This window comes from Bos indicus x Bos taurus, chromosome 19 (genome assembly GCF_003369695.1).
Source record: "Bos indicus x Bos taurus breed Angus x Brahman F1 hybrid chromosome 19, Bos_hybrid_MaternalHap_v2.0, whole genome shotgun sequence".
NCBI lineage: Eukaryota > Metazoa > Chordata > Mammalia > Artiodactyla > Bovidae > Bos > Bos indicus x Bos taurus.
In genome coordinates, this window is record NC_040094.1 from 38,561,730 (window position 1) to 38,633,509 (window position 71,780).

Below are 71,780 nucleotides of genomic sequence, written 5' to 3' on the forward strand. Positions count from 1 at the left end.
TTTTCATACTGTTCATGGGGTTCTCGAGGCAAGGATATTGAAGCAGTTCATAGCACTGCAGTTTTTTAATCTTATTTTTCTGTTTGTGAATCCCCACTAAAGCTTGTCCTGCTGCTGCTGCTAAGTCGCTTCAGTCGTGTCCAACTCTGTGCGACACCATAAACGGCAGCCCACCAGGCTCCCCCGTCCCTGGGATTCTCCAGGCAAGAACACTGGAGTGGGTTGCCATTTCCTCCTCCAATGCATGAAAGTGAAAAGTGAAAGTGAAGTCGCTCAGTCGTGTCCGACCCTCAGCGATCCCATGGACTGCAGCCTAACAGGCTCCTCCGTCCATGGGATTTTCCAGGCAAGAGTACTGGAGTGGGGTGCCATTGCCTTCTCCGAAAGCCTATCCTAGGTGACTGCAGAAAGAGCTGTGTCTTCGACCTCTTTGATGTTTGCTTGGGTTCTCTTTCTTCTACTGTATTGTACCCTTTATTGTTTCAAGTATATTTTGCTAAGACTCATGAGCCTTTTAATCATCTGATTGTGTGTTAATTGCTGCATCCTCTTCCTGCTGAGCCACCTATTTGGCTTCCACCGTTTCTGTGAACTTCCCGAGGGTCAGATGCGTCTAAATGGAGAGAGTGAGAGCGAGATGAAGCATTGTAATTGCTTCCACAGCGCTGCTGCAGAGCCCCCATGGGGACTGGAGGAAGAGGCCAGGGATGGCTCTAGCAGCTAGAGACATGGCGAAGCCGGAACACCCTTCCACCTCCACATCCGTGTCCAAACTGAGTTCACAGCCCAGAATCCTCAGCTGCCCAAGTGCTCCTGTTCATCACTGTCCTCAGGTAGCAAACAGCCATGGGCACCAGAAGGTGTCTGCTCAACTGACCACCTCCCCAGGGGAGGAGAACGGTGGGTTCCAGGACCCCCAGCACCGACAAGTGCTCTTCCAAGGCCCTTTGATGGCCTGTTCAAAGCCCCCAGAGAGACCAGATGGAAAACTGAGCCCCTGAGAGTGAGGCACGCAGCTGGTTCTCAGGGATTCAAGAGTGTGAGGCTCTCTGCTCATGGATTAACCAGTCCACTGCTTTCCCACAGCATCTCCATCACAAAACAGTAAGAGTATGAGTGAGACTTCCAAATCATGATTTTGCAAATATGGTGTTCCTTACATGCAAGTGCTTCTGATAAAGAACTTAAAGAAAGAGTAAGCAGATAAAGATATTGCTTAGGATGAAGGTTTAAAATTCTTACTATGCATAGGCCTTCCCTAATAACATGAATACTTAAGAGACTTGGCTGAAATAAATGTACCTAATGACAGCACTGGAAGAGCACAAGCTGGAATCAAGATTGCCAGAAGAAATATCAATAATCTCAGATATGCAGATGACACTACCCTTATGGCAGAAAGTGAAGAGGTACTAAAAAGCCTCTTGATAAAAGTGGAAGAGGAGAGTGAAAAAGTTGGCTTAAAGCTCAACATTCAGAAAACTAAGATCATGGCATCTGGTCCCATCACTTTATGGGACATAGATGGGGAAACAGTGGAAACAGTGTCAGACTTTATTTTGGGGGGCTCCAAAATCACTGCAGATGGTGACTGAAGCCATGAAATTAAAAGACGCTTACTCCTTGGAAGGAAAGTTATGACCAACCTAGATAGCACATTCAAAAGCCAGAGACATTACTTTGCCAACAAAGGTCCGTCTAGTCAAGGCTATGGTTTTTCCAGTGGTCATGTATGGATGTGAGAGTTGGACTGTGAAGAAGGCTGAGTGCCGAAGAATTGATGCTTTTGAACTGTGGTGTTGGAGAAGACTCTTGAGAGTCCCTTGGACTGCAAGGAGATCCAACCAGTCCATTCTGAAGGAGATCAGCCCTGGGATTTCTTTGGAAGGAATGATGCTAAAGCTGAAACTCCAGTACTTTGGCCACCTCATGCGAAGGGTTAACTCATTGGAAAAGACTCTGATGCTGGGAAGGATTGGGGGCAGGAGAAGGGGACGACAGAGGATGAGATGGCTGGATGGCATCACCGACTTGATGGACATGAGTTTGAGTGAACTCCGGGAGTTGGTGATGGACAGGGAAGCCTGGCGTGCTGCGATTTATGGGGTCGTAAAGAGTCGGACACGACTCAGCGACTGAACTGAACTGAACTGATTTTTTTTCTCATTTAGGTTATTACAGACTATGGAGCAGAGTTCCCCGTGTTATACAGTAGGTCCTTGTTGGTTATCTACAAATTTCTCTTCTTATAAGGATACTAGGCAGACTGGATTAGGACCTACTCTAACAGCCTCATTTAAGCTCTTTAAAGCCCCTCTCTCCAAACACAATCTAATCCTGAGGTCCTGGGGCTCAGGGGCTTTGTTTTGTTTTGGCTGCACCGCATGGTGTGCAGGATCTTAGTGCTCTGACCAGGGATTGAACCTGGCCTTGAGCAATGAAAGCACAGAATCCTAACCACTGAACTGCCAGGGAATTCTGGGGGTTAGGGTTTTGATAGATGAATTTTAAGGGGACACAGTTCAGACCATAACAGTTTCCAAGAACTTTGGTTAGGTTACTGGTCCCCATTCATGCTGAGGTTAATATTCCATCCCTGTTCACTCGGAAACTGAACCATCTTACCTAAGGCAGTCAGTATGCTGCCGTAGCCCTTACTGCCAGAATAACGTCTCCAGGTAACGGTACTGGACCCTGCTGGTGAGACATCAGCCTCTTGAGGTCTCGGTCTGCCCATCAGAGACAAGTTATGGGAGAGATTAGGTTGCCTTGCAGCAGCCCAGTGACACATTCTAATCTAAGTCACATGAAGGCAAATCATCTCTGATCATCTGGATGCAGAGAGATGCTGGAGCCAGGGTTAGTGAGGCCTCCAGTGTATGAAGCTGCTCCAGTCTGCAGAATAGGGCACTGGGCCACATTCAGTTTGTAGGGATCCACAGGAAGATATCAGTAACCAATGACTTTTTCACTGGCCACACAGGGTTATTATAAGGTGATAACACTTTTTAAACACCTCTGCCTCCATTAGCTTCTTGGTCTAGTGACATCCTGTCCTTCCCTGCCCCCCAACCCCCACCCCCCGCATTGTGTTGGTTCAGTCATAAGGGTAGGCTGGGAAGCCTGTTGAGAACAAGACTGTGGACTTGCTCCACTACCACTTTTCCAGCTGTGGCACTTCCCCGTTGGGAACCTCCTTTGTGGTCAGCAGCAGTATCAGTGACAGCCACTTGAGTGTGTATTGTCCCAAAGGGCCCACTCATCGAGTTACAGTAGTCCACTGTCCAAGCTGAGAGTCTGTCCCAAATTCAATGGCAGTAGTTTTCCAGCCATGTCCCTGGGTATTTCCTGGCACCAGAGACTTGTACTTCTGTGCCCAAAAGGACTGAAAAGATTTGGTGACCTTGGTTGCCATCAAGTCCCCAGCATACCTTGACCAGCACCATCAGCCCTCCTTAGGGAAGAGAGGAGCTTGGCTTCTGCCCTAGTCTTATTTGTTCTTGAAGGGGTGACGTCTGGTCAGACAGGTGGTGTGAAGGCGCCAGACCAGCCCCAGTGTGCACAGCGCAGGCCTCGGCAGGGTCTCTCAGCCCTCCCGGCCCTCCTGTTTGTCCACAGCAAACAGCACAGCTGGCCTGGCATCTTCACCTGCCACAGCCCAGATCTTTACATTTGTGGCTTTCTACTGGCCTGAGAGTGAGGATTTCCCTCATGGGCAAGTCACCAATCTCCTGTCTGGGAACTCCCTGGTGTAAATGCTATGTCCATATTGTCCTACCATCCGAATCTTCAACCCATTTTTCTCCTCTTTACTTTGCCTGTGTCCATTTACTTTGCCCTGTGTCAGGCCTCTATTCTGGGGAGCTGGTTGCCCAGTTGTTAAAGAATTTTCTGGACTTAATTGTCCCTGATAATTGGTGCCAACTGAACAAACCAGTCAGACCCTGAGTGACTATCTCATCACCTGGGTACTCATGGTTTCCATATAATTACAGTTACCTTAAGGAAATGTACAGGTTCCCCTTCTAGCACCACGGATGCTTATCAGACAAGGTAAGCTCCTGTGAGGTAGGCCACTGTTTCGCTGTGGAGGTAAAGACCCACCAACTGCCCTAAACCATTCCATGTTCATCCAAGGTCTTCCCCGTGTTCATGTCATCAGCCAGGCAGGCTTCCACATCAGTCATTAGACAACCAAATGTTTTCTACTTTTTCTCATCCAACACAACTGGTATAGCTTCTTCCTTCACTACAGCTAAAGTGCCAATCCCTCTAGTTTCATTGGGGGCTATAGATTGAATGTTTGTGTCCCCCAAATCCATATATTGAAACCTAATTTCCAAGTGATGTATTTGGAGGAGGAGTCTTTGGGCAGTGATTAGGTCATGGAGTGAAGTCCTCATGAGCGCGATTAGTATCATTATAAAAGAGATCCCTTCATCTGACGGGCGGACACAGTGGAAGACATCCATCTATGAACCAGAAGGCAGGTCCTCACCAGACACAAAATCTGTAGGCAACTTGATCTTGGACTTCCCAGCCACAGAAGATTTCTGTGGTTTGCAAGGCATGCAATCTATGGTACTTAACTGTTATAGTAGCCCCAGCTAAGACACTGGGCTTTTGTCCAAACCTCATGTTCCTCCTCTTCCACTCTTTGTAAGAGCAGACCGCAGGACGGTTCTGCAGAACTGACTGCACCTGACCACAGGGAGTATTTTATATCAGGTTACCCCCATAGGTGGGAGGAAGCAGTTTTGCTTCCCCATGGAGCAGACGGGTGAACAGCAACCATGCTTAATTATTCTTAGTGTTATAGGATCCTCTAACCATGGGCAACAGTCAAGTGCCACTTTTCTCCTGTCACCAAATGCTTCAGTAACCAGGGTGCCACCATCTGAGAATCCTGATCCATAGCTGCCTTTTTCCAAAAGGGCACTGTGGTCTTATCAACCTGCAGGGGAAGAAGGATTAAAAAATTCCATGTAGCCAGCCTGTCACTGGCTACAGACAAGATGGGCCCACCCACCTGGTATGGCTTCTATAGCGAGTTGCATTGTGTCCCCACAAAACATATGCCCACCCCAAACCTTAGAATGTGATCTTAACTGAAATAAGGATCTTTGAAGAGGATCACGAGATCATCCTAGATGAGGGGGGTCCCTAAATCCAGGGAAGATTATCTTTATAAGACACAAAAACAGAGACACAGAGAAGACCATGTTGGCAGAGATTGGAGGGATCTGTCTTCAAGCCATGGAGGGCCAATGATTGCTATTAACTACCAGAAGCTACAAGAGAGACATGAGACAGATGTTCCTAAGGGCCTCTGGAAGGAGACCTGGCGACAGCCTGAGCTGACTTCTTGTTCTAAGCCATCAGTTCTGGGGTAAATTGTTAGTTACCCAAGGAAACTACTATGGCCTCATTTACAGCAAGATGAACAGGCCAGGACTTCTCTGGTGTACCAGTGGTTAAGAATTCACCTGCAAAAGCACGGGACACAGGTTGGATCCCTGGTCCAGGAAGATCCCACAGGCTGTAGGGAAACTAAGCCTGTGCGCCCCACTGCCGAGACTATCTCCAGAAACCAGGGGCCGCGACTACTGAAGCTCGCATGCCCTCAGTTCACTCAGCTGTGTCTGACTCTTTGCAACCCTGTGGACTGCAACACACCAGGCCTCCCTGTCCATCACCAACTCCCAGAGCTTGCTCAAACTCAGGTCCATTGAGTCAGTGATGCCATCCAGCCATCTCATCCTCTGTCGTCCCCTTCTCCTCCTGCCTTCAATCTTTCCCAGCATCAGGGTCTTTTCCAATGAGTCCGTTCTTCATATCAGGTGGCCAAAGTATTAGAGCTTCAGCTTCAGCATCAGTCCTTCTAATGAATATTCAGGACTGGTTTCCTTTAGGATGGATTGGTTGGATCTCCTTGCAGTCCAAGGGACCCTCAAGAGCCTTCTCCAACACCACAGGTCAAAAGCATCAATTCTTTGATGCTCAGCTTTCTTTATGGTCCACCTCTCACATCCATACGTTGACTACTGGAAAAACTATAGTTTTGACTAAAGGACTTTTGTTGGCAAAATAATGTCTCTGTTTTTTAATATGCTCTTTTGGTTGGTCACAGCTTTTCTTCCAAGGAGCAAGCGTCTTTTAATTTCATGGCTGCAGTCACCATCTGCAGTGATTTTGGAGCCCAAGAAAAGAAAGTCTGTCACTGTTTCCATTGTTGCCCAACCTATTTGCTGTGAAGGGATGGGACCAGATGCCATGATCTTCGTTTTTTGACCGTTGAGTTTTAACCCAGCTTTTTCACTCTCCTCTTTCACTTTCTTCAAGAGGCTCTTTAGTTCCTCTTCGCTTTTGCCATAAGGGTGGTGTCATCTGCATATCTGAGGTTATTGATATTTCTCCCTGCAATCTTGATTCCAGCTCATGATTCATCCAGCCCAGCGTTTCACATGATGTACTCTACATATAAGTTAAATAAGCAATGTGACAGTATACAGCCTTGACGAACTCCTTTCCCAATTTGGAACCAAATTGTTGTTCCATGTTCCACTGTTCCATGTCCAGTTCTAACTGTTGCTTCCTGACCTGCATACAGATTTCTCACGAGGCAGATAAGGTGGTCTGGTATTCCCATCTCTTGAAGAATTTTCCACAGCTCGTTGTGATCCACCCACACAGTCAAAGGCTTTAGCATAGTCAGTGAAACAGAAGTAGATGCTTTTGTGGAATTACCTTACTTTTTCTATGATCCAGCGGATGTTGGCAATTTGATCTCTGGTTCCTCTGTCTTTTCTTAATCCAGCTTGAAAATCTGGAACTTCTCGGTTCACGTACTACTGAAACCTAGTTTGGAGAATTTTGAGCACTACTTTGCCAGCGTGTGAGATGAGTGCAATTGTGCACTAGTTTGAACATTCTTCGGCAATGTCTTTCTTTGGGATTGGAATGAAAACTGACCTTTTCCAGTCCTTTGCCCATTGCTGAGTGTTCCAAATTTGCTGACATATTGAGTGCAGTACCTTAACAGCAAAGGATTTGAAATACCTCAGCTGGAATTCCATCATCTCCACTAGCTTTGTTCATAGTGATGCTTCCTAAGGCCCACTTGACTTCACACTCCAGGAGGTCTGGCTCTAGGTGAGTGATCACACCATTAGAGCTTCACAGTCAGAAGCTTATACACTGCGACTAGAGAAAGCCCTGCATGCAGCAATGAAGACCCAGAGTAACTACCCCCACCCCTGTGAATAGGCCAACTCTGACCAACTTTTAACAAGAGTTACGTTTAGAATTAGGAACATAGAGTTTCTTGTTTCGTTAAAAAAAAAAAAAGTTTTTTCTTGACTGTCAGAGAAAATCATTGTTTCAAGACACGACTTGGTAAGCGTGTCTGCGTCTCAATGAGGCTCAAGGGTTGTGGTTGCCACCACTGGCAGGCATCCAAGGCCACTCAGGAGGAGACATTTAACTTGCCAAACAAGACATCAGTATTGAGTGAAAATTTTGGACACCAGAGGAATTTTCTAATACTTCACGCAGTCACAATTCAAATAGGTGACACATTTCAATACCAGCTACACATTTATACAGTGAATGGGTTGGACCTTTCACCTGCAAAGTTACTTTTGTTCTTTTTTCCCTCTCTTTACTTTTTTGCCCAAACTCTAGTAGGTGCTTTCTCAAGGAAACACAGGAATAGCTGAAAGCTGAGTGAGCAACTTGCACCAATAAGCAGCTCTGCACTTACTTTGGGTTTTAAATGGCCATTAATTCAGCCTCAAACTCACTTTTAACACCTGAAAGCACCAATCCTACCTCTAGCTGCTTGACCTTCAACGTTTATCAAGTGGCAACAGCTATCGGGTCCCTGGAAGTCCTGTCCCATGAAGCATGCAGCCCCTGAATAGAAGGACCTCTACCCTCTTGCCCACCACTGAATTACCAGATCCTGGGGCACATATATTATTCTCTATCCTGTCCACACATACTCTAGTCTTTTTTTTTTTTTAATTGGAAGATAATTGCTTTACAATGTTATGTTGGTTTCTGCCATACAACGTGAGTCAGCCATAAGTATACATATTGCCCCTCCCTCTTGAACCTCCCTCCTACCCCCCTCCAGTCTTCTTTCAAGGGCACTTTATGAGCCCCATGCTGGGCACCAAATTTGTCACACTCATGTACCCATGACGAAGGGCCAAGGCCAAGGTCTGACTGATTTGACCAGCAAAGATAGAAAGAAATGTATAGTTTATTACTTACATGGATGGTGAAAAGAAGAAAAAGGTTTTCCAGTAAAACTCATCTTGTCTCATAGTCAGCAATGAAGACTTCTCTTGCAGAGGTGCCAGTCAGCCTTATGAAAGATAGTTTCTAGAATTAAATGTCTATGTGACTCTAGTAACATAACCTCTAAACTTCAATTGCTTCATTTATAAGATAGGAATAACATTCACTTTAGGATTGTTGTCAGAGTTAAATAAATAATACCTCATATAGACTCTAATGCCTTATCAAGCACAATATTTATCACAACAAGTATTAGCCACCATTAGGAAATATCCACAGGGTTTCGTTCCCATGTTAAACCACCTTAGTTATCCCTTTTTTGTCAGGGGAGGGTGGGGCTGTGCTACATGTGGCTTGTAGAATCTTTGTTCCACCACCAAGGATTGAACCTGGGTCTGGGCAGTGAAAGCACCAAGTCCTAACCACTCGACTGCCAAGGAATTCCCTAAAGCTTTTTTTTTTTTTTTCCCTTTCCTACCTTAATTATTCCTGAAACAAGTCAGGGAACAAATAAATACTACTCTGCTTAGGCTTCCCTCATAGCTCAGTTGGTAAAGAATCCGCCTGCAATGCAGGAGACCCTGGTTCAAATCCTGGTTCAGGAAGATCCCCTGGAGAAAGGATAGGCTACCCACTCCAGTATTCTGGCCTAGAGAATTCCAAGGACTATACAGTCCATGGGGTCACAAAGAGTTGGACACAACTGAGTGACTTTCAGTCACTTTCACTGCTATATAGAGCTTCCCCTAAGGCTTGAGAATCATGCCCCAATATCTACCCAATTATTTGGGAAGGCACTGTAACAGCAACACTGAAACTAGTCCAGTGACCTCATCCCACCCCATCCAGAATCACTATGCAGAGGACGAGAGTAGGTGTGGTGTCAGTATACTTAGTAAATACTCCCCACTGTCCCCTGTGGAAGTCAAGGTTTCACTGATCTGCTCGGTATCTGGGGCTGCTTAAAAAAGTGGGAGGGACAGTTCTTAGTGTGTTCATTCTACCCCAGACTTCTAAGGGTAGCCACATCTGTCCCCTCAGAAGATAACCTGCTTGTGTGCTTAGTCGCTCAGTAATGTCCAACTCTTTGCAGCCCTGTGGACTGTTGCCCACCAAGCTCCTCAGTATATGGTATTCTCCAGGCAAGAATACTGGAATGAATAGCCATTCCCTTCTCCAAGAGATCTTTCCAACCCTGGGATGGAACCCCAGTCTCCTGCATTGCAGGCAGATTCTTTACCTTCTGTGCCACCAGGGAAGCCCAAGATAACCTGGAATGACATGACACTTTAAATGGGGAGCTGTTCCTCTTTTAAGGAAAAGGCTGGACCAAGAATCAGGAGAGCCAAGTCAGGGTCCAGGTTGTCTTGCACAAGGGTGTCCCTCCACCCATCTAGTCTTCAGAAAGGAAAAAAAGAGAGGGCAAGGTCACAGTAGATGGTGACTGAGCTCCCTTCCACGAACCCTCCCCTCTCAAGGCCATCGGCATCATTTTTCTTACGGTAGGTATCAGGAAGAACAGCTGCAACTCCTCTGCAGACGTTACCCAACATTTTTAATAGTGAAGGCCTTATACCAACATGCCAAGGGAATAAAGAGCAAGGCACCATTTAAAAGCCACTCTTGTTTTACTATCCTGTAAATTTAAGAAAAATGCCTACTTCAAATCTGAGTGACTCTGGTCCCTGGAAAGCAAGACTCCACCCCCAGAGGTCTGACCATCTCAGCAACCAGATCCCCCAAACCCTCCCTGAGACATAGACTCTCTCACAGCTTTCAATATAAGTTTCCTTTTATTTTGAAATTGAAACAGCGGAATCAAGTGATTTGTAGCAGAAACAACTTTCATGGGAAAGAAAACTGGAGTGCTCATCCAGCAAAAGAACAAACTCCAAAAAGTCTGAGCCAGCCGCCCCATCTTCCCAGACCAAGCACAGGGCAGATTAAAGAGTGGGAGAAAGGGTACAATCAAAATTTGGTGGTGACGGCTGGCCGATCCCCAGCAAAGTACAATTTTCAAAGTGGCCGCAGTTACAGAACAGGGTCACACAATCACAGGCACAAGTCCCCCCTCCAGTCCCCACCAAGTTTTGCCTTCATAAAAATCACTTTCCACTTTCCTAAGTGATGTCTCAGGACTGAACATGATTCACTTTGCCTCAGGAGAAGGGACTCTCTTATTCTGGTTCCTGGGATCAGGATCAACATGTTGGAGTAAGGGGAGGATTCAAGTGGTGGTAGAGAATGTTTATTCCTCCTGCTAACTCATTATCTGCTGAAATTCATTCTGAACACCTTTACACTGCAGTAGGTTACAGAAACTTGACACAAAAGGGTTGCAAGTGCCCCCCGCCCTCGCCCCCACCCTCCACAGGTTGAAACGGTGAGTCCAGACTTCAGCACCGCCACACACACAAAGCCTTTGTTCCGTGGGGCTGAGTGAAGTCACCTGGCTGAGAAGCAACAGGGAGAGCACAGACAGGAACTCACTGACAGGAACAAGGTGCGGGGTGGGGCAAGCCAGGGGGGCAGACTGCAGAAGCTGTACCTGTTAGAATAGCACATTATCTTAGACCAGGTGCAGAAAATTGCCAGAGTGAAACTTATTTGTGGGGGAAAAAAAGAGAAATGTTTAGGGAATTAAAACAATCCAGCGGTCACTGGAAAATGTCTCCCTCTTAAGAACTTTTTTTTTTGGCTTTTTTTTTTTTTTTTTAATTTTTTGGAAAGTATTTTTAAGGTAATATTTTTTTTCCTTTGGAAAAAGAAATCTTTTTCCCCCCCTAATCTAAGCAAGTGGAGTTGCCACTACCTAATTTCTCTCTATTGTCTTGCTAAGAGGTAGATAAAACAAAAGTGAAATGGGGCTTCTATGAGGAGGTCCATTAGAGGGTGGGGAGGGGCTGGGATCGCCCAGTGGAACTCCCCGACTACAAAGGCTCCTGACGACCAGAGGACAGGCCCTCGGCCTCTCAGGATAAGGGATCCTGCTCCACCTCCAGAGCCCACCGTCCCTGTGAACACTGGGAAGGGGTAGAGAGGTGGAGAATCTCAGAGAAACCCTGTTGAAGACGTCTTAACTTCGGCTTCCCCAGGCTTCCTGGCTGTGGGGCTGAGTGGCGGGTTCCAGGCCAGGCCCCACATCACACCTCCTGGCAGCCTCCTCCGGTAGAAGACAGGAGGCTGCCCCGCTCTGGTAGGAGACAGGAGGCCCGTCCTCTCCGCCCCCTCTGGTGCAGCAAGATATGGCAGGTGAGAGCAGGGCAGGCTGCAGGGAAGAGGTGAAGCAAGGGTCCCCAGGCCGAAGAAGGCAGAAAGGGGGGCCTAATGACCAGTCCTCTCAACCCAACCAATGAGTATCTAGCAGGTATGCCTATTCCTCAAGGACAAACCTTCTGTGGCACAAGCCTCAGCTCACTCCTCCTGGCTGGGATCCACCCCCTCACTCACCAGTCCCAGCCCTCATTCTAATCTCACTGTGAGGATTGAGGTAGTTAATCCATTTATACTCGTAGCATCCATCATCTGTGGTTACTCAAAACACATGCCCCGAGGAGCTTCCTGCTATTTCACTTAAGAAAAAAATTCTTTTGTCTCGTCCATCCAGATTCAACCAGACTAAGGCACCAGTAATGGTGCCATCAGACTGTGCCCCCAAGGAGGTGCACAGGGCTGAGGGTCAGGGCTGGGGCTCCGGCCCTCACCCTCTGAATCCACCTTCAGTCATGAGGCCTCCTCCCTGTCCTGTACCCCAATAGAGAAGCCTTATGTATCCAAAAGAAAGAAATTGCAGTTTTCAGCTGGTGTTGCCCTAAGTCTGAATACAAGAGAAAAGCCCTGCCTCTAAATCGCCAAGAGTTTGGAAGGGAAATGGCTTTCTGTCCCCTGGCACCGAGGATCCTTCTTCCATCTTCCTGCAGTTACAGGGGCAGGCTGTGCTGTCTTCCTCCTACCGGTTTTCAACAAATAGGCTAGGCGAAAGTTGGCATGTTTTGAACATCAAAGCCTCTAGGATCTCCGCATCAACACTTCAGGGGAAGGAGGACCCCCACCCTTGAGTGAGAGAAAGGAGGGAAGGTGGAGTAGAGGCAGAAGCTCGGCGGTCCCTGGGGGCTCTGTGAGGTAGTTACGCGGCACCGCTGTTCCCAGTGTGGCAGAGAGCATGTCTGGGGTGGGAGGAGGGGAAGGCACCCTGGAGAGTTAACTGAGGCCCCTCCTCGTTGCCAGTCTGCCAGGCCTGAAGAGAACTCTCGGTGCTGTCTCTGCAGTGGGGGCGAGGGATGGAGCGCAGCCTCACAGGGAGGAGCCCCAAACCCCTCTCCTTCCCCAAAGTGCAACCGGAGCCAGTGGACCCCTTCTCAGCTCCCTGTGCCTTGGCACGTACCGCCCCCACATCCCCCAGGAGCCTCAGAAGGGAAGGGCCGGGTCTTTTAGCCCATACAGTTCCCAGGACCTCTCCCCCTCTCAGACAGCCCAGGTACGGGTTCAAAGGATGGTTATTGCTTTGATTCAGAGATGGCGTCTCTCACAGCCTGTCTTTGGCACAGGGGAAAATGGACACACAGAACCAACTGGAGGGCTCCCCTCCAGTGTTCTCTGGGTTTTACATGGGGTCTCTTCTGCCAATCGTGAGGCATAACTTAACAGAATAGCCCCCACTGGTCCCAGAAGCGGAGAGCTCAGGGTAAAGGAAAAGAAGACTGAGAAAGGACCGAGAGGAGCGCAGGTAAGAGTAGAAGGTGATGAAACTCCCTGTCCCTAAAAACGGCTCTCTCCTCCCCAGGCCCCTCTGAGGAGCCAAGTCCACAACCCAAACCGCAAAAGGCAACCAGACCCTCACGGGCCATTGGGTGTCACTGTCAGATGCAGCTTCAAAGTCAGGGAATCAAACCATTTTGGTTTTTTCATGTGTTCCACAGAATTAAAAAATACATCCTAAAAGTGATGGTCTTTTCTTAAAAATATATATGTAGCTCACACACATATCAGAGCACAGAAGTTGTTTTTTAAAAGTCACTCTTTTCAGATCATCCAAATCTCTCAAGTGCATTTCACATTAACTTGTTATCTCACCAAGGATGGGGACATGGAGGTGATGTGCAGGGGGCGGAGTTGCCCCAAGACCTTGCCCAGAGGTCAAAGGTGGAACCACCAAGACAAGCCCTTTATCCTGCTAAACCTTAACCACCAAACCATATTCCTTTGTTTTCCGGTAGCGTAACTTGCACAATTTTCCTGCTGGGCAAATATCAGCCATGCCGAATCCAGGTTTGACAGTCCCTTGCCACACTCCTGGTCTCTTCTGGGAGCTGAACCAGCCAGAGGGAAAGGATGTGGGCTGCAGGTGTGATGGGAGCAGGATCCCAAGGAAACTGAACACTGCAACAATCACATTTCAGGTACTGTGGGGGGTTTTATTCTGATGGCAGTTTTGAACCAGATATCAAAGCATGCTTGCTGCTGGAAATTCACCTTAAATCACTAAATGGCCGATGTCTGAAGTTATCTGCTTCATTTTGGAATAAAGCATATAGAGCCAGAAATATAAGTTGGGAGACCCTTTTCTGTGGTTTGGACAGGTGGGAAGCTTAATTAAACTGGCCTGGTATCATCTCTAAAGGCTTTCCTGCTTCCTCCTCTTTGGGGCAGACAGTTCTGGGGGTCTACAAAGGAACGTCATGGGAAGAAAGTAACAAGACACCAACGAGGCAGGAACCCGTCCCCAGCTACATTCCCAAATCCCTTGCCCCTCCTTGCCACCCACCATCCTAAATCAAGGATTTGTATGTGTGGGTCCACTGTTAGAATCAATCATATCAATTGAAAGAAGATGAGGAGACAGAAGGGCCAGTTATCTGTTCGTCCCTTGGTCTACTGATAAAGACCAAAAATGGCAAGATGGGACTGAAATGAATTAAGTCACGATAAATGAAAAGCACTGCACGGCAAGCCGGGTGGACCTCTCTCAGGGCGAGAGGGTGGCTTTGTCTCTTCCACCAATGGAATCTTGGCTCCCATATTTTTAGAGAAGTATACATTTTTTTAAGGGTATGTTTTTTAGTTATTATTTCTCTCCTCGATAAAACGGAGGCAATACTTTAAAATATCTCAACAGCACCACTGGTGGGAAAAAACAACCGGGGTGCCCTTTAACCAAAGGGGGAGGGGAGACCACAGGCCAGCTGTTGGAGGCTGTTGCTTCGCCCTTGGGGCCACAGCTCTGCTGGGCCTGTCAATCTCATCAGGCAAGGTCTTCCTGGGAGAGGTGGGTGGCTTAGAGATCAGAGCCTGGCCCTGGGCTCTCTCACGCCTGGGCCTTCCCTCTGGGCCCAGCCTCCCTCCAAGGGGCAGCGCCGGCTGCCTTTCCCACAGGGCCTGTTCTCCATAGAGACTTCCTAAAGAGTTACACTGGCTCATGTTGTAAGAAATTATGAAACATAACTTTCTCATTTTTTTCTTTTCATTAAAAAAATAAAATATTCAAGACTATCAGCTTCTCTTTTGCTTTGCTTTTCTTTTTTATATAAAATATCAGCAAGCCGCAAAGAAAAAAAAGATTAAAAAAAAAAAGAGGTGGGGGGAACAAAAAGGAAAGTAATTGCTGAGGTAACTTCATACCTTGAGGTAGTTTACTTCGCGCACAGCATTACCTGACTGACTCCGCCCACATGTCATGGTTGTCTGGTTGTTACTGTTGTTGCAATGTTGCAAGGAGGGGAGTCCCGAGCATGGGCTCTTCCACACGCAGAGGCCTTCCTCCCTTCCCAGCACACTGGATAGCATTGTCCAAGGCAGCTAAAGTGCACCACCTGGCTAATATGCACTGACGATCAGCACACGAGGAGGGGAGGCCAAACCTCACTTAACTGACGGCTGCTGTCTTCCACGAGGGCTGAACTTAAAATGGGACCTTACTGAGCCTGGAAAATTAATAAATTAAGCTTGTTTACCCTTTTGTGCATAATGCTGCTGGTATTTTGAATTTTGTTTCTTTTAGGCACACATAACATCACACCGACGACTCGTGGAGGCAGAAACCATCAGTTAAATACGCCTCTAGGATAAACACAGAAGCAAATAGTCTCCGATTTACTGAATATTCATAATAGATGCCAAATGATGGACTTCAGCTTTTGCAGGAGCTCAGGGTCGGGTTGCACATCCCACCACCACCAAGGGAACAGTGCCGTGGTGGGGGAGTGCCCCGCAACCCCCGCTTCTGGGAGCCAGCCCTTAGGAAAGCACATGGCCAGCGTGAGGGCACAGTGGCAGCCTTTGGGGCCACTCAAGTCCTCCATGGAACTGAGACTTTATCAAGGGGAGTTAGGCTCCCCTTCCCAGTGCTCGTATCCAATCATTAAAATAGACTTTAAAAAAATATAAAATCTGCCTGAGAATGGCAGGAATCAGGGACAGTACAGTGGTCAGCCCCTGTCCCGCGGAGCAGTCAGTACCACCCATGCGCTCCTGGACACGACGTGGGACTTTCATGGTTAGAGGGACATGAACAGGGCAGGAATCTTGGTGGGGAAGCCCCGACCGTGCGGGCAATTTGAACTGCACCAGTTTCTTAAGGTGGTGATCTGGAATCCATCAGCCACAAGGGCACTCCTTTTAAACGTGGATTACTATATATTTTAATCATCTGTCTCTCCCATTCTTTATTACTCGCTGTTCCTATAGGTTGGTTAGGAAGGGACTGGAATTAATCTACAGATGCCGATGTGTCTTTTCCCTTCGAGTCAATAATATACACAAAGCAATGCATTGGTTCCCACTTTTGCCAGTAGCAGAAAGATGAGCTAACCAGTGTGAATACAGGAAGAGGTTATGTCAGGGCACGAGAATAGAGGTATTTTAATCAATAAACCAAGGAGGAGAAGGCTGGAAGGGCTTTAGGGTCAAGAAGTAAATCATCCTTTGAGATTGATTAAAACACCCCTCTGCATGTTTTAAAAACCTGAAGGAAATTTTATTTCTCTTCCCACTGGGGTCTGACCAACCCTCTCGATGAGACCTGGAGAACTTAAAACAATCCACGTTTAAAAGCACCCTGAGCTAGAATTTCCAAGGTGACACCCTCAGGGATGGGCAGTGTTGGGCCAATTGGTTGGGTGTTTGGGGCTGAGAGATCAGGGTTCCTCACTGGAACAACTTTCTCAAGCACGTGGGCAAACCTGATCTACATCCCGGCCCAAGTGTCCCTGATTCCCGCTCATTCTCAGGCCTGCGGGGGAGATCATGCTCTCGATTTCGGCCTGTTGTCCTTCAGCCGACATGATGGGGGTAGACGTGAAGGGGCTGGTCACTTCCTCCGGGCCTGGGCCTGGTTACTCTGTCCCTTTTGGTGCAGCTGTTTGACTTGGGCCAAGATGTCTCGTATCTTCCGCTGAGCCATCTGCACAGAGAACACGTGAGAGTGAGGACCTTCAAAGGTGGGGAGAGACAGCCCTACTGGGGAGACAGGCCACCGGGGTTTGGATCCTGGCAACAAAGAGATCACATGGGACTTAAAAGAAAGGTAAGAGAAGGCTGAGGGTTACAGTGACAGAAAGTTTCTTTGCCTCTGAGCAGACCCTGAGCACCCACTGGATTCATACAGGGGAATGGAGGAGAAAAGCAGTATAAAGTCATTCATCAGAATTTAAAACATGACCAAGCTGACACACGTTTCTGAACTCAAGGGGGCACTCCCTAAGTTTCCAGGAGTATGTGTTGTCAGGAGGTCAAAAATCAGAAGGCCTTGTCACCAATCACAACTCCACTATGCATTTAAATATCCTGGGAAAGGGGATGAAATGGAATAACCAAAAGGAAGTGAAGTAAGCTCCACCGTGACAGTGGAGAAAACAAAGGACCAGTATCTTTAACTCTTTGCTTCTTAAAAATTTCTTCCCTATGAACAAAAGTTTGGTGAGCGAAACCAACTGTCAACTGTGATTCACTTGACAGAAAAATACTAGAATGTCTGCTTTCCATAAGATGAGTGACTGATTTTCTTGGTTAAAGAGAAAAGTTGGTCTACGTTGGAGAACGAATGTGGAGTCGATATTTTTAAATGTTAATGCCTCCTGTCAGCCCTGTGCGTAATGTTTTACAAAGTTTTTCATTTAGTTCTCATTCTAACCAACAAAAAATACCCCCCTTCAGTATTTAATACATCCTGGCTCTTCTGCATCCCTGAATACATCATTTACTCTCTTAACCTCATGTTCCTCATTTGTACCATGAGGTTGTTATGAGGATGACATGAGTTAATAGAGACCACACAGAATGGTGCCTGGTGTGGCAGGAGCACCCACAAACCTTAAGATAGTTTTTGTGGCTATTCAGTTCAGTCGCTCAGTCGTGTCCGACTCTCTGCGACCCCATGAATCCCAGCACGCCAGGCCTCCCTGTCCATCACCAGCTCCTGGAGTTCACTCCAACTCATGTCCACTGAGTCCATTGAGTTGGTGATGCCATTCATCCTCTGTCGTCCCCTTCTCCTCCTGCCCCCAATCCCTCCCAGCATCAGGGTCTTTTCCAATGAGTCAACTCTTTGCATGAGGTGGCCAAAGTATTGGGAGTTTCAGCCTTAGCATCAGTCCTTCCAACGAACACCCAGGACTGATCTCCTTCAGGATGGACTGGTTGGATGTCCTTGCAGTCCAAGGGACTCTCAAGAGTCTTCTCCAACACCATAGTTCAAAAGCATCAATTCTTCGGCGCTCAGCTTCCTTCACAGTCCAACTCTCACATCCATACTGCTAAGTCACTTCAGTCATGTCCGACCCTGTGCGATCCCACAGACCGCAGCCCACCAGGCTCCCCCGTCCCTGGGATTCTCCAGGCAAGAACACTGGAGTGGGTTGCCATTTCCTTCTCCAATGAATGAAAGTGAAAACTGATAGTGAAGTCGCTCAGTCGTGTCCGATCCTCAGCGACCCCATGGACTGCAGCCCTCCAGGCTCCTCCGTCCATGGGATTTTCCAGGCAAGAGTACTGGAGTGGGTTGCCATTGCCTTCTCCATCACATCCATACATGACCACTGGAAAAACTATAGCCTTGACTAGATGGACCTTTGTTAGCAAAGTAATATCTCTGCTTTTCAATACACTATTTGGTCAGAACTTTTCTTCCAAGGAGTAAGTGTCTTTTAATTTCATAGCTGCAATCACCATCTGCAGTGATTTTGGAGCCCAAGAAAATAAAGTCAGCCACTGTTTCCACTGTTTCCCCATCTATTTCCCATGAAATGATGGGACCAGATGCCATGATCTTCGTTTTCTGAATGTTGAGCTTTAAGCCAACTTTTTCACTCTCCTCTTTCACTTTCAACAAGAGGCTTTTATTTCCTCTTCACTTTCTGCAATAAGGGTGGTGTCATCTGCATATCTGAGGTTATTGATATTTCTCCCGGAAATCTTGATTCCAGCTTGTGCTTCCTCCAGCCCAGCATTTCCCATGATGTACTCTGCATAGAAGTTAAATAAGCAGGGTGACAATACACAGACTTGACGTACTCCTTTTCCTACTTGGAACCAGTCTGTTGTTCCATGTCCAGTTCTAACTGTTGCTTCCTGACCTGCATATAGGTTTCTATTAATGGCTCCCAAAGGACTGTCAGAGAAAGTTGCTACGCCACGCTGGGGTCTGGGTTCCTGTTTGGCCCTTGATTTCACAAGCAGCCTCAGGTGGGCCACAAACCTGCTGTGACAGGCTTATCCTCTGGAAATGGAAGCAGTGGCTTCCAATAGCCTTCACAGCCTTCCAGCTCCAACAATAGGGGGTTTTAGGAAAACCCCACTAGTTTCAATCATCCTGTAACCTGAATCTGATATTTGCCCTCCTTTCTAGACTCTGGGGTCAGTCCCAATGCTGGGCACTGCTGACAGGCTCACTGGAAGCAGCACAGAAATGGATGATGAGTGCCAGGATGAGACCAGGAGACTGGAAGAACTGGAAGCAAGGATGGAGCAGTGGTTCTGGGAAAGGTGAAGGAAATGCACTGGAAAAGGGCAACCCATGGTGTTACCCCACAAACAAGACTGGGCAGTGGCTAAGACCCATTTCTCTTCTCCAGTGCAAAAGAGAAGGACCACGTGGTTAGACGACAGCGAAGACTATCAACATATAACATACGACATGTAACATTAACAGTTACTGTACATAACATATACCCACGAAAATAGTCAAATCATTGTCCCTACAGTCTTTTTTTTTTAATTTTATTTTATTTTTAAACTTTACAATATTGTATTAGTTTTGCCAAATATCGAAATGAATCCACCACAGGTATAAGTCCCTACAGTCTTAAGAGGGAATAAGACATCTACACATCACACCCTATACCTGGAAGAGAAGAGTGACCCAGGCCAGAGGCAGGCAGAGTCCTGCTCCTCTGATCCCCAGGTTCCTGCCACCCTCCTGTGATGGGGGAGTGCCATATGTACCTGGCTGGCATAGAAATGCCCAATGATCTTGACGATGACCTGGTCGTTCTCATCAGGGGTCTGGTCTCTTGGCACCACCACCTCAGCTGCTGTCAAATTTTGCAGCTCATTCACCTGGGGGCAGAGGCGGGAGCAGGACAGATCAGAGAGGTGCTTGAGTGCTGACGGTGTCAAACATGGATGGCAGTGGAGGGAGGGGAAAGAAGTTTAGTCACTAGCTGGTAGAAACTGCAGGATTCAGGAGCTGAGCTTGGAGAGTAGAATCAAGTAAAGGGGCAAAGGGCAAGAACTAAGATTGAGCAGACCTGGAAGATCCCCTGGAGAAGGGAATGGCCACCCACTCCAGTATTCTTTGTCTGGAGAATCTCACGGACAGAGGACCCTGGCACGCTACAGTCCATGTTGCAAAGAGTCAGCACAACCAAGTGATTCACACTCAGAGATCACTCAGGGTGGGGAAGTAGGGGGCCAGGGCAGAGCTTTCAGGTTCAGGGACTAACATCCAGAGCTTTCAACCTGACCCTCATGGCTCACCGTCTTGCCACCTTTGCCAATGACCCGGCCGGCTGCTGACGCTGGCACCCGGATATGGGTCTCCAGCTTTACTTCTTCCTTGGGACCAAAGAAGTTCTCCTCCTTGAGTTTTCCATAAATTCTTCCCTGAGCCTGGGCAAAGGAGGTCTTTGTTATGTTGGCAGTACACATATGTATGACAAAAGGGAAGCTCCCCACGCCCCACTCCCTCGTGAGGGGTAGATCACCACCTAGGACAGGTGACGTGAAAGGTCCACAGCCCTGACCTGTCAACACTCCTTCTGCTCACTTGTAACACTAGGAGGCCTGGGCAAAGTAACTGAATATGAATACGTAACTCCCCAGGCGAATACAGTACCTAAATCACAAACCAGACCTAAGGGGTCTGGGAGGCTTGCATGGACTCAGACAAGCAGTGAATGGCAAGTCAAGCCCTGAGTGGCAGCTGGAGGAGTCACTCAGTGGCCGGCTGCTGGTCACTGTACACAGCCTAAGGCTGTCCCCATTCTCCATCCCTCCCTAGACCAGAACAAGTTACTTTATTAGCTCTTTGGCTGTCTGTCAGAAGTCCGAGACCCTAGGAACGTAGCAGGGACATAAAGGAGAGAAGAGCCTTCCTTAGTCATGACAGCAGAGGGCAAGGAGACGGCCTTCCTTTCCGTGTGCCTATTCACTCTCAGGAATCAGAGAGGGAAGGCAATAGAATGCAAGTTGGATGTCAGTCTGAAAGCAGCTGTGCAGCCCCGAATTTACAGGGAAGCTTAAAATCTGATGCAGATTTGCACTCCCACACAAACTTGATTCCCCTGGGTCCTACTCGAAAAAATAATAAAGATCAGAACCTTGAACTGGGCTTCTGGGGGTCCAGTGATGATGACCATACGAACTTTGGAGTCTGGAGTTTCAGGAGGAGCAATCTACAAAGCAAACACTGGTCACAGATAAGCCCTCTATCGCCCTCTCCTCCAGAACCCTACCAACACCCTGCTTCCACTTCCCACTTCTGATGGCCAAGAGAGTGAAGAACAAAGACCCCGCACCCAAGGCTATTGCCCCTGTGCCAAAACTCTTAGGAGGGCACAAGTGCATTTGTTTCTTGACGTTTTCTAAGTAGGGCCTCCCTGCTCACCACCCAGAGGGGTTCAGTTGAGTCCTGCCAAGAGGTACCCCTGGTGGTGGTGGCAGTACAGGGGAACAGACTGATCTCCTAGAGAATCTCTGGGAGCCCTTATTCACCAGAGAACATATACTCCATTTGACCAAAATCCTCAGACCACTAAAACCAGTGGCTTTAGACTTGTGAAATTTAACAAGTATTCGTTCAGGTTCTCCCTGACCAGAGAAGGTGGAAACAGCTAAAATTTACCCAGCAACCACTGTGCACCAAGCACTGAGCTGGGGGCTTTGGCTGCATCATCTCAGATCATTCTCATCACTACTATACTGATGGGGAAATGAAGGCTCAGGTACTACAGCTCAAAAACTGGGATTGAACCCAGGCAGTCTTGCCTGAACTGAAGCTCTCCTGTGCTACGATACCACTTCCTCCCTTAGTCTGAAAGTGAAGTCGAAAGCAAAAGGAACTGGGACCCCACAGGAGAGAGCCCTAACACTAGGCAAATGGGGTGTCTGAGAACAAAGGAGAGGGCGATGGGAGCAGAGCGCCCTCCCACCCTGGGAACCAGAAGGAGAACAGAGCTGGTCACCTTGATGGAGGCGCTGGCGAACCGGGAGAGCTGCTTGATGTGCTGCCCCTTCTTGCCGATGATGGCGCCCACCGCCTGGGCGGGAATGAACACCTGCACCATCTCCTGCTCTGGAGCCTGCTGCCAAGACAGGACATGTCATTAATGCAGCTCGAGTCAAGGGGCACAGCCCAGAAGCCCGTCCATGGCCCTGCCCTGCACTGTCAAGGAAGAAGGGGTGCAGCACCCAGACACCAGCCTGGGCGACATGGTCTGCAGCTCTCCCAAGGCCCCAGAGAGACAAACGGAAGAAGCTGGACCAGACGAAGAGGACGAGTGCCGCCAGCACCCGAGGCTGCTGCCCCCAGGGCTGAGGCTCTGGACGCTAGCACGAGTGGCCGGGAGCGCTTCCCTCTCCTGTGAGTTACCAGCTATCAGGCTCCCACGACTGCCCACAGGGCTGAGGCTCTGGACGCTAGCACGAGTGGCTGGGAGCGCTTCCCTCTCCCTGTGAATTACCAGCTATCAGGCTCCCATGAGGAGTTGAGCCCTAAGTGAGCTCACGGACAGCCCAGGGTCCCCTGCACCTACCATAAAGGAGCTGTAAGGTGCAGCTCCAGTGACGCTGCTGGGAGGTGGTGGGACTGCACTGGAGGAGGCTGGGAAAAGACCTACAGCTGCCAAGTTCAGTCCGGGGATGAGATGTGACTGCAGCTGGGGAAAAGAAGGCAAAGAGAAAGAGGTTGGCTCATTCGGATGGGGCCTGGTAGCTCTTGTACGTGGTGCTGGCTGAACAGGAGGGTGAATGGGCCAAAACAGGAGAATGGCATGCTCTTGCCCCAAACCTGCCTGCCCCTCTGGTATTCACAACACTCACATGTACACAAGGGTTCCCACCTCTGAGGTGAAGGGACACTGTTTTAGACCCTCAGACGTCCTTCTCCAGCGGTCCCCCCGCTCTGATGGAGGCAGACCTCAGACTCACAGCCCGTGACAAGGTGGGGGAGATGGGTCTCTAACTTCTAAAACTCACATTTTTGGTCATGTGACCCACATCCTCACTCACCTTTAAAAACCAGATGAAAACTAGGAACCCTCTCCCCCACTAACACATAGCACATAAACACAAAGCTTACAGGGGGACCACAGACCCAAGACTGGATCCCCACTTGCACCCAGGAATCAAATGAAGAACCCCTATTAATTCAGTGTTAAAAGGACTGATCAATCTTGAGGCCCAAAAGCAAAGTCAGTGTTCCCAGGACCCCACCATGTGAACGCCCACCCACTTGGAGACCCACTTCTGCTATGGCTCCGGCTCAAAGGCGTCCGACACTCACGCTCATGGCAGCCACGTCATTCTCATAGGCTTCCCGCACTTTCTTCATGATCTCCTGCTCGGCCCTGCAGCAGTTCTCGATGGCGCCCTTCACAGTGATGGTCCTCTCGGGGTTATAGAGGGTGAGATCCTGCAGCCTGGGGCAGGGAGCAGGTTAGCGTCAAGCTTCCACTGACAAGCCCGGACTGGGAAAAGAGCCTGGCTGAGGACATCACAGCCACGCCGTTTCCACAGGATGTTTAGTTTGGGGCAAATATGAACAGCTCTGTCTCTGGCTTTCAGCTCATCCCCAGAGCAAGGTTTCCCCACAGGGAGGTGAGGACATTGGGCACAGACTGTAAGCAAGGAGGGTGCTCCTGGCTGGGAATTCCCCAGTGGCACCAGCAATCCATTTTCTGAGCCCTCCTGAAGCAGAGCAGGTAATCTGCCCGCAAGTAAGTCTCTTGACACAGTCAAGAGACACAGTGTTCACAGAGGGGCTAACAGATTCCTCCTGAGAAGCAGGCCACCACAGAGCACCTGCTCAAGGCTCAGGTAAGCATCTGGGTCTGTCCTCTCCCTGTGGCCTGGCAGTGTGCCGGGAGACCCCCCGTCCTGGCCCCTGGCTGCAGGCTCTCTCCCCCAGAGGCAGAGTGAGAGAGACAGGATGCGGCAGCCAAGGACTGAAGAGGCAGCACCCTAACCACAGCGGTGATGGAAGGACTTCAGCCGTTACAGAAAACTGCTCTTCATTGCTGCTTTAACTATTCTTCGATAAGCAGAAACTGTATCTGACTTACGGGGCAGGTGTTAAGGACAGATAATGAAATATGCCACCCTGGGGGCCCAGGCATCCCACTCGCAGAGGGAAAGGAAAGTGCCTTACGAGGAAATGGTGATTTTTGTCTCCGTGTCCTGCTCCACCTTCTTCAGGTTGCGCCCTTCCTTGCCAATGAGTCGCCCCACAAAGTTATTATGGGCCAGGATCTTCAGGGGAACCTCGTCAGCCCTTGGAAAGAAGTGAGGCACAAGAGCTCCTTAGATGGTAGGCCGCTGCAGATGCGGGTTTCCGGGACAGACGCCAGAACCAAATCATGTTTTCAAACAATCAGTGGGCGAGAAATGGGGAGTAGGGACCGGTGGCAAAGGCACGGGTCACGATGGGCGATGGGCACACTCCTTAACTGTGGTGATGGTTTTTGTAAATAGACTTGTATCAAAAGCTCATCCAAGGGTATACTCTCAAATGGGCATACTGTAGAATTTAGCTCCGTTGGTAAAGAATCCACCTGCAATGCAGGAGACCCCAGTTCGATTCCTAGGTCAGGAAGATCCGCTGGAGAAGGGAAAGGCTACCCACTCCAGTATTCTGGCCTAGAGAATTCCACGGACCATATAGTCCATGGGGTCGCAAAGAGTTGGGCATGACTGAGCACTTCCACTTTCACAGAATCCTGTGTACCTTTGGGCTAGTGGCTCAGTTGGTAAAGAATCCACCTGCAATGCAGGAGGATCCGGTTTCAATCCCAGGGTCGGGAAGAGCCCTTGGAGAAGGGAATGGCAACCCACTTCAGTATGCTTGCCTGGAGAACCCCAAGAACAGAGGAGCCTGGCAGTCCATGGGACTGCCCAGAGTCGGACACGACTGTGCAACTTTCTTTCACAGAGTTCTATGCAGCTAATCAAGAACAAGGTGATCCTATGTACTGATGCACAGCAGTGGAAAGAACAGACTGCGCGACAGTATGTTCACAATGATCCTACGTGTGCTAAAACACATGCATATACATACGTGTGCGCATGCCTACGAGGGCACAGCACTGCCAGGATACACAGGCCCTTATTTACAAGGAGGAGGACTCATTTTTCAGCTTTTACCCTGTTGTACAATTTCTGTGTCCCCTGTTTGTCTGTGTTAAGAGTTGAGGAGGCGACAGTGCCCAGAGAAGCTAACGCCTTACGTTTTGGTGTCCTTGGCCTCCTTGTGCATAATCTCCAGGATCATCTTACAAGCAGAAGAGCAGCCCTCAGGGGTCGAGTGGACACTGATGGCCTTCTCGGCAGCACCTGCATTCTCCTTCCTGTGTACGTCGATCCTAACAAGCACATGGATGGTTAGCTGTCCCTGGTGAATCTCCTCAAAACAAAGTACAGGCCCGCTCTTCTTGGAACAAGGCCAAGTGTGGAACTGAGACAGGCAAGGAAAGGGCAGCCTGTTGCTATGGATTCTGTCTCAGTCAGGAGGCGGCAGCCGAGAACGATGGCATCTTTCATGGGAATCCAGGGCTGGGGATCAACAGCCCTCAGCTCTGAAGCTGCGTTTCCCCCTTGAAACAACTATAAAGGGACGGTACACTGTGTCAAATTAAAAGCAAACAATAAAAGGGTGCATTATGAATCAGAACACAAAATGACCTGTTCTGTTCCACAGATCAGCTATAAAGATTAGAGAAGAGCGGTGGCTATGTGCAATGGGAGAAGGTCAGAACTACGCCTCTCACTGAGGTCCCTGACTGGCCTGTCCTGCTGCCACCAATAACCAGTGTTGAGGTCACAGAGCACTAAGGAGGCTTTCTTCCCAAGACTAGCTTTGCTCCATGAGAAGCTCTACAAAGAAACCCTTCTTACAACTATAGTGTGTGGCCCAGCCACTGCCACCAAATGGCACATCCCAGGCCTATTCTATCTCCCAACATTTCCTAAGAGGTAAAGTTGAGTTGAAACCCCTCCGTGTGTTTCCAGGAGGGGGCCTCGCCTCCTGGGCACCAACCACTGTTTTCTGGCCCCACCGCTACTTCCCCTGCGGCCAAGACTCACTTGGACTGGGTCTGTTTTGTGATGTTGCGGATGGTGGCACCCTCCTTGCCAATGATGGCGCCCACATATTGAGTGGGCACCAGGAGCCGTAGGGGGATGTCCACTTGCTGCTGTTTGGCTGGGGCCCCAGCTGCCACAGGGGAGCCCTGGCGGGGCTGACCCCGAGAGCCAAAGCCACCTCGGCGCCCGTTCTCAGGACCCTGTGTGATCTGCTCGTCAGGAATGTAAGAGACCTTCAAGGCATGATTCTCTAGCTGGTGGCCGTTCAGCTTCAAGATGGCTCTGAGGACAGAGAGAAAATCTACTGGTCACTCCAATCCATGCAAATCACACCAAATGCTCTCCAGGTATAAAGCACTCAGCTGGGTTACAACATGGAACATTCCAGAAGAAAGGGAGATGACCACCTGCCCACACTCCCACCTTCACCTTAGAGACACCCAGTCTAAATAAGACATCAAATAAGGTAGTATAGCAAAAATAAGCTATTTCCATTGAATTTGGGGATTGGCTTGTTAATTTCAAGTTTCCAAGTAAACTCCATGGAAACAGAAGTGGAAACAGAACGGCTTGCAGAAGTTTAAGTCTATCTGGAATGTCTGCAAACCAGGACTAGTGAACACTGAAGGGAGGGGCCATGTGCCATCCATTCCCTGGGCTGGTTAGAAATGTTAACAAAGCAACAATATGCAGTAAGACGTAAGCAAGTGTGGACTTAAAACCAAGTTAAGGCCCATAGACTGGCCACAGGGACCTCCAGAAAATTCTGAGCCCAGTAGACACCTGAAAGAAAACTGAAGGTTTGAGAAAGTGGTACAGTTTTAAACTAGGTTGGAGGAAACAAATGGGATAGAGGCAACATGTTGAAGGAACGAGAAAGCCATCAAAAGCAAAATGTGGCAAAAGGCCTATAACAGAATATAAATGAAGACTATCAGTACCAATGGGGTGGGGCAGGGTGACTCAACCAAACGGCTAGGGAGCCAGAAATTGTGGATGTGATGGGACTCAAGGTGATTCCGGAGATATGAATAAAATGTCTGCTCCTGCCACATCACAAATCTTTTAGGTCTCAGTTCCTTCTCATCACCACTAGATGGCACCATCAACACAGCAAAGGCTCCTATGGTCCGCAACCGGAGACCTATCAAAAACCAGGATCTTCTAAAAAGGATTTCCCACCTCCTCTGGGGAAGTCTTTGGGTCTTCAAAGTTTATCCTATCAACCCCAGGGAGGTTTCTGAACCTCTGAGATTCCTGAACCAAATGACAAGAGTCTGGCACTGGGTGCAACAAAATGAGAGGGCAGGCGGGGCCAGTGCCCACTCTTGTCAAAGCAGGGGCACCTGGCTCCCAACCTCCACAGAGACCCTCCCTATCCCACTTCAGGGTCCACTCACTGCCTGGTCTGTTCCCGGTTGGAATAGGTGACATTGACTACTGCCGTCTCACTCTCCGTGTTCACTGGGGGAGCAAAAAGAGAGATCAGGGTTAGAGCAGTGAGTCCTGGAGATGGCACCAATGATGTTCTTAAAAGGCTCATCTCTGAGGGCCATGCAGTCAAGAAGGAAACACTTGAATGACAAAGCAGAGCATTTCCTCTACAGGCCCCTTTCATCACAACTCCTGGAAAATTCAAATTAGCCTATCATTTTCCTTTAACTTTAATGTCTTCCTTCGATTTCCCTGCCAGCCCTCAAGAGAGCCAGGCATATACACGGATGTGCAGTCAACATATCAGCAGTTATGCAGCAGAGAGCACTCACATACACATATACCCCAATCTGGAAATAAATTTATTCTTAGAAACAAATTTATACTAGTTAAAAATCACACACTGAGTGAGATTACACAAAGAAAAGGTCTGTAAGGACATCCCCGAAGAGATTTGAGAAAACACCTAAATCCATTTTAGAGTACCCTCAAGTATTCACTGATCAAATAAAAGTGTATCATTCACCTAGCTGAATAAGTTTACAAGAGTCTGCCATGGAGTCTGGAGGGGCAGGATTTGGGAATGGACTTGGGTTGGATGTTCCATGTGATCTGGCCACATAGTCTTCCCCCATTTTGAATTAATAAAATTAACCTCTGCTTTATGTATCACTGTCTTGTGATTTTGGGTCCCCTAGACCTGCTCAAGAAAGCAGCGCTCTTTCTTAGGCTCAAAAATCACTGCAGATGGTGACTGCAGCCATGAAATTCAAAGATGCTTGCCCCTTGGAAAAAAAGCTATGACCAACCTAGACAGCATATTAAAAAGGAGAGACATTACTTTGCTGACAAAGGTCCATCTAGTCAAAGCTATGGTTTTTCCAGTAGTCATGTATGGATGTGAGAGGTGGACCATAAAGAAAGCTGAGCACCAAAGAATTGATGCTTTTGAACTCTGGTGTTGGAGAAGACTCTTGAGAGTCCCTTGGACTGCAAGGAGATCAAACCAGTCCATTCTAAAGGAAATCAGTTCTAAATATTCATTGGAAGGACTGATGCTGAAGCTGAAGCTCCAATACTTGGCCCACCTGATATGAAAAACTGACTCACTGGAAAAGACCCTGATGCTGGGAAAGATTGAAGGCAGAGGAGAAGGGGACGATAGAGGATGAGATGGTTGGATGGCATCACCGACTCAAAATGAGTTTGAGGAAGCTCAGGGAGTTGGTGATGGACAGGGAAGCCTGGCATACTGCAGGCCACGGGTTCGCAAAGAGTCGGACACAACTGAGCGAATGAACTGAATTGAGACTGCTCAGCCCTGGCGTGGGGGACTTGGACCAAAAAAAAAAAAAACCAAATCCACCCCTCCCTCTACAATACCAACGGCACTTATCACCACAAAACTGCAGTGCAGACCACTCTTGGCCCCTCTGGCCTGTCAGTAGAGCTCTCCCAACTCAGTGGAGAGGAAGATTCTGCAAGAATCTTCTAGCAGTTAAGTGGAAATACAGGAGTGAATCAAACAAAACCTCTGCTCTCACGGAGGTTAAACATACTAGTAAGAAGAGAAAGCAAAAAATATAATAAGCAAAGACTGTGAAAAGATGGTATGATAATAGACTATTACTCAACCATAAAAAAAAAAAAAAAATTAAATCTTGCCATTTTCAGAGATGTGGATGGACCAAGAGCATATTGCTGCTAAGTTGCTGCTAAGTCGCTTCAGTCGTGTCCGACTCTGTGTGACCCCACAGACGGCAGCCCACCAGGCTCCCCCGGCCCTGGGATTCTCCAGGCAAGAACACTGGAGTGGGTTGCCAGCATATTACACTTAGTGAAATGTCAAAGAAAGACAAATACTGTGTGATATCAGCCATATGGGAAATCTAAAAAATACAGATGAATATATACGCAAAACAGAAACACAGATACAGAAGACAAACTAGTGATTACTAAAAAAGGCGGGGGTGGGGGGCATCAAGGGTACGGGGTATGGACCGACAGATACAAACTACTATGTATCAAGTAAAATGACAGGAATTCCCTGGCAATCCTGAGGTTGGGACCCAGCGGTTTCACTGCCAAGGTTGGATCTCTGGTCAGGGAACTAAGATCCCACAAGCCAATAAATAAATAAGTAAACAAAACAGTCAAAGGATAAAAATAAATTGCACAGCACAGGGAGTTATAGACATTATCTTGTAATGACATTCAATGGAGTATAATCTTGAAAAATGCTGAATCACTATGGTGTGTAACTGAAACTATTATAAATCAACCATACTTCAATTAAAAAAAAAATTCATGTTCTCCCTGCAAAAAAGTAGAAGGGGTTGAGTGCTATGGAGAAATACAAAGCACGGAAAAGGAGGTGGTGGTCAGGGGTATAATTTCACATAGGGTGGACAGAAAGGGCATTGCTCAGTAAGCGGCGTTTGAGCAGACGAAGAGTTTATTGTTACAAAAGCAAACATTTGCCATTCTGTTTTCTCCAGGGAGCAGGCATCGCCCCCAGATTCGGTGTGTTATGGTTCTCTGGTGAGCCTCTGAACTAGCAGTGACCCCTGCTGGGCACCCCTAGTGAAGCTCTCCAACGTGCTCCCAAGCCACTGCTGTCTGTCCAGGAGTAACTGAGTCATCAGTCTAAGATGTAAGCAGCACTGGACAATGGTTATCAGGGACTGAGCAATGGTTATCAGTGCTTCCAGTTATGTCCTGGTGCTTATAGTAAAAGCAAGCTCCAGGGTCAGGGCAGAAGAGAACCTGTTCGACTGATTCAGCACCTCAGATTTTTGTGCAGGCGAGTATTTTAATCATTTGTAATGATTTACAGCTTGCCTATTTAGAATTTGGAGATGAATATTTTGTCTTGTCTAGGTTTCTTAAAGATCTGCAAACTCAAACCATTTTGTCTGCCTAATGACCAAGCTCTACTTTATGTCCAGCCCAAAACAGTTCAAATTTTTATTCATTCATTCATTCACTTTTGGCTGAGCTGGGTCTTCATTGCTACACATGGGCTTTTTTCTAGTTGCATCGAGCAGGGACTACTCTCCATTACCATAGGCGGGCTTCTCATTGCTATGGCTCCTCTTGTTGCAGAGCGTGGGCCAGAGGCACAAGGGCTTCAGTAGTTGCAGCTCAAGGGCTCTAAACAGCCAGCTTCAGGAGCTGTGGCACCCAGGGCTCTGATGCACCATGCCCCATGGCATGTGGAATCTTCCCTCTTCCCAGATCAGATGAAATCCACATTCCCTGCACTGGCAGGTGGACTCTTAACCACTGGACCACCAAGCAAGTCCTCCAAATTTTATTTTAGCTCATTTCCTCTGAAAATAATTTATAATCTTAAGCAATTTGAGAAGAACTTAAGAAGTTTTTGGAGAAACTTCAAAAATCATAGCAAACTTTTCATGATCTAGAATTCTTTTTTATTATTTCTCCTTCTGCAAGGAGATCCAACCAGTCCATCCTAAAGGTAATCAGTCCTGGGTGTTCACTGGAAGGACTGATGTTGAAGCTGAAACTCCAATATTTTGGCCACCTGCTGTGAAGAGCTGACTCATCTGAAAAGACCCTGATGTTGGGAAAGATTGAAGGCAGGAGAAGGGGATGACAGAGGATGAGATGGTGGGATGGCATCACCAACTCAATGGACATAAGTTTGGATAAACTCCAGGAGGTGGTGATGGACAGGGAAGCCTGGCTTGCTACGGTTCATGGGGTAGCAAAGAGTGAGACATGACTGAGCGACTGAACTGAACTGTGGGCCTACTATTTTTTTTTTTGGCTGCGCCAGGTCCTAGCTGTGGCATGTGGGATCTAGTTCTCTGACTAGGGATTGAGCCCAAGCCCCCTGCATTGCGAGACGGAATCTTAGCCACTGGACCACCAGGGACGTTCCCGTGGGCCCAGTCTTGAGAAAGATTTTGCCTGCCCATCAATATGTGCAAAAGTGATTCTCTGCCTTTTTTTTTTTAATTAACCAAAGACATGTAGCTGATAATCAGTTTCTACCCTCTCTGCCTACCGCCCCAAAAAAAGACAACCTGTTGATTATTTCAGACAAAAACCAAGAGTTATGAAGCTTTTAAAGTAAAAGGGCTACAGATTTACTTAGCTTGCACGCACAGCTTCCATTCTTAACCTATTTCTAAAATCCAGGGAACCTCTGTTTCTACCTTGGCTGGCCCATGGAGACTCCATGCTGGGAATGAGTGATTTGCTGATTCTCTTTTTAACCAGAGGAGAAGCCAGTTCCAGAGAAGTAGCAGAGCCAGAGCTGGGACACTCCACTCTACCTCCCTCCACGGTACCCTCTGGGCTGTCTTTGGTGTTCCAGAGAGATGTGGCACCAGAAAAGGAAGCAGAGCAGATTTCCGCCCTTCCGCCCCACAACTCCTCCAACACCCATCTACCCCTACCCCACTACCGCCGCCTCTATCCACTCTTACCTTGCTCGCAGTTCTCCACTGTACCATACTGAGCCAGCAAGCTGTCCAGTACCTGAGAGCAGGGGAAGGGAGCACGGCTAACCTGAGTACCCCAGGAACTCACCAAGTCATCACTGGGCACACCCCTCACCCCAAAGCACTGGGAAACCCTTTGGTGGGGACTCAACATGTTACCTGCTTGGGTTGCCCTTTCTTAGGTACTAATGCTGGCGGTAAGCCATCAGAATTTCTTCACAGAATGTGCTCAAAAAGCGGGTGTGGAACTTAAGGTCCTTTTTGGAAGCAGACCTGTAGCACCTGGTCTCCAGCCGGTCCTCTGTCATCACTAAGCTTGGGGTTCAGGGAACACCCTTCCCGCCTCCCTGATGCCTCTCACCAGAGGGAATGCCCAAGAACTCATGCTGCAAGTCTTAGGCTGAGGATGCAATCCAACTGTCCACCCCGCCACCCCCTCCCTCAGACTCTCTGGCCTAGCACCAAGCCCCCAGGACACCTCCCAGTCATCTCTGCCACCTCAGGCTAACCAAGACTCCCCTCCCAGTCTCCATGACCCCACTAACAATTTCCCCTAATCACTTACTTCCCATCGAAGCTGGGGTGGAATATTTCGGATCTGTATTTTTCGACTCCTGAAATTAGAGAGAAAACATCAGTGACAGCTCTGGATACTCTAGGGGCCTGTGACCTTGCAGGTTTTAGTCCTCATTCCAGTCTATCTTCCTACCTTCTACTCAACACCAAAGACTTAAGAGTCTAAGAATGATAACCTTTGGGAATGGAAAGCTGGCCTCTTTTTAGAGAGCGAAATACAGTGCGACCACAGATAGGAAAGCCAAAACCAGGTGCCCTAAGCACTAGGATAACATAATCCCCCCAGTCATACCTGCTTTGTTCATCTCTCCTAGGTTCCTCACTCATTATATCTTACTCAGTAACCATCTATTACCACCCACCATGTCTCAGACTCTAGGAATACAGAGCTAGCTATGCGAATTATTGTATGAATCATTCACCTGATACCTTTCTAGTCGGTGTCTACTTCATGCTGGATGACTTTGTTCTACATGCTGGGGACACAACTGATAGACAGAACAAAGTACCTGGCCTCAAGCTGCTCACAATTATTAGGGGAAACATATACGCAAACAAATTGCAGCAGGATAGTTGGCAGTAGCTAAGCTCTTTCTTTGATACAGATTTAAACTTGCGCTCCACTTAGCACTGATCTTTAAAAGGTTATTTAACTCGAGGCTCAGTTTTCTCCTTTGTAAAACAGGGATAATACCTATTCACAGGGAGGTATAAAGTGATGTTAGATAATATTATCAAGAGCTTAGCAAAGGGTTTGGAGTAAGCATCGTACTTAAAATGTAATAATAGACACACGTGTGAATACTAAGGTGGAGTGATTAACACACACAATCCAGCATCATAATCACCCCCTTCCCTCCTCCCAGTTTATTATAGTTCCTCCTTCCCATCTTTCAAACGCCTCTTAAAAATGTAATTTTCCCTGAGGAAGGCTTTCAGGTTCAAGGTTGATGCCCAGGGCAATTAATTGCTCACCACCCAAATCAATGCCCTAATCCCTGGGCTTAAAACATTTCAATTGACTTGATCTGCATTGGTCAATTGTCACTTGTCTTTGTGTATCCTTGATTACAAAACTCTCAGTTTCAGGACATGGTCCAACGAGATTCCAGTGGCGCGAGGGAAAAATGAGAGCAGGGAGCAAGAAAGTCCAGTTCTAGCCCCTCAACTGCCCCCGACTGGCTGTCCTGACTAAGCCACTCAAGTTTTAGGCCCTGTGTTCCTGGCTGACATGCAACAGGGCCCAGTCAGTTCTTGCCAAGTTGGGGGAAATCATGCTCAAAACACATAAGAGTGGGACTTCCTAGGTGGTCCAGACTCCACGCTTCCAATGCAAGGGGCATGGGTTCCACCCCTGGTGGGGGAACTAAGATCCCACATGCCATGTGGCGTGGACAAGAAAATATAAAAAACAAAACCCTACACACACATGAGGGCAAGGGAAGGGATGCTAAACTCTAACTGTAAATGTTTTGATCTTGGCTCTCTGCCCTCGGCCAGCTCACTCATTTCACCCGTGACCAAGTCTTTAGATGTAGAACGGAAACAGAAGGGTCTTTAAGACCCCTTCTAGCTCTGCAGTTTTGAGGATAGAGAGTCTTTATCAATGACATACACTAACGAAATCTCTTCTGGGGTTGAAACAGCTTAAGGGAAATGTGCCATAATGGTTCTTTACTTTGGTTTGGTTCATGAACCTGATCTAAGGAGGTTAGATCATAGCCGGACAAAAGAACAAGCATCAGAAACAAGCCCACTTCCAGGGCCTCGAGTCCCACACCAGGCCAGCTTCTTGGGATCCAATTCAATGGCCAAGAGTGAGCTTCACGGTATCTGCATCACATGCCCTATGGGATTTCCCATAAACAACTCATTTTGTGATGAAATGGGCAAAGAAAACGCAGGAGCTCTCACAGGAGGAAAGTAAAATTCCTGGCGAACTGAAGAGGTGATTTATACCATTAGAAGATGGAGAACACTGATCTACCTTAATGCTAGTGACAGGGGTCCCCCAAGCTGAGTGAGGACCTCTCTCAAGCAAATGCTTCTGGAAGGACCAAAGGGGATGGGCGGCTGCCAGCCTGGAGTTCAAACCAGTAAGGGCTTAAAGCAGCCCCCTATGGAAGTTTAGTTTTAAGAGCACACTTTCAGGATGGTCCCTTACTATAATCTCAGGTCAAGGGTCAAAAATACCCTCTTCAAAAAAAAAAAAAAATACCCTCTTCTTCCTCAAACTCCCTCTTTTAGGGGCTTTCTTTTCAGGGTAGGGAAGAGTTGGGAGGGGATGGGGAGGTGAAATCAAATCTCAGTTTGGGATGTTAATCCATATCCTGAAAGCAATGGCAGTCTGGAATGTCTGGAATGTTTCAGGAGAAGGAGGGGGGAGGAGGGCAGGGATACCCAACCAATGAAAGAAAAGACATCCTGCAGCCCTCCCCCACCCCCAAAAGGCACGGCTCACCCACCTCTCCAGGGCACACACACCCAATCCTGGGAACCCACACAAGGCCACTTCAGGCCTCCAAACCTGGCCAGCAAGGCAAACCCTGAAAAAAACAGAGACCAAGAGCTTTTGTCTTTTAAGCCCTTGGCCTGGTTTGTATTAAGTATGGTGCTACCTAATTTCTTTCAGGCCCAAGGCACATGGGGCCATGTTGAGAACTGGACCAGGAACCCATGGCTAACTCATTAGCCATGTAGGGTGCTAATAATGCCTGTAGGGTGCTACAGGCATTTCCGGTTGCCCAGTACAAGCTGGGCCAGGGCAGGGTGCTGAGGGCTTGGAGGATCAGGATGGAAGTTAAGAAGCCCTGACTTCTTTACTCAGTACCTTAGTTTCCTCCTGTGGAAAACGGATAGGGCTTTTGTGAGGACTTAGAACAGGCAGGAGGCCTGCTAAGTCATGGCCCCGTCCAGGTGCTCTGTCCCAGTCCCAATTCGAGTCCCCAGGACACTAGCATGGGAAGAGGCTACAAGTCTGACAAGGATGGCTACCTGTGATAGTAAAACAGTTAGGCTTCTGCACTGATGGGGAAATAGCGGGAAATATCACAGCCCACACCCCCACCTCCTGTGACAACCAAAGGGCCCCAATCCAGCATTTGACTGATAGACAGGCTTCCACTAGCTCAGAATGGAGCTTCTGCACTACAGGCAACGGGGCACTGCACACTGAGCAGGACCCTGAACTCCAATACCGACTGTTCAGAAAAGCAAGAGGACTCCCCAAGGTTCAGGAGCCACCACCTGTCCTGGAGCTGATAAACTTGTGAAGTGAAAGAGTGACGCCTCCAGCCCCTGGCAATGAAGGCAATGGGTGCACGAGTCAAATTATTTCCCTGGATGCCAACACCCTGAGGCCTCTGACCCCCTCTGCCTGCCCTAACCAGCAGGGCCCTGGGGCAGCTCCCCAGACACAGAGTCATAGGGGGTGCTCCTTTCTGATGTGGTTGGGGGCAAGCAGGGGACACCAGGGCCACAGGGACCAAGTGACCTCCTTCGAGCCCAGGGGAGATTCCAGGAGAGACCAGAGGGAGAGCATCTGAGCAACCACTAAGGAGATAGTAGGAAAACAAGAGATTCAGGAAGAACAGGAGCTGGGCACCTGGAAGTATGACTGGAAGCCCCCGCCCCGGGGCAGGGAGCTCTGGCCCTATTAACCTTTTTAAAGACATGTCATTGACCTTGAATGGGAAGGAAAAGAGTTCATTAAGGAAGACACGAACATTTCAGGAGTGCTTACCAGTCGCCAGGTGCAGATTCTACACCTCCAAGAAGCCTCCCACTATCCATGCCCATGGTAACTGTGGCTCCACTTTACAGACTGAGGCCCTGAGATTGAGGGGTTGAGTATCTGCCAAGTCAGATACCCAGAGTCAGAGTCAGTACTGAAACACAGAGGCTGTCTGGTTCCAGGCTCTTCCAGGCTCGTCCCCTTGTGCTGCCTTTCTGATGACAGAAAGGAAACAAAAGTCTTTGCCAAAATACAGGAAAGGTTTGGCTTGAGGACAGATTTATAACACTCATAGAGTTCAAGCATCAGAGTGAAGAGCAGACATGCTGAGTGGGTACTGCTCTCCAGGAGTCAAAACGCCCCACCTGTAACTTCTGGAGAATCTGACTTAATCCTAGTTCTCTGAAGAGATGAAAGCCTTGATTTGATTCTGATAGGGGGCTCTGGGGGTTGGGGCCCCAAGCCTGAACAGTTTTCCAAAACCTACTATTGCCTCTCTCCCCACAACTGGCTTGCTCCACCTAGATGCAAAGGGAGTCTTCCCACTAGGGGAAGATGAGGTCGCTAAAAGTGATTCTATGGTTTTTGAACACTGACTAGATATTTGATAATATTAGAACAGGCTTTGGTAACCAAATGTTTGTTTTCGGTATCTGTGAGTCTTATTTGTTTTGTATACAGGTTCATTTGTACCATTTTTGAAAAAATTAGATTCTTAAAAAGTCAGGGAATCCCTGGCAGTCCAGTGCTTAGAGGGTTTGCAGGTGGCAAAGTGGAAAAGGTTCCGCCTGCCAATGCAGGAGATGCAAGAGACATGGGTTCAATCTCTGGGTGGGGAAGATCCCCTGCGGTAGGAAATAGCAACCGACTCCAGTGTTCTTGCCTGGAAAATCCCATGGACAGAGGAGCCTGGAGGGCTACAGCCCATGCGGTGGGAAAGAGTCAGACACAACTGAGAAAGATAGCACGTAGGCACGCACACCAGCAGTTAGGACTCTGGGCAGCTCTCACCGTCAGAGGTCAAGAGTTCAATCCCTGGTAAGCTAAGATTCCACAAGCCTCAAGGCATGGCCAAAAAGATAAAATATTGATTTTTAGAAATACATACTGAAATAGTTACAGATAAAATGTCATGTCTAGGTTTACTTTAAAGTAACCAGGGGGAAAATTAATACAGATCAAATATGATTTGGTAATTTTTGGTGATGGGTACATGGGGGAATTATTTAATTATCCTTTCTACTTTTCAAAATACTTTTTTCCATAACAAAAACTTTTTAAAAAAGATAATTCTAGCTCACCCAATTTTAATGTCATCACAGATTCAAAATTAATGAGCCTAAGCCAATGAAGTTTTCTTATTTTATTTTTATTAGCAAGAATCCAGGCCCTGGTGAGGAGCCTCATGGGGGCAGGGAGGACGGGTCTGAGGTCCAGTGGAGAGACAAGCAGATGCACAGACAGAACACTTTCAGAAGGGGGTCTCCCCAGATGACAGAATGCACACCTGGACAGAACACACCCTGAGAAGTTTTTAGGTCTTCTGGAGGACAGCTAAAAACTGCCTGCCCCAAGAAGTGTTCTTTTTCTAACTCCTGCAGACAAACCACCTCCTTCCTCCTTCCACCCCCATGTCCAGAGGGTAGGATGCGACCTTCAATTATGCTAGCGACCTCATCTTCCCCTAGTGGGAAGACTCCCTTTACATCTAGGTGGAGCAAGCCAGTTGTGGGGAGAGAGGCAATAGTAGGTTTTGGAAAACTGTTCAGGCTTGGGGCCCCAACCCCCAGAGCCCCCTATCAGAATCAAATCAAGGCTTTCATCTCTCCAGAGAACTAGGATTAAGTCAGATTCTCCAGATTAGACCCTCATCTCCACCTCTCCCCAAGGTCATGGTTCTCTGACTAGCAGGCTGCATGCCCTTGAGCAAGTCAGGCCTTCAACTCTCCAGACCTCAGTTTCTCACATCACAGAAACAAGGATTAGGATTAGCCCATTTTACTGGATCTTGTGTTCCCAGATAGAGATCAACCCTGTCCACCTATAGTAATACGCTTTCTTTCTTTTTTTTTAATGTATTTGGCTGTGCCAAATATTTATTTAGTTGTGGCATGCAGGATCTCCACTGTGGCATCTTTGCTGTGGAATGCGGGATCTTAGTTCCCTGATCAGGTATCAAACCACTCTACATTGGGAGCATGGAGTTCTAACCACTGGATCACTAATTTTAAAAGTTCCTACACCTTTTTAATTAGAGTGATTTTTTTGTGTCTTAATGGTCTAAATAAGTGGTTGTGAACCGATTTTTCCCCTGGAGATTCCCATTAGGAAATATGATAAAAGGTAAGAACACTCTTCACCAGAAAGATGCAAACATTCTGCACACAATTTAAAGATTTCATGGGTTAATGAAAGCTTTGGAATCCATCCATAGGCCAAAGTTAAGACACTCTCTCACACATCCACACTTAACTTCATCCCCAATGATACCCAAATTCACTCCAGCCTCCAGGCATCTCCTCGAAAAAGTGGGAAGAAACAAGCCCAGGGCAATTAGAAAACTAAGCTTGCCTGGTGATGGGGTTGGGGTTATTACCTGGCTATTTTAAAAGAGTGAGCAACTAATTAAGATTTTTCAAACTTGCAATAACACCATGTTCTTTTCATTCTAATCAGCAGTCAAGGTCATTACCATTTTCTTAAGGTTTCTGGTGTCCAGCTGCTGGAGTCATTCACTCCAGACTTTCTTGGCACCTGCTATGCACTGAACCTGTGTTATCCACACTGCAGTAGCCATTAGTCTAGTCATATGTGGTTACTGAGCACTTCAAATTAGCAATTGAATTTTTTCTTTAAAATAAAAGTTTTATATAATTTAACTTTTTCTTCTCTAAATTTTATGAACTCTAAATACAGATGAAATGCGTCCAATGAAAATTTATCATATGAATTAGAACAGGCTCTAACAGTAAAATAAAATACACATTGGGTTCCTAAGACTTCATGCTCATCATGATCAGTTATTCAGTTATGTCCGACTCTTTCTGAACCTGCAACCCAGCACGCTCCTCCGTCCATGGGATTTCCCAGGCAAAGAATACTGGAGTGGGTTGCCATTTCCTTCTCCAGGGGATATTCCTGACCCAGGGACCAAACCTGGGTCTCGTGCATTACAGGCGGATTCTTTACTGCCAAGCCACCAGGGAAGGTAGTATCCCCCAAAATTAATAATAATAATAACAAAGTAGTAAAAGTACGCTTTTACAGATTGCATGCTGACAATAATCTTTGAATAAATTTTAAAAATAATTTGCTGAGTTAAACTTCTACATTAATTTCACTTTTTTTGAACTTCCCTGGTGGTCCAGCGGTTAAGAAGCCACCTGCCAATGCAGGGAACATGAGTTCGATCCCTGTCCAGGAAGATTCCTCATACCTCAGAGCAACTAAGCCCGTGACCACAACTAGTGAGGCCACGTTACGCACAAGAGAAGCCACCGAAACGAGGAAGCCCTCGAACAGTGAAGACCCAGCACAGCCAAAATTAAATTTTTTCCACTTTTTCTCAATGTGGCTATTAGAAAATTCACACTTAGAGATGTGCCTTGCCTCACGTTTCTATTGGACAGTGAAGGCACTGTGCTGCAGTAGAGCATGGAGGGATGAGGAAGCTAGGCAAGCTCCTGCTTTGCGTTTACAGTCCAGCAGGACACCCTAGCTTGGTTAGGGATGGGAGAAGGGAACAGACAAGGCTGACTGCATTGAGGGGGTGGGCTGGGCAGAGTAACCCTTCAGAAGTGGGTGATACTGTCGACTCCTCAACAAGAGAGTCCCATGCAGCTGACACCAGAGAAGAGGCACTGCCCCCCTCCCAAAGCTGGCTCCCATCCCAGTTGCTTTGCCCAACTGAAAAATCACACATAAAAGATGTCCTAATGTGCCAACCTCTGCCCTTTCCATAAGATCACCATTGACCCAGTCCTTCCTCCCGACCCTGCCTCCTTACCCCTGTAGAGTGGAGAGGTGGAGAAAAAAATAATCGTGGAGGAAAGCTTCTGAAGGGGGCGGACCTGGCACGCTCCAAGCATGGCAGTAGCTGAGAAAGGGGGCGGGGCTGGGGAGGGGAGGAGAAGCTGGCCCAATGCCCAGGGCTCTGTGCCAGGCTGATCCAGAGGTAGGGCAGCCAGACAGGCAGGCAGCCGGGTGGGTTGACGGGCAGGGTAGGGGCTGGAAAGGAAAACACGGACCTGCTGGAAAATGCAGGACCAGGCAGAGCAGATGCCACCACCAAGGGGTTGAAGTACTGGGGGAACTGGGCAGCAGGGACACCACTGGAATGTACCTCTGGTCCCTCGAACATGGTCTTTTAAAGGTATGCAGCACACACACACGGTCCCGTGTGCTCCTGAACTAATGCTGAGGACAGGAAGCAAATTCTGGGGAGAAACTCTGAGACAAATCATATTCCCTCTTTGGAAGGCTCTTGTACTGTGTTTAAAGTGCCCCTGGCCCGCCTGGAATCAGGGAAGAAGAGGGGGATTCATTAAGCTTCTCAGATGACCAAGGACATACATACATCATTAACCCAGCAATAGGAAGTTCCAGTTGAAGAAAATCAGATTCCTACACCGAGGAAATCAGATGTAGACACTGAGGTCCAACAGAGTCCTAAATAGTCACTCTCATTTTATAGAAGGAGAAACCGAGGCACAGGAAAAGGAAAGAGACTTGGAAACTGAGGTAGGACTAGAACTCAGCTCTCCTCCCAGGCTGGTTTCTGCTCATCTCACCAAACTTCGGTTCTTTCTCTCTGACAAGAAGTGTTAACACAGCAGAAGCTTGTATAGCCCCAATGTCAGCAGCAGGAAAAATGCCCATATTCTGTATGGCTAAGTGCGTGCCAACTGGCTTTTATTGCATGCGGCTCCAATTTGGGCACAGGATTTAACTTGCAGAAGAGCTAACTACACTATAATACGGCTGGATGATTGTCAGAGAGATTTGTTAGCAGGGAAAAAATATAGTCACCAAATATTGTCTTGCAAAATTTCATCTTGGTTTGGGATAGGCAGGAGTGCAGAAGTGACAGGCAGTTGGGAAGGCGCTACCTGGTGTTGGAGAGCAAGCAAAGGAGGAATAAATCCTCTGCTCAATTTACTCATCTCGGAAATACATGGTTTGACTAGAGAGCCCACTTTTTTTTTTCCTTGCCCATCTGGGCAGTGCCAAAGGAAGCCAAAACAGAAGCTGAGACAGTGAAGCTCTTTCGAGACAAATTCCAAGTCGGCCTGGGCCAACTGCCACTCCCTCCCTCCCTCCACAGTGCTCTCTCTGCCTAGAATCCATGCTCTTTCACCTGAGGGCTGCCTAGAGCCAGAGCTGGCCTCCCAAGCTCTACAGTGTGAAGTGTGAGGTGTGAAGGAGCCATGCACTAAACCGAATGCATGGAGACAAACAGCAGAGGTGCCCACTGTGAGCAGCGCAACCCTGCAGGTGGAGGGAGCGACGCTGTGGGTAAGAAATGAACCACTGGGGACAGTGCTCACCTTCATTCTCTGGCTGGTAATGGGAAGCGTTTCCAGGATCTTCCCTCAGAGTGGGGGAGGCTAATACACTCTGACAGAGGGAAAGGTAAAGGGGGCTAGAAAGACCTCACGGAGAGATAGATTTAGCCTTCATCCCCTCAGTGGAGGTATCAGCACCTCTCGAAGATGCTTTAGAGCCAGAAGGTCTGGCTCAGGGGCCAGAGACCTGGCTGAGGGTGGAGTGGACACTCAGGGGAAGGCACTACCAGGGTGAGCCTCAGAAATGAAGCAGGGGGGTGGTGGGGGGAGCGGGGGGGAGGTCTCCCCTCATGAGGGACCAGCAGCTCCAGGCTAAGATTTTGAGGCAGAGAAGCAAACAAATGGAAACTACACCAGTCTTAAGAGAAAGCTTCTCTTCTGCAACTCACAATTTGCACTGAGAAAGAAAGACCTTGGTGTCATCTGGGCGCTTCTTGGAATTGCTAGTGTTTCAGGATGGTGAAAACCATCTCGCATGACGTTGATGGGACGCCTTGGCAGAGTCTGGGACTGGGGAGAAAGGCCTTTAACAGAGAGGGAATGGGAATGTATGCCAGGAGACGTTGAAAAACACAATTCACCCTGTTGGTGAGAAGGCGCTCTGGTTGTGTTCCTCCAACAGGAGGTTAACAACCTCAAGGAATTCTCTCCTCCAGCTGCCAACACAGACCTGTTGGTGGTGGAAAACTTCAGGAACTGCTGTTTCTTTCTTTCTAGTGGGTAGTGCATCAAAACAACTCTCCTCTGCCACGGACGCGCAGCCCTGAGTTCTGCCCCGGCTTGTGCGGGAGCCACATGCCCTCTCTGTTAAAGGCCTTTCTCCCCAGTCCCAGACTCTGCCAGGGCGTCCCATCAGCGTCATGCGAGATGGTTCTCACCATCCTGGGCCAGGAGCAGGGGCAAGGGCTTGAAGAGCCCAAGGAACCCAGGGCGGGGAGGACAACGGGGAGCAGGCGCGGCAAGGCAAAGGAGAAAGAGGTGCCTGGGAAGGGCGGCAGCAGCTGAGGGTGGGGGAGGGCTGGCAGCAGCTGGGGGGGAGGAGGGGAGTCCTCATGAACGGGCAATTGAGAAGGGCCGAGCAGCTGAGCGGCCGGGCTGGCGTCGCCGGGCCTGTGCCCCACGTGGGCTGGCCCCTTCCCCCAGCCCCTCTCACCTCACCCGGGGGAAGCCGAGCGCTCAGCCCCCCAACCCGGCTGCTGGGTGGGCCGAGTTGGCAGAGCACAAGGAGGGGGACAGAGGGTGTGCCCGGGGCCCGTGGGGACCGGGCGGTCTAGAACGTTCTGCCGCCAGAACCCCCTCGGCTTCCCGACTCGCCACAGCCGGTCCCACCCGGCCCAGGGGGCCCCGGGCTACCCGCGCAGGGCCCGGAGGGGGAGGGGACAGCCGCCGGGGGGCTGCCGGGTGGGGGTGGGGACCAGGACTTTGCCCTTTGTCTCTCTCTCCAGAGCCACCGGCCGAAACCCGACCCCATCAGCGAGTCAGGCAGCCAGCGAGGGGCAGGCTCCCCCTCTGGGGTCCTTTAGTAAATCCAGACCCGACCTCCCTGTGGTCAGGGCTGTGACTGAGGTGGTCCTGTGGGGGAGGGGGCTTCCCGCCTGCAAACAGGCCTGCAAGCATTTAAGTGGGAACCGGTTGGGGGTAGGGGGCTGGAAGTGGGGCCGCAGAAGCAGGAGGGGAGAAAATGGCCCGGGAGGCGGCATTCCTTAGAGACCTCGGCTGGGCTGTGGGAGGAGGCAGGACCCGGGCCGGGAGGCCTCCCACTGAGAAGGCAGGAACTGAGGCCTGGGAGTGGGGTGGGCTGGGGGCGCGGAACCAAGAGGCCTTCCGGGCCTCGAGAAAAAAAGACCCTCCTCCCTGGGCCTTCTGGGAGCCACTATAGAAAATTTATAATCAAAGAGTCACACCTCCACGTAGAGTAGGGCATTTGTCTGGGGGTGCGAATGACATTCTTTTGTCCGCCCTCTTGGGGTGTCATCAGTTAAAGATAGTCTTATTAATAACTCACGTTTACACAGTACTTCAGCAAAGAGGCAGACACAACTGAGCCACTAACACTTTAGGGTTTACAATTCACTCTCTCCTATGAGCCTAGAACACAAGAGGTTGATTTGAGCCTCTAAACCACAGAATATTGAGAAGATTTTTATTTTCATTCTGCAGCTCAAAAACAGGCTCAGAGGTTGAGTGCCTAGTCCCAAGTTGACACTAGCCCGCAAGTGTCACCACACCATGGAGCCTGCTCCTGCTCATCAGGAAAAGGTAACTGGGTTCTCGCTCCTCAAAAACATGTATGAGCTATGAATTATGATTCTGTAGGCTTGTAACAATGGTTAACTCTTTGTCCTTTCCTGCTAGGAGGAGGCAGGGTAGAAGGGGAAGCCACTTGGGCCCTGCCCTTCCCCCCAGCCTCCCATTTTCCCCAGGTTTGAACCTAAACAAAAGGAAAAGGCAAAGAAAAAAAAAATTAGCCCAAAGCTCCAGTCCTGGCACCTCCAAGAATGCCAAAGGATGGAAGCTCTTAGAACTCAAAATACATACGTACCCAGTTTATTTTCCGGGTTTAGGAGATGGGTAGGTTTCAGATGGCAGGAGGCCCAAGAAAATATTGACCCCAGATCCCACAGTGTACCCACATCTGGCCAAAGGGCAAGCTGAGATAGACATCTGAATCCTAAACCACTCAAGTCCTTCTCCAATTCATTCAATTCCCTTTCTGTAGGTTTTTCATTACGAGAAGAATTCCCATTTCCTATCACAGCTGCCCAGACACAGGGAGAACATTCTTAGTTTTCTTCAACCAGTCAAGATTGCCTGAAAATCCCAGTGATGAGAAGAAAATACAATGCAAAGCAAGTATAAAGCATCTACAGAGTCAGGAGGCTCAGAACACGGGAAAAATTAATGTCAGGCATGTTTTTTTTTTTTTTTTGCTAACCTTATGCTCTCCCCCCCAAAAAACATTCAACTTCTCTTAAAGGATCAGCTGCTCCGACCTTCTAAGAGAGCTCAGCCTTGAAGGTACAAAGGTCTGAGTTTGAATCCCAGCACTCCTTATTCAAGGTATAACCTTGACTAAGCTACCATAACCACTCAGAGGTTCAGCTTCTTCTGTGGAATGAAGACTAATGCCTGCAGGGTTCTTAGTAGGAACAATGCCTATCTGAGTAGGGACTCAATAAATGCTTATCATTGCAAAAGGCACTCATCTTTTGACCTACAGCACAAAGAAGATGCTCAATAGGGGAAATAACAGTGACACATTCGGTATCTACCTGGAGGGGGGCTCTGCTCTCCCCACTAGGATACCACCACTCTCTTCCAGAAGAGTTATCACCCCACAAACATCTCGCTGCCTGCCCACAGTTTTCTCCCAAATCCATTCCTATTTTTTCTGCCCATCCTTCGAAACACAGCTTACACTCACTCAAAGCCTACCTCCTGCTAGTTCCTGAGGTTGAGTGCCTCCCATTGCAGTCTCTTGGCTTCTGTGGTCCCACAGCTTTTCTTGGATCTAAAGTGAAAATGCTGGGGGGCAGGAATGTTATCTTGCACCTTTTTTGTGCAGCTCCTTCTCCCTATGTCTCCATTCCCTGCCCTGAAAAAGACCAAATAATGCTAGATAAAAACCAATGAATAATCAAATGTTTAATTCAGGAGAAGGGTCAGGCAAAGACTCCCATTTTATATAAAATGGGGAGGCAAACACCATGTAAGAAAATCAAAACCGATGATGCAAATACGGCTGAGGGAGGTAGGAATGGGGTGTTACTGTTTATGGGGTACAGAGTTTCAATCTTGCAAGATAAAAGGATTTCTAGAGATAAGTAGAGAGGATGGCTGCACACCAATGTGAATATTCTTAGTACACCTGAACTGTATACTTAAAAATGGTCAATTTTATGCTCTCTATATTTTACTTCATAAAATTGTTTTAATTATTGCTTAATTTTAATTTTTAATATAAAATTTATTTTTTAAATTTAAAATTAATTTTTTTACTATGCCACACAGCTTATCCAAAAAAAAAAAAAAAACACACAAGGATAGAGGAGGAAACCTAAAAGCTTCAGGAGAAAAATGATCTGATAAAGTGTATTTCCTTCCATCTCCACACTAAAGACTAAAGTCTGTCTTTGTATTACATCTTGTTCTTTGTATTTCTGGTACCTGGCAGAGGGCATGTCAATAGCAGACTCTAAACAGATAAAAATAAGTGCATGCATGGATACATGCATGAATAGAGGTATCAAGCTTTGGAGCAATATGCAAACTATCAGATGTCTAGTTAAATATTTTCTTACGTGATTTAGTTGTAAATATGTATTTTTAAAATTATACCCCACTTCAACCCCTAAAATGGATGATGACTAAGTGGCAAGACCCCCACACACTCAGACTAAAGTGGCTGACTGTGTGGTGTTTTAGAGGAGAAGAGAAGAACTTGGGCCTGGACAGGCATTATTCTTCTTCTAGTTAGAAGTTCAGGGAATTCCCTAGGGGTCAGGTGGTTAAGACTCTACACTTTCAATGTACAGGGCAGGTGTTCCATCCCCGGTTAAGGAACTAAGATCCCACACACCATGGGGCACCGCCAAAAAAAAAGAAGTTTAAAGGGAACTACCCAAGATGGTCAGGGGCAAGGGTGGGAAAGTAAAATAAAGATGATCTGAGAGATCTGTGAGGTTGTGAGGTTTGTGAAATCATTTTATTCCCCCTCCTGCCTCCCACAGCTTATTCTGGACTTAAATCATTCCAGCCTATTCTAAAAAGTCAGCAGAAGCAGCTTTGAATCAAATGGTAATAAACATTGGGAGGAAACCCCTCTATATAAAATGAAACTTCAGCCAGCTAGATTTTCCCTTCTTCCACATTAAATAAAAGGTTGCCGGAGTGGACACTCCAGAAAAGAAGTGAAAAAGATTATTCTTCTGAACCCTGCTGTCTCCCCAGCCAACATCTTATTTACATCCAGTCCTCGCTCAGAACAAACTGGCTGCAGCCACCAACAGCCACGTCTGTAAAGGATCGTCTTTGCCCTTTAATTTAGGGTTCCGTCTCCAAATCCTGCCAAGGCAACTGCTCTCTATTACAGTTGGACCTCTCCTCCCAAGCAACTTAGAGACCTGGAGGAGGAAGTGGCATAAATGTCTAATTCTGAATAGATAGCCCCAACAAGTTTACTCCACCCAACAGCCCCCACTTTAGTTCCTGTCTCCCCTCATTTTCTCCTCCTCAAGAGTACCTCATGGAAAGTTGACAAGCCCCAAGCAATCCCAAATGCCACTCCAGAAAAGAGGCAATACACATCATTCCACATAAACTAATTGTAAAACCCTTTATAGTAACTGATTAAAGTCACAAGCCTGTTAAATGGTCAAAAACCACATCCGGGTTGAAAGCCCTACCCCTCTCCACCCCACTAAGAGAAGAGTCAATCCTCACTCTCTGCACAGAGATGTGGAAAGGGACTCTAAGTCTGTGGGTAGGTATGTTTGTACCTTTTGAGCACAAAGGGCTGAAGAAAGGAAATGGACATGAAGGTGGGTCCAGAGTACACCTTTGGAGACTATTTCCAGACCAGGGAAACAGACTGAGACCACCACGGCTTTGCCATCTAAGAGGGCACAGGGAGGGGAGCCATGGATGCAGTCACTACCTCTGAATCCAAGGGACCCCAACTCCTGAATGCCTACTTTCTTAGCTTAAGAGGAGAACTTCAAGACAAACATGCCCATCTCCTACCAGGTAGAGGAAGCTGCTTATTTCTTCCTTCCTCAGACCTTGTAGAGGACTTAAGAGTCCCCTTCACCCGGAATTCTCACAGCACCTACCTCATCTGCAGAATTAGGGGAACTCTCCTCTCATCAGTTTCCCTACCCTACAAGCACCTTTGACAGTATTACCAGAGTGAAATTTCAGTGAGGAACCTGGTCCAGGCTGAGAGCATCAACAATGGAAAATATGCTCTATTCTCCTAAAAGGATGGTTAAGAGACAATGGCAGGGCCCATATCTAGGGGTTCTTGGCAGTTGCCCTGATGAGCTTCATCTCTATCTCCCAAAAGGTGGCCTTTCCTTTTAGCACACAGGTTATCAAAAGCATCCTACACACAAATCCCCTTCAATATACCTATCCATCATTGTTCCACATAAAATGCACACCATATTCACAGAAGTGGACTTGAACACCCTACCTACTGCCATAGGAAAACAGCCCAATGGTTACACCCAGTCCAAAGACAGGAGGCACAAGCCCATATGGAAAACAAAGAATAGGAATAGCTAATGTGTGGTAGCACCAGTTTACAATTAAGGTAATGGTGGCTCAAGGAGATTAATTAACTTTCCCAGTTTCCCAGTCACTGCCTGACTCTAAAACTCTTAGGAGGTCTCTGGAGACACCTGGAAAGGTGTCCACACTTCTGTAGGACTGAGTGAGGGACCTAGGAAAGGTCATGAGACTCTGACCTAATATTAGTGCTTCCTCTCTCCTTGAGCCTCAAGAATTCTGAAAATGATTCCTGTCCTCCCTGCTCCTGTTGCCAAAGAACTCAGACTCCATAAACAACCTTTACACAAAACAATCTTTTAAAAATTTCTAAATTCTCTCATTTCTCCTCTTAAAGATTCTAACTATATCCAATTAACTAAATTAAACCATCCAATCAAACTTCACTCAGACTTAACATTTTCCATCCCAAGTGGCCAAAACATCTGGATGAAAAACTAATTTTTTAACTGAAACTAACTCAAAATGAGTAAAAATGAAGCCTTCCTTAACCCACTGTTCCTAAGGAAATGCTAAAAGGATTGACTAACATCCACAAAACAGATATGCTGTAGAGGGAAAGAGAAAATGAAAAGGGATCCTTCACTTCTGTCTCCTCTCTAACAGGGATCTTCTCCACAACCTCCCACCTACACTATGGACAAAGTTCCCACCCATCCTGACCGATCCTGACCTTATATATGCCTTTAGCCACCAAAATGCCCCTTGTCTAATAAATCAGACTTGTCCTTAGGGGTTATGAAAATATCTGGACAATCTAGTGAAAATTTTTTTTACTCTTCCAGTTATTTGCTCTGTATTTCACACAAAAGCAGTTTACTGGTGGCTCGCCATGCTCTCTGCCACACGACCAGAACATCAGATCCTGGAAGCCTGGACTTCTGCACTAGAACTGCTTTTCTGGTGGTGTTTGTTCTGTATACAGTTACATTTCAGCGTTTCGCAATCAAGTTTTCTCCAACTATATTAAAATGATGAGGTCCAGACCTACTCTTCTCCTGTGATTTACCCATAATCAACACACATCTTATTTCAGCAGTCTGCATTTAGGGTGAAAGCTTGTTCAAGCTTCTTCTTCCTTCACTCCACGCCTCTTTATTGCAAACCTACTGGCTGCAAAGGAGAAGCTGGTCTTAGAAAGCTGACTCTGCTTGTTCAATACTAGGATGACCCCTTGGACCTGCTAAAAAGTACAGAGCCCCCTGTGAACAAACTCCAGGTTCTTCTACTAGAACGCAGTTAACAAACCAAGGACTGGACATCTCCCTGTTAGTGCTGCTATCACAGGCGCCCTCCTGGATGATTGTTTTCCAGCCAAATCAAATCAATTACCAAAAAAGCATACATTTCGATCCCACGTTTTTTCAAGGACAGACCTTTTATTTCTTTTGACAGACATTTTAAAAGGTATGGACTGGACACAAATGGAAATGGTATGCAAATCTGATATTAACATGGAGTCAAACACTTGGTTGATCTCCACAGCCTCACCAGTGGCCAACTGAAAGACCTGTTGTCAATCACTTACAACTAAATAAAACCCATGGTAAATCCTCTGGTTACTATTACTCCCTTTGTTATTGTTTCAGTCAGCCTTTGGGAGGTGGGGACACACAGTCCATCTACTAAAGAGTAAATATTATCCCACTCTGTTAACTCTTCAAGGTTCTATGCCCCATGGCTAAGGGCCTCAGGTCTATGGGACAGGGCAGCAACTAGAGGCACTTCCATTTTCTCTCCACCTCTCTCATCCTCTTTTTCCCCTGACTCGCTCTTTTCCTGTCTCCTCTGCCTCTTCACTCCACATTCACCCACCAGCCTTTAGCTTTTGCCTTAGAATGGAAAGGTCTTGAGACAGCGCGGGCGCTGGAAGGTCTGCACCATGGGGCCTGAGACCTCTCCCCGTGTGGAAGCCCGGGTAAGCCGCCGCGAGGTTTGGGATCTGGGGGCTCCCAGGACCAAGACGAGGCTGTGGGCCGACGACTCGCAGCCAGGGGTCTCAGGGACCCTGGGAAAGGAAGCCCTCCTCGGAGACCCAGGCCTGCGTCTGTTCCCGGGCAGGGGCTGGCTCACAGGCAGGCGGGGGCCCCTGCGCGGAGCGGGCAGAGATTGCGAGGCCGGGGCTGGGCTGGGGCTGCGGCGGGCGGGGAAGGGTTAGGGCAGCGGGGCCGGCGCGGGCTCTCCAGGAAGCGCCTCCAGCGCCGCCTCGACTTTCTCTGCTTTTTGAAAAAGCGAAGGGAAGGCAGGCAACTCCGAAAGCAAAAATCGCCTTGCCCTGGGCTGAATCTAACACCGTCTTCTAAACCTGGTGCCTGAGAGCCCCTCTCCCGTCGGTCGCTGTGCGCCTCCGGCCGCTCCTCTTTAAAAGGGAAGCGGGCAATCCACCCCAACCCCCATCTCTCTTTCTTTTTTTTCCCCGTCTGGAATTTCCAACCCAGGACTAACTCGTCTGATTTTTCCAGTCTCCCCTGCTGCTTTTTTCCTCCCCTTTTCTCTCCCAAACACTCCCATCCCAAAATCTAAGCTGCACTTTCTGGAAGGCATTAGCCACATTTTAAGAATCTTTTAAGAGGATGGGGAGCGAACAAGAGGGAATTTAAATTCTAACAGTTGGCAAAATGTCTGTTCTTCAAACGCCTTTGCTTCATACATTTATTCTAATGACAACATGACCAACACCAACACCCCCCCCCACACACACACAACACAAATCAACACACGTATAACCAGTCTATATCTCTTCATCACAAAAACCCTTAAACGTCTACAAATAGCACTTAGGTCTCCTTCTTTTCACTTTAAACCAGATCTGGAAAAAAAAATTAGTTTAAAAATTTTATACTCACAAGCCTATCTCAATGGTATCTTTGTCAACTGACTTGTTACACATTATAGAATAAATAAGCTCAAAAAAACGAGGCTTAAAAGTACTCAAACACATAAAGTATGATTCAAATGACATATATTAAGGTAATTTTAAAAGATTAGACGCTCTGAAGCTTTGAATTAAGATTCTTCCAATGGTTAACGTAACAATGTTTTGCTCTTGTTCCAGCAAAGTCTATGCCATTACAATTTTACATTTGGAGCAGTTAACTATACTTTGAATAAATCAGTGATGGGAATTACAATTCTTCCACCTCTTTACGCAAAAGTTCTCCATCTGGGAAACCATTAAAATTTCATCTACTTTGGGTTAGAAAGCCAAGGGTTCTGGAAACCTACAGCTCTTCCAAAGGACAGTCTTATACCACTGTCTTTAGGAAAGTCATTTTCAAATACCGAGCACTAAACGCTAAGTTAAGGATTTCTCTAGCAGTGAAAAAAATTAATTTGCAAACATTTACTTTCTAGGTGACAATTAAAATGCAAAGAGTGAATTGCTTTCCACCTTTCCTCCAAACAGTGCAGAAAAATTAAGAATCAACTGATTTTTTTCAACTTATTTAAAACTCAAAAAAACTGCTATTAGTTAAGAAAACCTTTTTACTAAAAGTGTCAAACTATTTCTACTTTCAACTTACTTGTTGAAGACCTGGTCAAATGTACCTTTCAGCTATAACCACTATGGCAAAAGTGCCTGCAAATACTCCCAACGCTAGTACTTTTCCTCCTTTGAAGTTATTTTTCTTTTTAAGACATTCCCTTGTTTCTCTTATAATTCATTTCAGCCCATAAGAACAATTTTCCTTAAAGGCAAACCCATTCCTGAAGGCAAAATTTTTGTCTGTTTTGAATACATTCAGTGATCCAATTATTTCTTCAGCATCTCCACAAATCACTTAAAAATATTTGTTGCCATTCACAAGCCATCCCTTTACAGAGATTTTTAAAGCAACCAACTTTTAAAAATTAAACTGTAAAATCAGAATAAAGTTTGAATACATACTCTTCTGAGAGTTCTCACACTTCATTTGGCTGGAAGACCATTTTTTGTGTGTTTTTTGGTAGTTAGAAATATAAGGGAAAGTATTCAATTAGCCCACCTCATTTTAAGTCAGAAAAAACAACACTAACCTGCCTAATAAAATCAAAGTCTTCATCTTGAACACATTTCACCTATAGAAATGGAGTACATCTTTTCTTTTTTTTTCCTTAACAACACCTTTTATTTTGATGACACCAGTTGACAGGAGGTATGCTATCTTTAGGCCACATTCCTCTAGAAAAAGTCACACACAGTGGTCAATTAAACAAAAATTTAATTCCCTTAAAAAATTAAGGAATTTTCTTCCAAAATACCCAAGTCTCATTAGGATGATACCCTTTTACCTTCACTACTCAAGTGTCTCAAATTTAAAAATAAATAAATACAAATGCTTTCCACAATTGTTTCTAAAATGCTTTTGCTTTCCCTCCTTTGTCTTAACACTTGGCAGTAAATTTATATAAATTCTCAACAATAAGCTGAAACTCTTGACTAAAATTCCAACACTGACTTAGAGGTCATTTGGAAAGGTGATCTCAAGAGAAATTTAATGCCATTCATCTAAAAAATTCAATTTAATGTTTTCAGTTTAAATGTATAGCGTTCATTCTCTTGAGTTCTTAAAAAGGAACAAACTGTATTTATCAAATAGATACAAGATTAAAACAAAATATATTAACACTTCAAAATCAGTTACTCAGAGGGAACTGCTAAAAAATATTGTATCTTTTGCTTGCTAAACCCCACCCTCTAAAAACAAAAACAAAACAAAACCAAAAAAACCCCAGGAACTAGGTTGGGAGGTTTTTATGAATCTCTTGGAAATCTTTAAAGCCATAGTTCATTTGGAACTGAGTACATCAAGAAGAGTTTTCCTCTATTTTTAAACTGTGAAAACAATATATATATACACACACACAAACACACACACACACCACATATATATATATGCACCATTGTTCATTTTGCTTAAAATACATTCCGTCATAGTTAATTAACTAGTTCCTGTCCTATACATCCACAAAACTAAAAAAGCCAGGAACAAACCAACTGAAGAAATAACTTTTCAGACAGACTGAAAACACATACCACAACATGCCTCCTCAAAGAACACAAAATGATAGAGCAAACCGACTTCAGGAAAACAAACCTTTTTTTAAATCCTAAAACTTCAAAAATTGATTCACTCTAGAAAAATGAAGTGCCTTACCACCACTCAGAGGAACAAAACACAACTGACTCAATGTTTGTGCTCAAAAATTGTTTCAGGAAGGGGGGAGAACACACAAAACTTTGAATATGGGTGTGGAAAGAAGATTTTGTACCCAGTCCTCACAAACCCCACCCTTTCCCAACTCAAAGAAGCCCTCAGTAATACATTTTGGAGGGAACAAGAAGCAGCCTAAAAATGGCTTTAAAGCAAGCAGATGGCTTAGGAGAAAAGATCCATAAAATACAGAGCACCATGAAAATTAAAATATAAATGTTTGGAGTTCCATTTCATCACATTTTGCTATTTTTCTTGCTTTTCACTTCATTCCCTTTAAAATTTAAACCATCCTTTAAAGCAAAAGGAAAAATTCCACATATTTCAGAATTCCAGTTATTCTGGTTATTTCCCATCAACAAGTTTCAAACACTCAGCTTTCAGTTCAAAAATCCACTATCTTCTCAGTAAATCTACTGATGTCAGTGTACATACTTCTCTTAATCCCATCTCCAGGAAATGCTTCCAAATAATAAATAACACTTCTTTTTCTTTCTTCTGATTTTATTGCCTCTTTATTCCTTAACCCTAATTGCCTTTCCAATAACAGAGTATTTCAAGCACTGGAGATTAAATCACAAGTTCTATAAACATAGTTACAAGTCATATTGATCATCTATAGATACAATAGTTCCATGTTACTTAAATATCTCAAGCTAAAGCACTGAACAGATTTTTCTCACATTAAACTTTGTAGATCCTCTTAACTGCCTTCAAAAAAGCACAGTCACCCACCTCCACCCTCCCACCCAGAAAAAGCCAGGGACTATCCTGAAATGCAGCAAGTTTCCAGTTGAAATGACGGGGGGAAAAGATCAAAGATTTACTGGGGACTGCAACACGAGAGAAAATTCTGCACTGTCAACACGTTTAAAGTGAGGTTTGCAGAAAGACTCTGCCCTTATACTTCCCAGCCAGAGTTCAGTGAAAGATATGAACCATGAATCAGTTTTGGGGATAACATGACAGACGTACCCCCTTTGCTAAAGAGAGAACAGGAAGGTACTGGAACAGTCTCTTTCTTACACACTTATACACACACACACCCATTCATCCAGGGAGTTCTAGACCCTCCAAAGAGCCCCAGCTCACAGCCTGAACACAAAGCTCTCACCCCAGATGGTCCCCTTGTAACAATGGACTGAAGGAGTGGGGGTGGGGGGCTCAGAAAGGATAGTACAGCCAAAGCGTATTTGCAAAATCCAGTTGGAAGGGGAGGACTAGGTCTGAGGGGAGGGACTAGATAGGGGTCTGTGAAAAAAAAATTATGCCTTTGCCTGTTGCAGAAATATAAAGCACAAGCATAGAATTCTTTAGGGGCCAGGAACTCATTCCACTTCCCTTAGGAAGTCAGAGGGGACCCCTCTCCCAATTCACTTAAAAATTATGGTGAGAAGGGTGGAAAAAACAGGCCTGCTAAAAAGTTGCTGAATGGCCATGAGTCTAAACTCTTTTTAAAAGATTTTTAGCTTCCCTACAAAAATAGCCCCACACACCCGAACAAACTCCACAAGGTTTCTCCCCCATTGATCTTTTCCCCCTTTACTTCTCCAAGTAACATCTCCTAGTCCACCCCAGCCCCAGCTTTTTTTTTTTTACAAGCTGTAAACCACCCATTACAAGATCTTAGCCAATCTTCCCTCCCTGCCCCCAACATCCGGAGTTCGGGGTGGGAAGGCCAGTAAAGGGTTTCTTCCCCTGGAGACAGGATGGACCCCTAAACACAGCCTCTCAGCATCCCCAGGCTGACCCCTCCCCAGAGAAGAGCTCATTCCTACCTTTGTTTTTTGGGGACGGAGTGTTCAATCTCTAGGCGTTTTCCTTGCAGCTCCACTTTCCCTACAGATTAAATTGAAAAAGACAATATGAGGGCTTGGACAGGGGGTAGGGGGCGGGAAAAGGAAGGAGAAAGACACTAGGGTGATTCAGGGGTTACTGGGATTTGAGATTTTCCTAGGAATCCAGGTAGTGGGTTCCGCAGCCGGATGTGAGAAGGTCGCTGGAGGAATGGTGGACTCTATAAATTCATTATCGTGTTTTCTGAATTTGTGTTTTGTTCTCTCATTGAAGCTAGCTGAGTAGTGGACGGCTCTGGGAGCCGGATTTGGGAGAGATGCGAGGGCGTCCGTGTGGGCCGGCTACCTTTACAGCTCCCAGATGTGGGGAGAGGGGGCCGAGAAAGGGCTCCCCGTTTCTCCTAAAGTGTGTGGCGGGGGGTGGGGAGATGGGGTGCAGAATGAAACTTTATTTTCCTGCCTAGCCAGGGAGAAGGGCTTCGGGTGGCGGGGCGGTCACCTGTCGGGACCGGCCCGGAGGCGAGGCCTGGGGGAGCGGAGCGGGGCCCCGCGGGAGGGTCCCCGGCGGCCGCGGCGCGCGCCTCTCGGCCCAGCCTGGGTCTCGGGAAGCAGCATGGCGACCCGCCGCCGCCACCGCGCCACCCCGCTCACGCCCCACTTTCAAATCAAAATGGCTCAAGCCCCGGGCCCTGGGCGGGAGGCGGGACCCCGCCGCTCTCAGGTCGAGCCCGAAAGCTGCAGTCCCCACGGAAACCCTGGAGATCAGGAGCCGAGCGAGGACCCTTCCCCGCCCGGAAAGGCCTAGGGCGGAGGAAGGGGAGGGAGTGCTGGGGCGGGCGGGGGCGGGGGGGCGGTGTCCAGCCTCGGACACCGAGGGCCTGACTTAGAAGGACGCCCACGCGGGGGTCGTCCTGGTGGCGAGTCCCCCCTCCCCTCCTGCCAACGGGGGCTCCCGCCCCGTCGGTGGAGGGGTAAAGGGATCACCTCACTAAAACCTCCAGCTCTTCATCTCGGGCTGGGAGGGACCGGCGAGGGGTCAAAAGGGGAACCGAGAGGGCGTCGGAGGAGGTGGGTGGAAGTCGGTACCCAGGCCAAGCCCCGCAGGCCGGGAGCAAAGAGGAGTTGGCGGGCAGGGGAAGAGGAGGAGCAGGTCCCCGTTGTTCAGGCGGTGCTTTCTCCGGGGAGGGGGTGGACTCTTACCCGAGAAAGTTTCGATGGCCTTCATCGCCCAGTGCTCGTCGGGGCAGTCCACGAAGGCATAGCCGGATTTGACCAAGAACTGGCCGCTGTAGGAGATCTTGTGCTCCGCAAACACTTTCTCCAAGTCCGCAGGGGTCACGCTCTCGTTGAGATTGCCGATGTACAGCTTGTTCATGGTGGCGGTCTCGGGCAGGACGCGGTCCCGGGCAAGGCCGAGCGGACGGGCGCGGGCGGCGAGCCTCCTAGGCCGAGGCGGGAGGCGGCGGCAGCAGACACAAACTTTCTTTGCACCCCACCCCTCAAGTTGTCCGGAGCCGGGGCGGGGAGGGCGGCCGGAGGGCGCGCAGAGGTCGCGGGAGAGTTCGGGGAGGCCCGGGAGAAGTGCCCGCGGCGCGCTGGGAGGCGGACGACGCGGCGCGGCTCCTTCCCTTCTGTCCGAAACCCCTCCGAGCGGGCTGGTGTGTCACGTTTCTCCGCGGCCGCCCTGGCGCCGCCTCTAAATAAAATCGACTTGAAAAAAAATGGAGCGGAAAAAAAAAAAAAAAAAGGCAAAGCCACGTGGTGAAAGCCCCCACCCACCCTGCAGGGGAAGACCCCCGACGCCTCAGGGCCCTTGGGCCCTCCAATCCAGCCCAGCCCACCAAACTCCCACCCGGGGGGGGTGGGCTCTCAACTCACCCCCCGGGTAAGCTGGGTAGGAGGGGGCTGCTTTCGTGTAGCTCTACTTGCCCCCTCCCCCTTCCAAGAATCTGGCCCCTAGGGAGGCGCCCCGCCCCCCACACACACCCATCCCCCTACCCGGGCCCTAGCTGGGGGAGGGTGGTCCAGCCCAAAATCTCCCTCCTCTTACGACGTTGGGTAAAATGTGCGGTTATTTTTCATTCAAGTGGTCTGGGCTGGGGGGGAGTTTGCCCACCCTACCCCAGCTAACTGCTAGCGACTGACAGGCGGGGGACGGCCGAGAGAGACAAAGAGAACGAGGACTCTGGGGTCTTCAGGAGGGGGTCGCGCGAGCCGGTGATTTCAAAAGAAAGGCGCTTTTCCCCTAGATCTTTAATAAGTGTGTGTGCGGGGCGGGGGGGGTGGGGTGGGTGGTTCTCGGCCTCCCCTACCCCAGCTCTAGGAGACTCCCTCGCCTCGGGGAGTCCGGGACTGAGGGGCCCCGAGAGCGCGGGACTGGGAAGCTGGAAAACACGGGGGATCGCAGCTGGAAACCAGGGATCCGCAGAAAATCGTGTTTCGGGATTCCCTCGGGAGAAAGGATGGCTCACACTCGGGGTTCGGCTGTTGAACTCTAACGTCTCGGGGTCCTGGGGGAAAGCGCGGCTCCGGCCCAAGATGACCCCGAGAGAGAGGGAGGGGTGGAGAGAAGGAAGAGGAGTGGTCGCACGAGCGGACCCGGGCTAACCGAAGGGGGAGGTCTCAGGGAGGGAGTGACAGGGTGGAGATCCGAAGGATCCCCTTCTCGCTCCCAGATACGGGGGCAGACAGGTGGAGTCCCCTCCGCCCGTCCCTCTCGCGACAGCGACGGCAGCTTTCCCAGCTCCGGGTTCGGGTCTCGGAACTTTTCTAGGGTGCGGGATTTGGATCCAGGCTGGAAGGCGGGAGAAGGGCCGAGGGGCGGGGGGGGGGGGGGGAGCCGAGCGCTAAGCCCCGCCCACGTCCCCAGGTCAGGCCCGCGGGGGGAGGGGGTAATTTCCGCTCGGCGCTCGGGGAAGCGAGGGGCGGGAGCTCAGCTCGGAGGAGGGGGCGGCGGCGCCTTCCCCGCCCGCCTGGGGAGGGGGAAGCGGATCCGCCCTGGTCCCTTCCCTCGCCTTTGACCAACTCGTTCCGGATCCTCTGGCCCCGGGAGCCCGAGGGACGGACCCGACTGGGCGAGGGGCGACACGTGGGCGGTCGCACCCCGTCTCGGCGGTGGGGGAGGGGGCGGTTGGCCGCGCGTCTCGGAGTCCCGGGTGCGCGGCGCAGAGCCGGGCGTGCGGTCCACGCGCAGCCGGGATCCCAGGCCGAGGGGCGAGCGAGGCCAACGAGTTTCCAGCGGCGGGGGCTGGGACGGCGCCAGCGGGTGGTGGAGAACACGGCCCTGGGACCCTGGAGCCCCTTTACCCAGCGAACCAGGGCAAGAGGGGGGTGGACCCCCAGTAATGCCGGAGTCTCCCCGAACTGGGCGGAAGCTGGGGGTTTGCTCCTGGTTCTGCGAGAGGGAGAAATAATTTTGTCGGGGCACGCATGCTGCGAGGGCAGGTGAGGAAGGGGGTCACTCTCCCTTTCCCGGTCCCCGACCCCATTGTCTCAGTCGCCGGCGGCCCGGGCCGACTCCGCAACACGTGTTAGCTGCACCGATATGAATGCCTTGGATTTTTTTTTTTTCCTTGTTATTATTTGGTGTTTGCAGAGTCAGTGAGCCGGCTGCGACTTCGGCGCACCGCCCTTCTGGCAGACGATTTTCCACCGTTCAAAAGTCGGGAGTTAAAGGACCGCACGCTGCACCTTTGTCCCCCACCCCGTTTTCCCCGCGCACTGAAAAGAAATGGGGTGGGGGAGGGCTTCCAACTCGGTTTCTCCATCTCCACTACCTTCCAAACCCACCCTCCAAATCCGCGTTTTGTTCTTGCCAGCCACGTGTTTCTCGAATTTTTACTTCTGTGATTTTTTTTTTCCCATGGATCTACAGAAATCTGAATACTATAAGCCATCAGTTGCTGAGTAGACAAAAAATGTTTTCTATCCAAGAAGGTGGGCGATATCTGTATTCCACCCCCTAATTCCTCCGACCCTGTCTCTTTCAGACTCTTTAATAATACTTGGCTCTTGACATAAACAATTTTAAACAAACCAACGAGTTTCCACTGCCTGCCACATAGTAGGCATTCAATAAATAATCTCTCTTAAGTGAAAAGCAAGCTAATACAAGCTGTAGAGCGAAGAAAATTAAGAGGAAAATTAGGAGGCTAGGGGGGAAAAATTATCTTGTGGGTCTGTTGCCCGGGGACTCTTCTTGGTGCTGTGTGCTTACTTTTGAAAGGGCTAAAAGATGGTCTCAGAAAGGCTGTTGTGTTCCTTGGCCTTTCCCTAAATAGGAACCCAGCTTCCTGAAACCTTTTCTGTTACATTGGGGAACAAGGAAGAGGGTACTCGGCGGGGCATTCCAGGTCCCAGAAACCTTAAGTGCTGTTTCCCTCATTTAATTTAAATCTTCAGGAATTAATAGAAGCACCTCTCAGGTTTTCTCCCTGGGGAACATATCCACTACTCTATCTCTTTATTCCTAAAACAAAGGCCAGTTACACCCCACAAAAATCTCCATTCAACTCTCTAAATGCCTGTAAAATGCAGCCCACATTTTCCTATCCTAAATTCAAAGGGAAACAAATTTCAGTTAATAATTGAATATTATTCAGTTTGCTTTTAGCTTGATTTTTTCTATTTAAAAGAATAATAGAAGTGTAAAGGTTAGCTGAAATTACTCAGTTTTTCAGATGTTTTAAAATGACAAAGGAAAAAGTATAAATATATTAAACAAAAAATTTACCAAATGCTGATAAACTGATCAGTACTTTTTAAAAATCAGCTGTTTCACTGAATTCTAACCCTCCCCCACCCCCCACCACCAAGAGCTTCTGTGTGTAGTCAGAGGCTGCAAGAACACAAGGGAAAGGAGACAGCTGGGTGAGATGCAGACCTTTTTAGCCCCCCAAATCAGTTTTGCCTCAGTGACCTGGCTATTTTAGGCTGAGGTTGGGGGTACTGAATGATGTTGATTGGTGCTTCATCTTTTCCTCTGAGTGGGTCTAGCTCTAAAATAAACCTAAGAGAGGGGTTATTTCTTGTCAAGACTCACTCCCAGGTTAGGAATAGGGGTGGGAAGACTTGGGATGCCATCATTTGTCATCATTCTTTTTTTTGGCTTTTTTAAAAATTAAAGACAACTAGTAAACATTGTATTTGTTACATTTTTTTCCCTTACATCACTTCTGTGGGAAAATTTAATCTTCAGTGCAGAGTTAAATTTACTTTGTGAGAGTTTAAAAGAATAGCTGCAGGGTAAATTATCTTGAGAATAATGATTTTTAAAAATATTACCATACTTTTTGTTCTCCTCCTCTTCCTCCTTTATTTTTCCTGAAGAAGTGTTTGGTCTAGTTACATAATTCAGTTTTCTGAATTCAGAAACACTGAAACTTGACTCCATTTTAAAGATGGGGGTTCTGATCCATTTTCCTTCAGTGCAAACATACAAATACTTGGAGAGAGAAAAAAATTTAAGAGGATAATACAGCTTAAAAAATTTTAATATAAAAATAATTAAATATAAAGTGAAAAAAATCAGCATTTCCACAAATTAATTTTAATATTTTTTCAGTTTTTTATTTGTAATAATTTTATATTTTTTATTTTGTCATCTTATTTGTATATCTTGATTTTTTTACTCACTCTTGTACCATAAGTATTTTCCTATGCTGCCCCAAGCTTTGATAATGACCATTTTTAGCCAAAATGTTATATTTAGCCCAATAGATGTGTTAATCATGAATCATTATTCTTAGGTATATAAGTTACATCAAATCTTTTACTTTTGTTAGTAGTGCTGACTAGGTATTTGAGGGCATATAACTTTTTCCTCTTTTAAATTAGCTCCTTTGGATAAATCCCCAGAATGTATACTGCATTTTAAATCTAAAAGTTATCAATGGCTTTCTATTTCAAAAACTTAACATGCTTTACAAAAAAGAGGACACAAATTGGAAAGCACTTAAAAGGAAAATACATTAAAATAGAATTTTTACAATTTTTGTTTTCTAATGAATCATAATCACTATTGAAATACACTTATGGTTTCTATGAAACACAGAAAAAGAAGACTGCACATTTCCTGACATTTGGCCACTTTGACTTCAAACTTTTTGAAAGAATTTGTCTTTTGTTTGCTTGGTTTTTGTTTATTTTGTTGTTGTTTGCTTGTTTTTCATTGTTACTGTCTTGAGATATTTTATTTCTTCCTGCAACTTGAAGTTTTAGTGTGGTTCTTTTAAATGCCTACAAACTTTGAAAAAGTGTAAATTTGTCCCACTATTAAAGCACATTCAGCATTTTCTCCTGTCAATAAGGATAATTATATGATTAAGATAACTCACAAAATGTAAGAGAATTATAAGCAGAAAAGGAAATTTCCTCCTTCAAATTATTATTTAAGTGTTCAGTATTTAAAGCCTTGAAAAGAAATGTGTTTATTCCAGAGATAGAAGAGATTCATGGAGGGGGAAAAAAACTTTAAGAACAGTCATTTGTTTTTCTATGGGTCACACAATGTGTATGACAAAAACTGCTTAACTTTTGGTTTTGGCTCAGGTTTACAATGTAGAAACTTTTAGATAAGGGAGAGAATAATTTATTTAATTAACTTTTTAAAAAATAAATGCTTCCAAATTCAATTTGTTAGTCAATTAAACTTCACCACACTAACCCCTATTCACACATGTAAAAGAAATGGTGATAACATTCCTCAGATTACACAAGTTTTTTTTTTACAGCAAAATCATTTGGTTAAAAGACAATAAACAACTTTATTTAGTCATTATTTTGCACAAAATGTAAAATAGATAGTTGGTATGTTTGGGGCAAAATTGTACAACTGAATATAAGACAAGGAAATAAATGTTATTTTTTGAAGTAAATGTTATTTTCCCAAATAAATTATAACAAGCAACAAAAGTGAGGGAATGCATACATGGATATTATTTAAGTGGGAATAGTAATAAGACAATTTTTTACTTGAAAGCTACATGTCTTCTAAGTAAATGATTTTAAGTTACAACATTAAATTGAATGGAGTTAATTTGATTTTATCTGCATAACCTTTATGCTTTTCAAGACTAAAAGAATTTTTCTATCTGGAACTCAAACTATTTTTGTTTTCTTCATTAAAAGTTTACTTCTGATGATAAAATTAATTTACCTTACTCCAGTTTCTAGTTGGACCCTTTTTTTCAGGAGGTGTCTTGAATGTTTAAATGTTTCTGAGTGCTTAAAAGGGATACTTTTAAAAATATATTTAAGATGAAAAAATTAATACATATACTATTTCACTGATAGTTCATCAGCGAAATACTCATTAAAAACACTTCAATCTGTCTTTGTAAAACAAACTTTTTCTTTGTAAAAGAAAAAGGACCCAGCCTAATAGTACATTGTTGTTTTTTTTTTGTTTTTTTTTTTAAATGGTTGTTTAACTAAACTGAGACACAATTCTAAAAGTTATTTCAGTTTTCATGGGTTAACAGTCTAGAGTTTTGGTCCATCCACTCCTCCCATAAATACTAAAAAATTTTTAAGAATTTTTATTAGCACAACTTCCAGTTTTAAACATAACCTGAAAGTATTTGATGAGCATGTGTGTGATAAATGATTGAATACCTTTTATGAATTTCTTTTCATTTCTAAAATGTGCTTACAAAGTGTGTAGGAAACAAATACTAGAGTTGTTTCTAAATTGCTTTGAAATGAGGTTCAGGATCTCTATCTTCCTCTTCCTCCCCGCCCCTCCCCCCACCCCTCCTCTTTTTCTTCCCCCTCCTCTCCTTTTGTTCCTCCATTTTTCCTCCTACTCCCGACACTGCCAATTCCTTTCCTCCTCCCCCTTTACCTTTACCCTCTTTTCAGTTTTTCTTTTTTCTTTGTTACTTCTCTTCCCCCTTTTATTATTCTCTGAGTCTTATGCCCCTCAACCCATTCCTTTCCTCTTTTTAATCAGTACACCTATTCAAACTTTCTTTGCTTTTCTTCATTCCTTCCCGCTTCCTCTCCCACTATCATTGACGTGTCATTTAAACTGTTATTTCCAGTGAAGTGGAAGGACACAGAGATGCTTGAATTATTTTATACACCAAAATGGGAAACTTATTAAATTTTTGAAAACTCCAGGGTTATTCAGACCCCAGAGCTGCTTCACCCCTGTACCCCCAGTGTGTTTTGTCTGAACATTACCTAGACACTTTTCCTTCTTTGTATCATTTTCCTGTGTCTTGTGTTGCTTATAACTAATTTGGTTATTAGCATTTTCTGCATCAAATCCTTGACAGCAAAGACTGTTACCCAGGGAGTGGGACACAGTGCTAACAGGTGTCTGACATATATATATACACAGATATATGTATATATAAAATAAGTGTCTTTTGATGCTACCTGAGAAGAAGATGAACTCAATGCAATCAGATAAAATGCTGTATTCAGCTTATAAGTGCATTTTCTTTCCTTCCTTCCTCCCTCTTTCCCTCCCTCCCTTCTTTCCTTCTTTTCATTTCCCTTACCTTCCCCTCCTCTTTTCTTTTTTAAATACAATACTCAACAATCATCAGTTGAAGTACAAGTAAATGCAGCCATCCAAAAAAACTGATTCGCCTGCATCAAGAATAGCAACCAAATGGCATCTCTGGGCTTTTCACTCCCTAGTCTTGTGCCATGACAGTGCCCAATGCCCAATGTGGAGCATCCTCTTTCCATGTCTGGTCCAAAGAATAGTCTTGAAATTATTCTCAACTCAGAGTTTCAGGCAGTCATTGGCAACCAACAGAGCTGGCCAGTCTCTTTACTATCTTGATCTCCCTTGATGCCACACAACCAGCATGACAATCCCTATCTACATACACCTCCTGCCAAGATCCCTCTTTGGGTCTTTCCTCTGGAATGTAGGCAGCTCCCATTAACCATCATCCAAAGCAAAAATGTCATTCCAGGACAGCCCTCCCATCTTGATGATTCTCAGAATGTCTGGAATAGTCACCCAACAATAGCAGATGTTTTTTAAACATTCTAGCTATCAGTACAGGCTTCCCACGTGGTGCAGTGGTAAAGAATCTGCTTACCAATGCGGGAGAACCCAAGAGATGCAGGTTCAATCCCTGGTTCAGGAAAGATCTCCTAGAGTAGGAAATTTCAACCCACTCTGGTATTCCTGCCTGAAAAATTCCATGGACAGAGGAGCCTGGCAGACTACAGTCCATGGGGTAGCAAAGAGTCAGACAGGTCTGAGCACAGACACACAGGTATCAGTACAGCCATAAACACTCAAGGAGAAGGCAAACATATTTGAATAGCAGGTTAAATAAGGAAAAAAATAAAGCCAGTTATGAAAACAGCAAAATGATTTGTTTGGTTTTTAATTTATACTCATTACTAGCAAGAATATAGGGAAATAGAACATTCCATGTAACTGGAGGAGAAGTTTAAAACAACAAACACTTCTAAAAATTCATACCATTTGACTAAGAAATTGCACTTTGAGAACATTTCTACCAAAAGTCCAGTATATAGAGTGTTTTATTCAGCCTTAAAAAGAAGTGAATTTCTGATAACTGCTACAATATAGATGAACCTTAAAAACATTACACTAAGTAAAATAAGCCAGATACAACAGGACAAATATATGACTCCACTTACCTGAGATACCTAGAGTGAATTCAGAGACAGAAAGTACCAAGATTTGGGAGAAAAAGGTGGGGTGGGTAGTTGCTGTTTTGAGGGTGCAGAATTTCAACTTAAGAGGACAGGAACGTTCTGGAAACAGTGCAATGATTGCACAACACTATAAATGTACTTAATACCACTGAATCTTAAAATGGTTAAAATTATAAATTTTATGTTATATATATTTTACCGTGATTAACAAAGGCAAAAAAGGTAGATTCCCCAGTGGTCCAGTGGACTGGTGGTCCAGTCCAGTTAGGACTCTGCTTCCACTGCAAGGGGCATGGGTTCAATCTCTGGTTTGGAAACTAAGATCTCACATGCTGTGCAGTGCGCCGCTTCCCCCCAAAAAAATTTTTAAAGGCAAAAAACTTAATGAAAATTTCAAAAGGAAAAAAAAAAAGATAATGAATAAGGATATGTTATGTATCTGTCATATAAATGCTTTAAAACACAGAACTGTTCAAGTAACTTTATTAGTAAAATATTATGTAGTCATTAAAAATTATGTTCACACAAGGCCAGTGGGACTTGTTTGGAGGAACTGGAAGGATGCTGGAAACAGCAACTCTGCTCTTAAAGAATGTGTGCAAAGTCTCACATACTCTGAATCACGTTCTTGATTAGGGTGGTGATTTCCTGCGTCTATACATGTGTCAAAGCTTATCAAATTGTATACTTGACCTATATCTTATCTTTCCTACCATCCTTCACAGTAAACTGTCAAGAGTTCCAGATCAAGCCTGAACATACAATGTAGAGGGAGAACTGTGGTTTACATTGAGTTTAAAATTAAAGTTATAAATAGACTAAATTTTTAAATAAGAATTTGTGAAATTATTAAGTTTGATCAGTTTTTCATTAAGTGATATGAAAATGAGATTCCATAGATCATCAATGATGACTGTGATTAGAGAGGCATAAACCTACTTCATGGTACTTTCTGCTTAGACAGCTCAAGAAACTGGCCACAGGAGTATGTTGTTTCCTTAACTAAGTACAGAAGAGGTAATATCATTTCAAAGTGTAACCTCAGTAATATTAGTTTTACTGCCAAAACAGATACTTTAGCATTTGTCATAGAGTTAAATTTGGGAAGATTGTTTGGAGTCAGTATTTTGTATAAAATTCCTTGAATACATAAGTCCTACAATTTTGAATTTTCTTCTTTATCTTATCTGAGTATACAAATTCTTAACTCAGTTACTAGCATAAATCTTATTAAAATAAAACTGCATTTGTGTTAAAACAAAAAAAAAATTATGTTTAGAGTTTAGAAAAACTTAGGGGAAGTTTACCCAAAAATGTATGTCGCAAAACAGTATTTGTGCTTATGTAGTCTGTATGATTGAAAATAAAAATTACATGTGCATAAAGGACTAGAAATTACCTTATAGAAACTCTTGTACATGGAGATCCAGAGACATGTACAAGAATATTTACATCAGCATTGTTTATAATAACAAAACCTAGAAACCCTACAAATGTTCATTGATAGGAGAATGGGTAAGTAAAACCAGGTATAGTTATGCAATGGAATACTAGTGAGCAATGACAATGAACGAATTTCAGCAATGTGTCATCATGGATGAATTTCATAATTTGATTTTAAAAAGAAAAACCAGAGACTGAGTAATATACACATTATGGTTCCATTTATCTAAGTTCAAAAAATATGCATAACTAAACAGTGTGTAGGGAGACTCAGGATACTTCAAAGATTGGGAATGGATGTCCTAGTTCTTAATCTAAGTCATGGCTTCGTAAGTATTTGTTTTATTATTGTTGAAACTCTATGTGTATAGTTTGCATTATTTTTGTTAAGTATAATTATTTCATAATAAAAATTAATGGAAATAATAAAGCTTGGAAAACTATTGTTAACAATGGTTTTTTCTTTCAGTTTTAATAAGCTATAGTTGATATACAGCATTGTATAAGTTTGTGTACAGTGTAATGAGTTGACAAGTATATCATGAAATGATTACAGTAAGTTTAGTGACCATCATCTTATATAGATACAAAATTAAAGAAGTAGAAATAAATAGTTTTTCCTTGTGATGAGAACTCAGGATGTACTCTCTTAATAACTGTCATATATAACATACAGAAGTGTTATATTAATCATTTTGTTCTGTACATTCCTAGTACTTATTTATCTGATAACTTGGAGTTGGTAGCTTTTGATCACCTTCATCCAGTTCCCCCTCCCCTCACCACCCCCATCTCTAGTAACCACAAATCTGATCTCTTTCTGTTTGTTTGTTTGAAGTAATGACCTACAACACTATGTTAGCTCCTGAGGCAGAACACAGTGATTTGATATTTCTATACATTTCAGTATTATCACCATTAACAATAACTCTTTGGTTTTAAGACTATTAGTGAATTTCCTTCTGTTCCCCCTCCTTGTTTCTCTCTCTCTCTCCCCACTGTCCATTTCTCTCTCTTTGCTATATTTTTCAGGGTTTCCCAACTATTACATTCTTGTAACAAACTTTTTTTAAAAGGTAAAATGGATATTTAAATTAATCATCCCAAAATATCTTTACAAGCCAAATCATGGATGTGGCTTGACTTTAGCTAAAGGTCTGATTAATTATACATGTATTCATAATAAACTGAGATGGTCTGTGCTGAAACTTAGGACCAGCTGGTGAATAATAGGAAGCAAGCACCCAGATTCACACCTGCCCAGTCTATCCTAGATCTTGCAGATGCATTTCATTGGCATCACTGGAAACCCATAGGGTGAAGCTTATTTCTTTCTCATTAGTTTGGGAGTTTCTTGCTGAGGGATCATGTCCTTCAATACATTGGAAACCGCATGGCAGGATCCATGTTGTTTCCTTTCTCTGAGTGGCTTCATTATTTTTACCACCTAAGATCTCCTTTATTATTTCCCTATAAGCCCAATATTCTGAAAACCATTGCCTATCAAAAAATTCCATTGATCAAGTGAGAAATTCCCTATGGTTTAGCAGCAAAGAATCTGCCTGCAATGCAGGAGGCATAAGAGACATGGGTTCAGTCCCCAGGTTGGGAAGATCCCCAGGAGAAAGAAATGGCAACCCACTCGTTTTCTTTCCTGGAAAAGTCCATGGACAGAGGAGTCTGGCGGGACTATAGTCCACGGGGTCACAAAGAGTCAGACACGACTGAACATGCTTGCATATATAAGCCCAACATTTTTCAAAATGTTGCCTTAACAAAAAATTCCATTGATCAAGTAATAACAAATGAGTGGCTAAGCCTTGATGCTGGGAAAGATTGAGGGCATGAGGAGAAGGGGGCAACAGAGGATGAGATGGTTGGATGGCATCATCAACTCAATGGACAAGTTGTAGCAAACTCCAGAAGATAGTGAAGGATCGGGAAGCCTGGCATGCTGCAGTCCACAAGGTTGTAAAGAGCTGCACACAACTGAGCGAATAAACAACAAAGCAGAGCTTCTACACAAGTGGCAAGAGGTTACACTATTTCCACCAAAAGCAGAGGGACTTGGCATTGGAATTTACCCATACAGCTGTGCCTAAATAATTTGTATTTGATGTCTGGTGTGCGTGCATGCTTAGTCGCTCAGTCAGGTCTGACTCTTCGCAACCTTTTGAACTGTAGCCTGCAAGGCTCCTCTGTCCTTGGGATTTTTCAGGCAAGAATACTGGAATGGTTGCCATTTCCTCCTCCAGAGGATCTTCCTGACCCAGGGTTTGAACCTGTGTCTCCTGTGTCTCCTGCATTGCAGGCAGATTCTTTACCCACTGAATCATGCTGAAAATAGCTCATGGATAACACTGTACCCATTCCACCTTCCCTCCTTCCTTCTTAGAGTCCTGGATCTGAGGACTCTAGAGTTTGAGAAACATTAGTCAGGACCAGCTTTCCTAATTCCAGTACTTTGCTTGGGAGGAGAGCAGAAGAGGAAAGAAGAGATGCACAAAGAACAATGGAAAATGTGGTAAACACCCTGAGGTGGTTGTATCATTGTTTCTACTCTATAGGTCAACTATGCCACAGATAGACCAGGAGTCTACCCAGGTATGCTTAGACAGAAGTCCTTGCGCTTGCTATTCTATCAGTGGAGCATTTAAAAATCCCACTGTAGCCCACATATACATCACAATTCATTTCATACAAATGTGTAAAGACAACTCAATGGGGAAAGGATAATCTTTTCAACAAATGGTGCTGGAACAGTTAAATACCCACATGCAAAAAATAAATATCCTTTCATACCCCATCCTATATACAAAAGTTAACTCAATCGTATACCTAAATCTAATCACTTGAGTCATATAATTAACTGAAAAACCCAAAACTATAAGACTTCTAAGAGAAAAATCTTTGCAACCTTGGGTTAGACAAAGCTTTGGTCTGACACTAAAAACAAAATTCACAAAAAAGCCTAATTGATAAAGCGGACTTCATCAAAATTTAAAAATGCTTCTCAAAAGATATTGTTAAGACAATGAAAAGACAAGTCACAGTGGTGAGTATCCTATAGAAACACTGTGTCGTGTACTTGGAACTAATACAGTGTTGTATTGTAGGTCAATTATGCTTTGAACAAACAGACATAGAAAAAGGTCAGATTTGTAGTACTAGAGAGGATGGGTGAGGGGAGGGTGAAGGCAGTCAAGTTACAAACTTCTAGTTATACATAAGCACTCGGAATATGATGTACAACATGAATACTATACTCAACGATGCTGGTGCTATATATGAAACTTGTTAGGAGAGTAAATCCTAAGAGTCTCATCATAATAACATTTTTTTTCTCCTTTTAAAATTTTCATAGATGTCTGCTAAACACCCTGGTAATCATTTCACAATGTAGGTATAAGTCCAATCATCATGCTGATTGGATATATAGTGCTGTATGTCAATGATACCTCTAAACTGGAAGAGAAAAATAAAAAATAAAAATGCAAAATAAAGAGAGACTCATCATAGACTGGGAGAAGAGTTTTGTAAATCATATATCTGACAAAGGACTCGCATCCAAAGAACTCTCAAAATTCAATAACAAGAAAACAAACAACCACCCCTCCTCCCTAATAGTCAAAAAATGTGAGCAGACATTTCACCAAAGTAGATATACAGATAGCAAATAAACCCATAAAAAAGCTACTTAACATTATTAGCCATTAGAGAAATGCAAATTAAAATCACAATGAGATACCATATCTATTAAAATGACTAAAATTTAAAAGTGACCAAATTCAGTTTTGGCAAAAAGGTAGAAGAACTTTCATACAGCTTGTAGAAATGTAAAATGTTACAATCACTTCAAAAACACCTTGGCAGTTTCTTAAAAAGCCAAATATACCCCAATCCTAGGTATTGTTCTTTTATATGTCCATACAAATAAAAGTATATGTCCCTACAAAGACTTGTCCACAAGTATTCACAGTAGTTTTATTTGTAATAGCCAAAAGCTGGAAATAATCTAAATGCCCACCAACAGATGAATGGATAAACTAATATATCCATACGATGGAAGAATATTACATAGCAATAAAAAAGAATGGACAGTGTGCCACGATGTGATTGAATCTCAAGTACGCTAAATGAAAGAAGCCAGCCCAAAAGAATACATACTGTGTGATTCCATGCATGTAAAATTCAAGAAAATACCAACAAATCTACAGTGACAGAAAGAAGATTGGTGATGGGAGGGGTAAGTCATAAGAGAGAGGGGCTCCAGGAAACTTTGGGAGACAGCAGTTATGTTCTCTGCCTTAAGTGGAGTGATGATTTCACGGGAGGAGACACATGTCAAAACATTGCATTGTACACTTTAAATACGTGCAGTTAAGTATGTGTCAGTTATACCTCAACAGTGCCATTTTTAAAAATCCCAATACTGAGGAAGGAGTGGTGAATTGGAAAAATAACCATTTTCCATCATCATAGTAGAGATAAGTTCAGGCAAGAATCATCAAAAGTTGTTAAATAAGTCTGAGGGTGGGGGAATTCTGATGAAGAAATGGGGATGTGCATTGTCCTAAAGTGTCTCCATGTACATTGCTTATTAGTTATAAGGAGAACTGTACCGTGGGAAAATCCAACTGCAGGTGATCAAAATTATCATCAGTCATGGGAAGGCAGACACCTTGTTCCTCCAGGTGCAATACCTTGAAAAAGAGACACATTTTCATTTTCCAATGTTCTGGTCAGGATGTATAACCCGAATCTAATCTAGAAGAAACATCAGACAAAACCAAATGGGGAAACATTCTATAACATAACTGGCTTATACTCTTAAAAATGTCAGTATCATTAAAGAAAGAAAGACTGAGAAACTGATTAAAGGAGAATAAAGAGACATAACAATGAAAGGCAGTACACAATCCTGGACTGGATCTATGAACAGAGGAGAAATACCTGAAAGGACTTTAGCAGGATAATCGAAAAAAATTCTAATATAGACTATATGTTTATCAGTTCAGTTCAGTTCAGTCGCTCAGTCATGTCCGACTCTTTGCCACCCCATGAATCGCAGCACACCAGGCCTCCCTGTCCATCACCAACTCCGGGAGTTCACTGAGACTCACGTCCATCGAGTCAGTGATGCCATCCAGCCATCTCATCCTCTGTCATCCCCTTCTCCTCCTGCCCCCAATCCCTCCCAGCATCAGAGTCTTTTCCAATGAGTCAACTCTTCGCATGAGGTGGCCAAAGTACTGGAGTTTCAGCTTTAGCATCATTCCTTCCAAAGAAATCCCAGGGCTGATCTCCTTCAGAATGGACTGGTTGGATCTCCTTGCAGTCCAAGGGACTCTCAAGAGTCTTCTCCAACACCACAGTTCAAAAGCATCAATTCTTCGGCACTCAGCCTTCTTCACAGTCCAACTCTCACATCCATACATGACCACAGGAAAAACCATATCAACGTTAAATGTCTCACATTTCATAATTGTACTTATTGTGGTTAGATAAGTGAATATCCTTGTTTGTAGGAA

General features: G+C 46.0%; 1 protein-coding gene across 2 annotated transcripts; it reads right to left on the reverse strand.

The window, feature by feature from the left end:
- Positions 1-10,078: 10,078 nt before the first annotated feature.
- IGF2BP1 (insulin like growth factor 2 mRNA binding protein 1) lies at positions 10,079-56,877 on the reverse strand. Of its 2 annotated transcripts, none has more exons than XM_027518067.1 (15): positions 56,353-56,877; positions 55,135-55,195; positions 32,566-32,614; positions 31,986-32,037; positions 27,495-27,558; positions 26,095-26,376; positions 25,239-25,373; positions 24,164-24,286; positions 23,300-23,435; positions 22,551-22,673; positions 21,981-22,097; positions 21,117-21,191; positions 20,275-20,406; positions 19,741-19,854; positions 10,079-16,702 (listed from the first exon to the last, which is right to left on the reverse strand). In XM_027518067.1, the coding sequence occupies exons 1-15, from the start codon at positions 56,525-56,527 to the stop codon at positions 16,610-16,612; spliced, it is 1,731 nt and encodes a 576-aa protein (XP_027373868.1). In that variant the 5' UTR covers positions 56,528-56,877; the 3' UTR covers positions 10,079-16,609. The 2 variants fall into 2 exon arrangements, with proteins under 2 accessions (XP_027373868.1, XP_027373867.1); XM_027518066.1 differs by having other exon boundaries at positions 21,981-22,100.
- Between the last annotated feature and the right edge of the window lie 14,903 nt (positions 56,878-71,780).

What these genes read in the sequence shown, in the direction of transcription:
- IGF2BP1 (XM_027518066.1), bottom strand. Translation starts at nt 56,527, where the DNA reads ATGAACAAGCTGTACATCGGCAATCTCAACGAGAGCGTGACCCCTGCG. An exon ending in TCCGTCCCCAAAAAACAAAG is followed by an intron (nt 32,615 to 55,134) that starts GTAGGAATGAGC and finishes CTCTAATTTCAG; the next exon opens with GAGTCGAAAAATACAGATCC. An exon ending in CACCTTACAGCTCCTTTATG is followed by an intron (nt 22,101 to 22,550) that starts GTAGGTGCAGGG and finishes CTGTCTTGGCAG; the next exon opens with CAGGCTCCAGAGCAGGAGAT.